Source organism: Lupinus angustifolius, chromosome LG06 (assembly GCF_001865875.1).
Source record: "Lupinus angustifolius cultivar Tanjil chromosome LG06, LupAngTanjil_v1.0, whole genome shotgun sequence".
Classification (NCBI taxonomy): domain Eukaryota; kingdom Viridiplantae; phylum Streptophyta; class Magnoliopsida; order Fabales; family Fabaceae; genus Lupinus; species Lupinus angustifolius.
The window spans coordinates 11,615,747-11,685,380 of NC_032014.1; the positions used below are offsets into that span (position 1 = coordinate 11,615,747).

The 69,634-nt window shown below is 31.5% G+C and overlaps 5 protein-coding genes across 10 annotated transcripts in view; 1 reads left to right on the forward strand and 4 right to left on the reverse strand.

Annotated features, from left to right (window-relative positions):
- The window catches only part of LOC109349842 (leucine-rich repeat extensin-like protein 4), a 1,862-nt gene extending 624 nt beyond the window's left edge, over positions 1–1,238 (reverse strand). The window contains exon 1 of the mRNA XM_019590856.1: positions 1–1,238. This exon is cut by the window's left edge and continues 624 nt beyond it. Coding sequence (XP_019446401.1) covers positions 1–1,065 — 1,065 coding nt within the window. The 5' untranslated portion in view covers positions 1,066–1,238.
- LOC109349843 (putative dual specificity protein phosphatase DSP8) lies at positions 16,341–18,715 on the forward strand. The gene is made up of 7 exons (XM_019590857.1): positions 16,341–16,471; positions 16,635–16,840; positions 17,039–17,161; positions 17,426–17,519; positions 17,636–17,718; positions 17,795–17,884; positions 18,186–18,715. Exons 2-7 carry the CDS (start codon positions 16,643–16,645, stop codon positions 18,441–18,443), a joined length of 846 nt encoding a protein of 281 aa, XP_019446402.1. The 5' UTR covers positions 16,341–16,471; positions 16,635–16,642; the 3' UTR covers positions 18,444–18,715.
- LOC109349846 (NAC domain-containing protein 73-like) lies at positions 23,738–30,889 on the reverse strand. 5 transcript variants are annotated; one of them, XM_019590866.1, is made up of 9 exons: positions 30,718–30,886; positions 29,754–29,857; positions 28,867–29,028; positions 28,385–28,562; positions 27,459–27,824; positions 27,220–27,425; positions 26,592–26,801; positions 25,189–25,275; positions 23,738–24,393 (listed from the first exon to the last, which is right to left on the reverse strand). In XM_019590866.1, exons 3-9 carry the CDS (start codon positions 28,990–28,992, stop codon positions 24,286–24,288), a joined length of 1,281 nt encoding a protein of 426 aa, XP_019446411.1. In that variant the 5' UTR covers positions 28,993–29,028; positions 29,754–29,857; positions 30,718–30,886; the 3' UTR covers positions 23,738–24,285. The 5 variants fall into 5 exon arrangements, with proteins under 5 accessions (XP_019446411.1, XP_019446410.1, XP_019446406.1 ...); XM_019590865.1 differs by having other exon boundaries at positions 23,738–24,381; positions 27,220–27,824; positions 30,718–30,889; XM_019590861.1 differs by having other exon boundaries at positions 27,220–27,824.
- LOC109349845 (mitochondrial-processing peptidase subunit alpha-like) lies at positions 33,027–39,595 on the reverse strand. Of its 2 annotated transcripts, none has more exons than XM_019590860.1 (13): positions 39,393–39,595; positions 39,035–39,283; positions 38,645–38,941; positions 36,995–37,162; positions 36,711–36,878; positions 36,522–36,602; positions 36,258–36,324; positions 36,063–36,115; positions 34,366–34,438; positions 34,193–34,263; positions 33,993–34,042; positions 33,423–33,535; positions 33,027–33,345 (listed from the first exon to the last, which is right to left on the reverse strand). In XM_019590860.1, exons 1-13 carry the CDS (start codon positions 39,426–39,428, stop codon positions 33,293–33,295), a joined length of 1,479 nt encoding a protein of 492 aa, XP_019446405.1. In that variant the 5' UTR covers positions 39,429–39,595; the 3' UTR covers positions 33,027–33,292. The 2 variants fall into 2 exon arrangements, with proteins under 2 accessions (XP_019446405.1, XP_019446404.1); XM_019590859.1 differs by having other exon boundaries at positions 36,063–36,160; positions 39,393–39,570.
- Positions 45,154–57,470, reverse strand: LOC109349844. Its single transcript, XM_019590858.1, has 22 exons — positions 56,350–57,470; positions 55,063–55,178; positions 54,696–54,904; positions 54,134–54,253; positions 53,769–53,897; positions 53,554–53,679; positions 52,393–52,445; positions 52,202–52,307; positions 51,992–52,109; positions 51,672–51,881; positions 51,229–51,559; positions 49,743–49,836; positions 48,863–48,971; positions 48,368–48,639; positions 48,138–48,265; positions 47,778–48,012; positions 47,227–47,415; positions 46,840–47,129; positions 46,582–46,762; positions 46,241–46,483; positions 45,770–45,855; positions 45,154–45,556 (listed from the first exon to the last, which is right to left on the reverse strand). Exons 1-22 carry the CDS (start codon positions 57,183–57,185, stop codon positions 45,409–45,411), a joined length of 4,329 nt encoding a protein of 1,442 aa, XP_019446403.1. The 5' UTR covers positions 57,186–57,470; the 3' UTR covers positions 45,154–45,408.

Consider the following 69,634-nt stretch of genomic DNA (forward strand, 5'->3'; position numbering starts at 1 on the left):
AAGCCGTGAACATTGTTGACTGAACCCAGAGAAGAAATTATAAGCAACAGTTAGATTCACTAGGCTTCTCAGAGAACATATAACATCAGATAACTCTCCAGAAAGCTTGTTATGTGCCAAGTTGAGAACCTCTATGTCTTGAAGGCAAGATATTGTGTCTGGCAAATGACCCATGAGTGAGTTGAAGCTGAGATCAAGAACTTGCATCTCTGTGAAGATTCCTAAGCCTTGAGGAATGCAACCAGTTATCTTGTTATTGAGGAAGAGAATCTCCCTAAGCTTAGAATTTGAACCAATGATGCCAAAGCTTATTGGCATGTTTCCACTTAACTTGTTGTTAGCTAAGTTTATTACTGAGGCTGGTGAGTTACCCAAACTCTGTGGGATTTCACCACCAAATTGATTGTTGTTGAGAAAAATTGCATCAAGATTGTTATTGAAGAGTTGTTCAGGAAGGGTTCCTGAGAAAGAGTTGAACCTAAGGTCCAAGTAAATGAGGTTTGGCATGTATAAAGTAACTGTTGGAAAAGGACCTGAAAGTTGGTTATTACTGAGGTCTAACTCTTCAAGAGAAACAAGGTCTTTGAATGTATCAGGAAGTGTACCAGTGAATCTATTACTGTTGAGATGCAGAAGATTCATGTCAGATAGTAAAGAAAGTTCTTTGACAATAGTTCCTTGGAGATTAGCATGGTTGAGATCTATTCCTGCAACAGTGCTACTAGTTGTTGCATCTTGAGGACTATTTGAACAAAATATTCCTTTATAAGAACACACATCAGGACCAACCCAAGTATCTAAAATCTTCAATGGGTCATCAGTGATTGCTGATTTCCATGCCTGAAGAGCTGTGTAAGAATTGTCATGTTTTGGCACTGAAGATGATCCTGAGGGGCCAGGACTGTTAGCACCATTGTCGCTGCCGCCACCGCCATTGCCAACACCAATACCTACACCTACACCAACACCTCCAGTGCCAATACTAACACCAATGGCAGCTTTTGCTGCAGTCAAATGATGGAAGAGAAGGAGGAGGAGAAAAGATAGAGAACAGGTCTTGTTCATTTTGAGGTGAAGATACTAGTATAGTGCTTATTTGGTGGTATGGTTGTAGCTTTGTAAGGTTGTCCAAATAAGGTTGTTATTATTGTAATGTTGAAGACAGAGAGATGTGAATTGGTGGGGTTAAGTAGTCTTCTATATGCCTTTGCTTTCACTACTCGTTTTCTTTCTGTGAAATTTTCTTATAAATAGACTTAAGTTAATATTCATACATACTTATAATATAAAATGTTTTTCCTTATAGATTAAAGTACAATAAATGGTGTCCCATACAATTCAGATTTTCTCCCGTGTTAGAGAGTATGGTATTAAATAGATATTCTAACATGTAGAAATTTTTTTAAGGTACAAGGCCTAGTACTTATAATTTCAGTACTTACAAATATATAATTTCCTTTATATTTTAGTAATAAAAAAAGTTTAATACTAGAGAGAGGATCTTAATTCATTGCTTGTGTTCCTAAGTCATTGTTCAACTGGAGCATCTGAAAGGTATTAGACTCTACTTAACTTCAGAAAGCAGACAAGAAGAGCAAAGAGCTAATTGATGTTACATTAAATAGGCACACGTTCAGTACTTATGTGCTAGAAATGTGACAAATATAGTACCCCAATAATCAACTTAATAGGTGGGTCAGCTAAATCATTTTGATTATTGATTAACCTGTTTCTTCACACATAATAGTTAATGATACTTGAAAGGGACGTGAAGGTTAGTGTGTGTGGATTGAAGCTACAGGGGCACATTACTCTTCTACTCTTAATTTATTTGGAGAACACAATTATTGTGTACCACCCTATAACTTCATTAAGAACATAGGAGATAGAGTAAATAACATTTTTTTCTACTTACTGGTGGTCCCTAAAAGATTGAGAAACTCATAATGGTTTCCAACATTTTTAAATGTGAGTCAAATTATTTTTAGGATTAAATATGTTGAAAAGACTAATTTGACATATATTTGAGATTTTTTTTTTATCATTTTAAGTTTTTCAATTTTGGAAAGATCAAACTGCTAAAATCGAAAAATATGAGAGAATGAAATTGATATTTAATCTATTTTTTATTATACTACTAGAATCTTTAGTATGGGTGGGAGAAGGAAATGAAAATAGGTCTCAACATTCTTCTAAGATTTTGAATTTGGACACTCAAACTTTATATTTCACAGCTTAAGCAATTGAATTGAAAAAGATTAAAAAAACAAATATTTTCATATATAGGATCCATGTATCTAGGAAGGTCTAAACACAAATAGTACAAATAGTTAGGTGTTGTTGCAGGGTTATTTGATGGAATTGAAGTTGTGATAAATGATATGGTTGGAAATTAATAGCTAATGGTTGTGAAAAGTTGTCACTTAATTTATTGCTTTTAACATGTCTTTAATGATGAAGTAGCACTCTAACAAAGAAACAAAAGCAGCCAGATTTATTAACATTTCAGAAGTGATGTAATCAAGATTCAAGAGCTTATGGAAAAGATGACTAAACTAATCCAATTAGTTTGACTAATATGTGTGCCTTAAACACCCTAAGGCACAAGGTACATAAATTAGTATCATATTTTGAGAAGGAAAGAGGTGGTGCTTAATTTATTAGTCACATTTCTCACTTTATATGGGGGAAAATGGGGAGGGTTAGTATTTGAATTTTAAACATTTTTGTCCTTCTTGAATGAAAAAGGAACTAGGAGAGTTTTATAGGTTTCATAATATATTCACATTTATTAACAATATGGTAGAGTAGTATAAGACAATACTAGATTCCATAAAAACCAAAATATTAAAGGTTCGATTCCTAAGAGTTACCTAACCCAGAAGTGATTAGTTTCTTGTGCCTTAGGGTGAAGGGAAATCATTAATAATACTAAAAAAAATAATATAGTTACATTTATTTACATGCATTACTCTATATTTCCAATTATTTACATGCATTACTCTTTTTCATGAAACCTAATAGGAAAAAAAAATAATCTTTACATGATATATGAAGTAAAGAGTGTGATACTCCATCTCTTAATTTTCTTTCTTTTTTTCTCAAATTGGTATGGGTTAATTGGTTCATATAATTTTGAGTTAATAATCCGATCCAAAGTGGAAGTATACTATATTAAAATAATTTTGTTGAATTCTATATTGAACTGCAATATCTAAAGTTCAGCAAAAGTTAGTGGATGCAGTATGCATGTTCAATTCCCTTACCTAAATGATGGCACAATTGTCCAGAAATCAATCATTAGACATAGTAGTGAGATTGGTGTGAAAACAATCATGTGGAAACAACGCACGCCATTTTGACTATTAATGGAAAGCAACTAATTTCCCAGTTTAATGGATGGTCATGAATTATTGTTCCTTTTATTTAACAAAGAAAAGAGGGAACATAAAACTAATGAAAGTGGTAGAAAAAGAGGAAGATTTCACTTCTAGATCTTCTTATGTACAAGTAGTTACAAATTTCAAAGCATATAGCCACCAAACCCATAGTCTGTTTTATTGATTTTTATAAGAATGATGCTACTCACCAACCCACCCCGCAAATACCGGCACAAGACAGATTGAACGAGTCTAATAATCAATGTACTAGCATTAATCCCCTTAAACCACTTAGATAAAACTAAAACTTATCTCGTTATAATGTCTCATTCTCTGTCCTAGACTAATAACATATTGTCACATAAATAAAACAAAAATTTTAAAAATAAAAAGTAACATTTTTATATTACTAATTAAAATCTGATTGATATGAAACAGGAAATGTAAATCCTTATAATCAAGTTATTGAAAAGGGGAAAACTTAGCTCGTTCAAAATTTAACTCAGAAACAAAATTAAACACATGGCATCTTGGCACAATTCTAAAGTCTTGTGATATCATGAGTCTAAGTCTAAGTATCCAGCAATTTCAGAGTCTTTTTTTGTTTCCTATAAGAAAATGGCACACACTGGGTAAGAGGTTAATTTTTTGGATAAGGTAAAGTGTCAATATGAGGACCCCTAATAATATTTTATATCTACATAATTCAAAGATTGAACTGAAGACCTCATATTTAAGTGATAAAAATCTTTTCCACTGTAGACAATAATTAAAAATACTAATTTGCAACCAAAAAATTAAAGCTTTGTCATAAATCCTCAGCATATATAGTTTATTGCTTCAAATAAAAGGAAATGTTTTTCATACCACCCACAAGGACATTTGAGAGGGAGATTTATTTTTATAATAATAAGTATTAATACTTTTTCTTATAAATCAAAAAGTTATCAAAAAAATTGACACATGGGTTATACAAAAAATAATATATTCTTTTACAAAATTAACATACAAATCTTCTTATACTTCACATAAAGGGATATGTATCATAAAGTGTATTTTAAATGACCTTTGTGACATGACACTTGTTATAGGATGTTGGGGAATTTATAGAATCATTTTATAAGAAAATATATCATTGCTCTAAATAAAATATATATTACTCTTATTTAGCAAATAAATTTCCATAAAATAATATTATTAGGCACCTAGCCCTCATGGACATATTGTTTTATTGTTTCTGCCATTATTTATGTGCTTTCACCATAAGGATTAGTAGTACCTGGTGTGGTCACCTTCTGTAGTTATTGTAAGATAAGCATTAATCCTTTTAAACCATCCCTAGATTTTTAGGGTACTGTTTATTGCTAAGGATTCATTGGGTTAGTTGCACTATAAATGTTGTCTTGGTTGGCCATTACGCCTCTTTATCTCATCCTTGGTGTCCTCTACCATATTTATTAAGGTGAATATTTGAAATGATAAAACTTAGGTACAATACCTTATATGCTAATGGTACTTGTAACCTATTATAATTTGATATGTGGAATTTATCCATCTCATTTTTAACACTGTATATTCTACTTCTATATTTTCCATCAATCTTCACATTACCTAATTTAAATTCTCTTCGCCATTTTAGTTCTAAACAAATGATTTGAACTTATCTCTCCACCAATCTACACAATACTCCAACTTTTATGAAACTCACTTAACACCGTTCTAATTATGCATTAGAACTTATCTTTTTTCACCATAAAGGTAGGAAGACATGCCATGAAAATAGAAAGTGTAAAAGAGTAACATGAAATTAATTAATCTAGGTTGTTTCACTAATTTAAATAAATACTTTAATGGATCAAAATAATTTATCAGGATTGCATTTGATTTTCCTCATAGAAGAACCTGTCATTGTTGATGTAGCTAGTACAACAAAAACTCAAATCCACCTGAGACAGGTTTGTGGGAGCGCACAAAAAAGAAAGAGGAAAAACTACTTATTGATGAGTTCATAGATAGTAGTTCTTTGAGGGTTATTAAAGTATTATAGAGAAGAAGTGCCCCAACTGTGCCAGTGGATGAGGGAGGTAATGATACTAAGTTATCATGATGCAATAATAAACACTTAACAGTGTCAAAATTTCAGCTCATGGTGAGATGGGAAAAAAGTCCACATGTCAACTTTATGATAGGCTATGGTACTACTAGCATACAAGGTATTGTAGAGTTAGCATCCTCTCCATTAATGGTAAAAAACAAAGGGAAATACAACTTCTAATAACATATTTATCATTTTGATTAGAATGAATTTACACTTTTATCACAAAAACAAGTGGAAAAATATGCATTTGTCTCTCCATTAATGGAGAGGATTAATTTTGTCCTATTTCAAATTGGACCACATCTAGTGTCCTACTGGGAATGTGAGATAAGTTATTTTTTTTTAAATATTTAATTTAGAAAAAAACAAAAATCTGGACCATTGAAACATTATTTTTGTATCTGTTATAATCTTATGTATGCACCGCCCTCTCAAGTAATGGAGAGGAGCCACACACACTTTTTTGTACCACTTCATGCATCATCACCTCTGGTTGGTTGAAAAAAATATTTAAGTTAAACTTTCAATTATTAAATATTTTTCTGGTCAATCATATCTTTTAACACATGAAGTGACACAAAGGAGTAAGACTAACATATTCATATCCATTTTAAATTGATACTACAAGTCACCATGTGGATGTAATATTGCAGCAACATTGGACCATAACGTAATTGCATTAGTCCATATCTAGGTTGCATCAAATGGTATCTAATTTAAAAAAAATAATTCCCAAAAAATTCACATCAAACGATAATAATCTACATTCCAAGAATCATAATAACCACAATTATAATTACATCTATACTGAAATTTAAAACATTAATCTATTCATACTGGGTCGTCCATTATTCAATTCTCTGCTACATTTCCTCTTGAGATTTCTATATAATGTGACGATTTGGATTGTGTGAAAACATGGATTTCCATACTTGAAAAGAAAGAACTCAAGATAGGAACAAGAAGAGCAAAGATTCAAGCTTCATAGAAAAATATATTACAAATGTGTAAGACTCACATTTTATAGTAAAATCACAAACAAAACTCAGCTTAATTAATTGAAGTAACTAACTACATAATCAGTTAACCATACTGTTAATCGATTATACAAAATAGAAAACACATCTATTTTAACAAGCCCCCGCAAGCTGAAATGTATCAAACATTCCAAGTTTGAAATGATTTTACTGAATCATGATGATTATACTCTAAAACATCCTCTTGCTGGTGAGCGAACCTTCGTCTCCCAGTCTTGAAATCTGAACGTGAAGCAATACTGACGCTTAACCACTATTTGGTAGAAGCAATTTCATCTGATGTTTAACCATCTTTTTGACATAAGCAAACCAATCATAACGGATGAAAGAGAGAAATGAGATGGACCTTAATCTTGATCCTTATATATTGCTTCAATGAGGGGGGAATTACATACTATAATGTTGTGTGTTTAATGAAAGAGAGGGGTAAAGAAACTAGAGTAATAAAGAAATGAGAAATAATTGGGGGTAATATATGAAAGAATAAGAAGAAAGGAAAATGTGAAGTGAACCAAGAATCTCAAGAACTTTCAAAGATCTCAAATTAGAGGGAATTGACGTGTGTAGTAATTCTGTTTTGAAGAGTTTGAGGTTTGGTATGAAATTTGACATGGAAATATGATGCCAAAATCTTAAGCAGCAATGTCTTATATGAAACAGCCATGCAAGAAAGAAAATGGAACTTGAATTGCAAATATGGAAGTCATTTGTTGAACTCTTGAAAAATGATCTTGAAGAAAGATACATGATGGGTAAAGAAAACATTCTCTGAACTTAGGATGAAGAACTTCCTCATGAGAATCAAAAACCAAAGCAATGAACATGAAGGTGTGAAATTTCCCTATCAATATAGCATTGAGCGTTTCTGAATTCCTCAACATGGCAAGAGATAGTGATGGCTCCTTTCTTATCAAACTCATATTATTCTTCAGTCACCTTCAAAAGCTTAATTGCCATACACCCTTTTGGAACCTACTTCTTCCCTTCATTGTGATGAAAAGAAGATGCCACGAGTTGAGAAGCAGGAGCAAATCTTTAGTATTGAAGATGTTGCAAAATGTTTCTTCATGACATAGAATCTTGAAATGCAATGCTTGAAGATGAGAATGATAATGATCATTCCTTGTTAAATCTTGGAATGATGGATAAACAACGGAAGTTAATAAAAGAATAATTATGCTCTGATACCATGTGAAAACATGGATTTTCATACTTGAAAAGAAAGAACTCAAGATAGGAACAAGAAGAGCAAAGATTCAAGCTTCATAGAAAAATAGAATTGACACTAGAGTATCGAAGATACCTCATAATATTTTCATTATTGAAATTATGATTACAAAGGTGTAAGACTCACATTTTATAGTAAAATCACAAACAAAACTCAGCTTAACTAACTGAAGTAACTAACTACATAATCGGTTAACCATATTGTTAATCGATTATACAAAACAGAAAACACATCTATTTTAACACAATTATTTCAAGTTTGGAATGCTTAATACATTCCAACTTGCGGGGAATGTTAAAATAGTTGAGCATTGGTTAGTTGGTTAATTAGTTTAGTTAGGATAATTAGTTTCTCTATCCTTTATATAAAGGATTCAATGTAATTTTGTTATCAATCTATTCAATATTCAATGAATAAAACTCTTTCCTTTCCTCTTTCTTGATTCGACATCTAAAAAAAATGTGAAAACATGGATTTCCATACTTAAAAAGAAAGAACTCAAGATAGGAACAAAAAGAGCAAAGATCCAAGCTTCATAGAAAAATAGAATTGGCACTAGAGTATCGAAGATACCTCATAATATTTTCATTATTGAAATTGTGATTACAAAGGTGTAAGACTCACATTTTATAGGAAAATCACAAACAAAACTCAGCTTAACTAACTGAAGTAACTAACTACATAATCGGTTAACCATATTATTAATCGATTATACAAAACAGAAAACACATCTATTTTAACAGATTGCATATGACTATTAAGTGTATTTTTTATATAGATTATATAATATTTCATTTTGGGTTTCTGTTTTTATATACATTAACCATGTTTATTCAGGTAACAATATTGATTTATGAAGAAAGCTAATACACCAAGAAAAATAAACAAAATTTTAATCTCTTGAAAGCATTGAGTTGATTTTTTTCCCACATTGTAATGTTGCAGATTATAATTAGAGATAAATATAAGTATAATCTATATAAATACAATTTATAGCAAAAAAATATTTTTGGAAACTGTCATATTATAGAGGAACATATACTCTAGGTTAAGATTTATTTACTGTTTATATTGTACACTAAGAATAAGAATCTGTTTAAGAGTTAATTTTTTAGAGAGAAGGAAAAGAAAGAAGAGACTTGAATGTCTTCCCCTTTTCTCTCTGACCTTCCAAAAACTAACTCACAAACAAATCATAAGTAGATATATTCCAAATGCAGGTAAGAGAAAAGAAAAGGTAAGAAATATGTATTTCTTTTTCAAAAGTGATGTTGTTGCCCACTAAATTTTCCAATTTAAGTACTAAAATAAGATTGTTTAAACTATGAATTGGATCAATAATGTTACTGTCACTATTGTCTCCAATGTATAATAGGTGTGGCCTTAAATCACAATAATCAATGTTGTTGAATCACAGCCATTGAATTATATTGGATCACATTATGTCATATTACCTTGTGTCAATTTAAAAATAATCATAAAAAACTCATATTACAAATGTTAAAAAACATACTATCATGGTCGTAATGTCGACAATCACAACCAAAATATAAAATTATTACTCATGATGAATTATGCCCCCTAAAAATTATTTTCTTATTATTTAAAAAGAAAGCAAAAAGTATACAATTTTGCTACTTTATTCATAAAAATAAAATGAAATTCACTTTTTTATTGACAAATTTTTTTTAACTAAAAATTAGTTTTTTAGCTTGTGAATTAGTTTTTTCCCTTGATACTTTGGACATCTAAAATGTGCTTTTTTATATTAGCATTAATTAGTTCTTAATTTTTAAAAATAAGAATTAGTAGTAGGTTTCTACACACACTTTCATTTTATCAAGATACAAAAACTAGTCTCTTTTCTTCCTTTTCTCACATTTTTATACACAAAAAAACACTCTCACCTTTAACATAAAAAATGGACCAGGCCCATAACTATCACTCTCCTTATCCAAAACTTACCCTCACGGCCCACAATATTCCAGGGCCTTAATATTTAATAACCTTATGCATCATCACTAAACTTTTGTAGTCTTATGGTAAAATTATCATAATTCTTTTACCAGAAAAATTATCATAATTCTTTTACCAGAAAAATTATCATTCCACGTTAATTGAGACAAATAAGGATGGCAAAAATAATTGCATATGGGTATCCGCTAAAATGCCCACAACGGGTATCCATAAAAATAGTTTATGGGTGGGAATGGATATCATGATACCCGCTACGCGGGTTCCTGCATATTTATAAATTTATTTTTTAATTAAATAATTTATATATATTACATTTTTATTATTATTTTATAATTATATATTATCTATTTTTGTATTATGTTATATTAAATTTTAGTGATTGAGATATCTGATAAATTTAACATGTGTATAAATTTTATTATTCTTGTAACCATTATTTTTTTATATGTATTAATTATTATAAAATATATATTGAAACTTTAAAACTCGTGGGGTACCCGTAAATACCCGCTACCCGTGAGAGTACCTATAAATAGTACAGGTATAGGTACGAAAAAGCATTATTTGTGTCTGTTCCGTCCCGTTGCCATCCCTATAGACAAACCCTTTTAGCTTCCTACACTATATGACCAGGTATATTTAATTAAGAAAATTAGCTGAAGTATATTGCAGAAAGACTTTATCTAATTTTTTCAGAAATTGTTTTATTATTTGAGCGTGCTTCTCATTATTTGAATGAGTAAATCCTGATTTTCCTAACTATTATTACTTGACTGCCGAAATTACTGAACAAAATTATGAAACCGCTCTAAGTATTGTATTCAACTTTTCATTAGTATTTTTTCTGATCACCAAAAAAGTACTTTTTTTTGTTACAATTATTTAAAGGCAATTAGCAACATACCTTTATACATTCTCTCCAAGCTGCTTTTTATTATTGGTTGAAGCAAGTGACCATGGCTGAGTTTCTCTGTGATAAATAGTGCTATACTTTTTCAATATTTTTTGTATTATTATAATTATATTTTATACAATAATTTTTATAGAAGATATAAACCCTAAGTTTTCTAAGATGTATTCCACTTCATAATTTTTTATTAACTTGCAAATGTCAGCTATCAGCGCAGTAAAAGCACACAAATTGTTGAATATTTAACATGCACACCGATTATTGACACTTTAACTAATAGCGTTTTTATTTTATGTAATAATAATTTATTACTTGCTTGAGCTTATGAAAAGGTTTCTCCATTTACCGGATTACCGATTCAACAATTTTATGATTATGCATATATTTGGTGAAATTCTCTTCTATTTGTGTAGATTACAAATTTATAATAAAGTAAAATCCAGGTGAGTGATGTGTTTGTGATTGATAATTTTAACATATTTAATAGATACATTTAATTATAAGATTTATTCTCCTCATCCTTCTTCATTATGCTACATTATAACTGAAAAGTTATGATTGTGGGAATTTCGATAATGATTTTTTTAAATCAAAGATGGCAAAATGAATAGGAGATAGAGAACATAATGATAAATAAATGTGCATAAAGGACAGATGGAGAGGAAAATTGATGGAGAAGATTTCAATTAAAATATCTTGTTTGGCTTAAAAATTTGGTCATGAGAGAAGGTAAAAAAATCATTTCATATCTATTTTTATTTGTCTTCTAAAAGTGAGGGTTTTAGAGGGGAGGAAAAATTGTTAAAGTATCTTATATTTTATCTTCCTACCCCTCCAATCTTGACCAAACAAGGGGAAGTAAAATCAAAGTTATTTTTCATTTTCTCCCCTCATATTCAAACAAACAAAAGAAAATTCATTTTATTTTCTCTTCATTAAAATCTTTTCATTTTCACCCTTTCTTCAAACCAATCACACCTTATGATTTGGTTGGTCTAACTCTAATATCCTATGTTGAAATGTTCACTTCCTGAATCAATCAACTAATCAACATTTTCTTAGATTATAAAACAAAAACAATATTTTCTTGAAGTGTTTTCTTTTTCTTCTTTTCCCCCTACAATCTACTATTTATGTCTCATGATGATGCAATGGCATACACTAAATTATGAGTCACTACGTAAAAATTGTAGTTCAACAACATGCATTTTAAATGTATAACAATATTTCATGCGCTTTCTATTTGACCGTAAGTAGTATATTATCATGATTAACATAGCTTCTACTACGTTGTTGTATTGAATATATACAACAATGCATCACACAAAAAGCGTTATCATATATTCATACATACAACAATACATCGTACACAAAACATTGTCATAGGTTTCATACATAAACAACAACAAATAATATAACAGACATTATATCAAACACATAACAAACATGCCCAATTCCAACATATTTATCAAGATTTGACAATATAAACATCATTCTAAAAACTCAATTTATAAACCATTGCATGAACTGATCTCCTTTAGTTCAAATTCATTAACCCATAAGATTATATGCAATAATGAAATAGACCAATGTGATGAAAATGTAAATAACTAATCTATGAATTTTTTTCCTCCCTTAACTAAAGAAATAAGAAGATAGAAAGACATAGTTTAGATTCAACATAATAAAAATCAAATTAAAATTTACATAGAAAATATAGATGAAAAAATAATAGTCAAATGCAAGAAATACATATAGAGATTGCAAGAAATATATACACGGATGTAAATGTAAGCAACAAAAGTGAATAAAAGAAAAATAAATAAGGTAAATAAGATAATAATTTACCTTGTACTAAAAAATAGAAACTAAAAGCTAATAACTTGAAGAGATAAACTAAGAGGAGAAAAAGAGTAATAGAAATAAAATACCAAATAATAAGTATAGTATTGTGTGTGAGGTTTTGTTTTCAAATCTGCAAAGATTCACGCTTACTAAAATAAACGTTTTTTGAATATATAATTTTTAACAACGCTTATTATAAAAAACGTTGTTGATATGTCACCTTCAACATCACATATTTCAACAGTGCTTGCTTAATTTTTTTTTGTTAAATGTCAAAATTCTTCAAAATTATTTAGTTGTCATATTATTGTTCTACCTTTGATAATGGAATGAAAAATAACATAATTTACTTACCAAATATGAGTTTTTGTTATGTCAAATCACATACCTTAATATTCTATTTTAATAATATTTGTTGGGGATTTAGTTTTTTTTTGAAGTAATAAACAATTGCATTTTTCGTGTATATATATATATGAAGTTGTGTTATATATAAAAATTAGCATATGAGTTTCTGTTAACAATTTGGATTATTTTCATGTAATATTTAATCGAGTTATATATTTTAAAATAAAATTAAATAATTTCATAATTATATATTAAGTAATAACTAAAACATACGTTTTTGAACATATGACTTTTAACGACACTTATTGTAAATATCACTATTGTTATGTCATATTTAACATCACTTATTTGAGTAAGACTCCTCTCCATTAATGGAGAGGCAAGTTATACTTTGTAGTGTATTTTTAAGGCTCACTTTATTTATGCAAACATTGTTAAATAGATTCTAATCAAACTTTTGCTTAAAAAAATGATGTTAAATATCAAAATTCTTTAAAATTATTTAGTTATCATATTATGTTCAACTTTTGATAATGAAATGACAAATAACATAATTTACTTACCAAATATAAGTTTTTGTTGTATCAAATCACATACCTTAATATTCTATTTTAATAATATTGGTGAGTGATTTAGAATATTTTTTTGAAGTAATAAACAATGATTTTTTTCTATATGATCAAGTTGTGTTATATATGAAAAACTAGCATAAGAGTTTCTATTAACAATTTGGATTATTTTCGTGTAATATTTAGTCGAGTTCTTTCAAAATAAAATAAAATAATTTAATAGATACATATTAAGTAATAACAAAAACAAGCATTTTTTGAACATATGACTTTTAACGGCGCTTATTATAAAAAGCACTATTGATATGTCACATTTAACAATACTTGTTTAAGTAAGCACTGTTAAATAGATTCAAATCAACAACGCTTGCTTAAGAACGTGTTGTTAAATATCTTAGGCAAACATACAACAATATTTCTTGAAGAAAACAATGTTAAAACTATATTCACCTACCAATTTAACAACATTTGCCTAAAAGAATGCGATTAATTATCTTTCTTATTGTATTTAATAGCGTCGTGTTAAAAACATTGTTAAAGGACAGTTGGCGTAGTGAGTGCTTGGTAGAGATGCCAAAATGGGTCGCCTAGCCCGTTTTGTTTATGCCTGCAAATGTCCGCAAAATCTAAAGTAGATGCGAGCATAACAACGCTGTCTTTATGAATAAAATTGCATACCCTGTCTGCTTTAAAATGAGCTAAACAGTATATTAGGGTTTGTAGCCATTGATTAACAATATAAAAAGAAATTAGATAAAGTAGTCAAAAAGTAATTATTTCAAAAAACTTTGGTATCTCATATGAAGTTGGACGGATCATATCACATCACAATTTTTTAAGATATTAAATCACATCATATTATAATTTATTTGATTTTTTTTCCTTACATCATACCCACGGGGCGCCCACATTGCTTAATAACAAAATGACAAATTTTGTATATTCTACCCATAAAAAATTGTAGGCTATAAAGACAGGTCCATAAGCTTTACCTATTCTGTGTCCTTATTGCTTGAAGATGTATTTTTAGATTACTTATTAAGAGGGTCTTCATCCCAACAACTATATTTGAACTCACAATCTTGTAGGATCTCTCTCAATTCATTCCTAACTCAATCAACCTTTTGGCTAGAATAATGTTTTTTTATATTAACTTTTGTATACATTTTTATTCATTATCTCATTTACATATAGTAGCGTTTTAATAAGAAAAAAATCTAATTTCTTACCAAATGAAGCAACATGTTGTATTTGTGTTGATATAAATTTTTTATTCATTATATGCTTTATGTAAACCAGAATTTACAATGTAACTAATAAGATGTAAGTGATGTGAGTTAGAAATATAAATTATTAGTATAGATATAATAAATAAATGATTTAATATGTATACATTTATAGTATAAATTATTTTACACTGTCATCAAATCATTATTATTCATTTATTAATCATTATTGACTCTTAAACAAAAGTAAATAAATTAATGGTGATGACCAACAGTGTAAAAAACTTAAACTCATAAATAAAATAATAAATGACCCTCATTAATTCCATTCTCATTTATTGATAAAAAATAAATGGTAAGTTTGAATAGATATTTAATGCACTCTTCAGTATTTATGTGAAATTTAATATATTCTATTTATATCCTAATAAAGGTGGAGATGTTGATGCAGTAAAAATATATAAAACTCATACACATTATATATATATTTTTTCTCTTTTTATGATAATAAAGATGGGGATCCTCTTACTTCATCAATATATTAAAAGAACATTATCCAAATCTTCTATATGTATACTACAAAAAAATTAAATAACATATTCATATTTTTTTTTAACTCAATCATGTAGTAGGTGATCTCCTCTCATATAGATTACACATGTATAACAGATTAGGGGTGTAAATATTTGGTTCGGTTCAGTTTTTGGTGCATTTTAGTGACCGAACCGATAAAAAACATATGGTTCGGTTCCGCTCAATTAACCGCAACTTTAACTATAAGAACCGAACCGAACCGAACCACTCTTGAATGGTTCGGTTCGGTTCGGTTCAATGGTTTTTACATTTACTTTTTATAAAAAAAATATTTCATCAATTGAAAATTCAAAATGTATTACAAGAGATATTGTTTATCATAAAAGGATAAACATTACTACTATTATTATAAAAAATTATGAATCATATATAACAATACATTTCATGATTAGTAACATATATATTAATTAGAAAAATATATAATAGTTACATTATAATCTTACATTTCATAATTAGTAACACATGTATAACAATATATGATATAAGTTGGTTTTAAACTCAATATCACAAAAGATGGAAAATATGTTCCAAATGATAAGACATTATGAAACAATTTAGTAACTAATAACATATATAATACTAACTTAATAACAATTTAGTAACATATGTAACACTACAATTCACACAAAAATTGATAATTTAAGCTAGAAAATTGGTTGAAGAATTTAAACAATAATAAAATATTATTTCTTAATCCCTAGTATATATTTCTTTAATACACGGTTCGGTTCGGTTCTAACGGTTCCTAAATTTCTAAAATCATAAACCGAACCGAACATAAACGGTTCCTTAAAAAAATAACCGAACCGAACTACGAAACCGAACCGAACCACATTTTGCAGTTTGGTTTGGTTCGGTTCCATCGATTTCGCGGTTTAAACAGGAACCGCTTACACCCTATAACAGATATAGTAAGATGCTTTTGATAGTGTCAATCCTCAACCTTTTTTCTTAACTTTTTCCTTATTATTACAACACTTTTATTTCATCAATTAATTATACAATAATTACAAAAAAAATGCTTTCCATCTATTGGTTCAATTAAAGCAATAGAAGGTATTTTTGGTAATAAAACCCAACCCCAAGGGCATTTTGATTTGCAACCTTCCACTCTTTACTTAAAATCATTTCAGCACGCTCTTCAACTCTCAGTATCGAAATTCCCCAAAATTTTCTCTTCTCTCTTCGATTTGATTTCTTCACAATTAGCTCTCAATTTTCCATTTTCCATATTCCTTGATTCCCAAGTTATCGATCTGGTAAGATTCTCTTCCTTTTTGCTCATATTTTTTCCTTTTAATTTTTAGGGTTTTAACTTATGTATGATAGTGATTACTATTTATGTGGTTTCTTAAATTGAAAAATTGTTTGAAGAATTTGATCTTTTCAATGATGTTAGTTTCTTTTTTTGGTTGAATTTAGTGCGTGCCATGAAGATCGAGGAATTGGATGGTACGGAGTGTAGTGGGGTTGAAGAAGAGAAGCACGAGAAACAAATCGGTAGGGTTGATGCAAAAAGAGCGTTAGTTGGAGCAGGTGCTCGGATCCTGTTTTACCCGACCCTTTTGTATAACGTGCTTCGTAACAAAATTGAAACTGAGTTCAGGTGGTGGGATCAAGTTGATGAGGTTTTTTTTCTCCTCTTAATTAATACTTGTGTTTTTGGTGTTGTGTTAAATTAGTATCATAATAACAATCTGTTAATTAAATTTGGGTTAGCGTGGTGTTGTTGAAATGAGATCATTGTTGGGTTGATAGTTCTGCTGAGTTTTGTCTGATAAGTGGTTTTGGTAATTTGTTAAAATTTTGTGTAATGTTCTTTTCAGTTTTTATTACTCGGCGCGGTCCCATTCCCTAAAGATGTTCCTCTGTTGAAGCAGCTTGGTGTGGGTGGTGTAATTACTCTAAATGAGCCTTATGAAACTTTGGTACCTTCATCCTTATATCATGTAAGTTTTATTGCATTGTCTTTTAAGACAATGTCATATTTGTGCTTATCCTTGTGTTTTGTATAGAAATTTGAAAGCCTACTTGCTGATATTAGGAAATTTACTGAATATCTAATCTTCAGTGAAGACTGAAGAGTATAGTTGTGTATCGACGCTGGAGAATGATTAAAAAAAAACACTTTAGTTTCACAATCTTTCAGTTATATAGTTTTTTTTATAAAAGCGTCACTGACATTCTTGGTTTAATTGCTTGTTTTGTTTCAGGCTCATGGGATTGATCATTTGGTCATTCCAACAAGGGATTATCTCTTTGCCCCCTCATTTGCGGATATCAGTCGGGCCGTGCAGTTCATTCACCGTGGGTGTTTTTCCTTTTTATAATTTCATATTCAAAGAGATGGGTGTTTTTTTCTCTGTCCCAACTCCTCCACCTTAAATTTAGTTTTATTGTTTTACTTTTTTATTTTGTTACAGAGAATGCATGTTGCGGTAAAACTACTTATGTCCACTGTAAAGCTGGGCGAGGGAGGAGCACGACAATTGTGCTTTGCTATCTGGTAACCTGTTGTTATGGTTGTAAGTTGTGGTATCTGCTGAAGCTTCAAGGTGCTAATCTCTACTTGTGTTTTCTAGGTTGAATACAAGCACATGACACCTGTGGCAGCCCTGGAATATGTGCGATCTCAAAGACCTAGAGTGCTACTAGCACCATCACAATGGAAGGTATAACTGAATTGAATTTAGCTATATCTATCATAAAGTCCTCCTAATAAGTATTAAAGAAAAATTAATGCATCCAATATCTTTGAAACATTCAATATTTTCTTTATATGGTACAAATAGGAGGATTGTTTGGAGAATTGGGTAGGAGGATTTAGACTTATTCAACTCAGTTTAGTAGGTGTATTTGTTGTCCTCCTACCCTCATGAAGCCTTCTAATACAGTGATTGTAGTTCTTGTGTTATTGTGTAATTTTATCTCTGTCATTCAGTTTTAGATGATATTAACATTTACTGTGAACAGGCTGTTCAAGGCTATCACAAAAGCAGACCTTGTTCTTTAACACGCTCTCCCTCTGGGGATGCGGTTCTTATAACCAAAGCTGATCTTGAAGGCTATCATAGCACATGTGATGCTGGTAAAGAGCTGGCCATTGTTCGCAAAGTTCCAAAGACTAAGCCCATGATAGCAAGGCTATCTTGCTTGTTTGCATCCTTAAAAGCATCGGGTAGTTTACCAATGACCAGGCGGATGCCAGTTTCTGAGTCGCGTGCTTGCTAAGCCAGCTTGACATGGACATGTCAAGCAGATTAGGTCAGTACAGAATGTGATCATGAGAATAAGGGAAGTTTGACAATTTCTCGCAAAGTCGGTACAATTGTGTTAAATGAAGATAGGATGCATAGAAAGATAGGAGGGAAGATTTCTCCAATGTTGTCTTACAGGTTAAGAGGAACATGTTGTAGTTCTCTTGTATATATTATATATATTTGCCTTTTGCATGTTTGTTAATCGTAGTGAAATTCTCTTGCAAGTTAAAAGCATTAGTGACATGGAACCAACAAAATTTATCAGGTTGCGACCAAATGGTTGCATTAACTAGTGCAAAAGAATATCTAATTTGTGTACAAAAAAGCTGAGCAGGTTTTTGTTTGCACTAGGAAGAAACGTTGGAAGGGTTTGTTTACGTAACGTGGAAAGAGTGATAAACATGCTCCTCACTGCCTTGAGTGCCGTCAATATGATTAAAGAAACACACTATTAAATCTTTTTGACTGGTTCGGTTAGAACTTAGACGTCTGATTTAAATAACAACACATAATTGGACAAGTCACCATTTAAAATGTACTAATAGGGTAACTTGTCAAACTGGATATCCTGGGAATCTGTCCATCGAATTACCAGTCCGAATGAAATATGATACTTGTTCTGCCAATATTATTTATATTTTATTACTTTTATTATTTATTTAATAATTATATATTTTTATATATTAATTATTACAAAATATAAATAATAATTAAATTTCAAAATCTGTTTGATACCCATCAATGAGTCGGACAATTTACTTTATAATTATTCACATTTTCAATAAATTATACAAATATCTATTCACTCTCCAATAGTATGCACACTATTATTTGTCTTCAAAATGAACATCACATTCTACCTCTCTATATATACATTATGCATGAATTTTACATACCGTTCCTTATCCTATTAGGATATATTTTAGATTGTTTAATATAACTTGTAGCCATGTTCCCAGTACTAGATTCACCAATGTATTCACGACAATTCGAAAGCTACCCACGAGGGTGCTCTTACCAAATTCTTCGGAACACGTTGTTAAGGCTCCCTCAGACGTAAGCGCTTTGCTGCATTTCCCTGTTTACATTGTGATGGGACGTAACATGCAAAAGTAGTGAGAAAACTCAGATACTATTTTTGCTCTAAACCTGACACGTAACATGCATAAGGGAGAGTTGTTATGGCGACATACATATGAAAATATGGAATGAATCAAATTCTCAGCATATCCCAATGTTTCAACACTGAATATTAAAATCTGAATGATCCCATATTCCATATTAGGATTGGGAGGGATATTCATGAAACAAAATAAATATAGTACTAGACAAAGATCTCACGAACAAGGAAAAGATAAGAAGGAATCATATTCTAGATTAATGGCATAGTGTCATAATCGCATTTGCTCCCAATGTGAGTCATGGATCAGCCGTTTCTAAACTCGGGTTTCGTTAGTAACGTTGTTTTTAGACCGTAGACACACAATACCTATTGAAAGATTACAACGTTTTTATCACATTCTCGATTAGTAGCATAGTGTCATAATCGCATGTCCCTAAGCTTGTTCTGAATCAATTAAAATGAAGCAAAAATAAAAAAAAGTTATTAATATTTAATTTTTTAACTGATATAATATATTTTGATTGGTTCGAAACAGACTTGGAGAGAACAGATCCTTATGATTAGTGAATTACCAATAATGTTGAATTCATGATTTTGGTATATAATGAAATAAATATAAAAAACATACCTGAATTCATATTCTAACATTAATATCATAATTTTCTGTCAATCATATTTATGGACATAACATTGATTTTTAAGTCTTTCTCAATCATTTCGCTTATGGTTTTTATTGGCTTCTCTCTTCCTCTAAGAATTGGGCTAGCACTCATTTGATCTACCCTCCTTAAAAGTTTTTATTTATCACATTGACACATGTTCAAACCATTTAAAATATAATTCTACTATCTTCTCTACAATAAAAATAGATCCACTCTAAGAAGATTACTCATGACCAAAAAATAATTAAAAATAAAAAGGTGAGCAATTACTCTTTGGATAGCACATCTGAACAATAAGGTAGAATTATAATGTTTTTGTTTGTACACTATATAATGTTAAAGTTTTGTGAATTCTTGTAATAGATGTGGGTGCAAAGCACACCAACTTTTATAGATAAGAGAAAATTTGTGTGCTTTTCAGACTCTTCTCTCTTGTTCACTTCACTATTTTTCTTATGGGTGGATAACTTCTGTAGAAGAAAAGAGAAATAATGTAGAAAACGAAGTGTGAAGGAATTCACCTCATTACTCTTGGTCATGAATTATGAGTTTATGACCTGTTTTCACTTATCAGTAGGCTTTGAACTTTGAAGTGATATGGGCTAAGTGGGTAGGTCAGGGGGTAGACTCATACTATGCCCATAAAAATTGATGTGATATGGGCTACACGGCCTATACCAAATATTAAATATAACTAGGTTTCAATCCACATTTCTTATGAAATATCTAGGTTTAGATCCACCTTCTTATAACAATTGGCTAGATATTAATATAATTTTTTGGTACTACTAAATATTTCTTCTCACATTTTTGAGTAAAAAATTAGTCCTTTTTGGGGTTCATGGTTACCCCCTCCTAATAAATGTCACTCATAGAATCAAACATTTGACTTTGAGGATCAGTAGGACGTTATATGATTAGAGCAACACATTGTTGGTAGATATTAGCATAACTGTTAAAATAGAAGCAATATACTTTTGACTAAATAATTTGTATCTAGATAACATTCTGGCCAATATATAACATTCATTCCGTGATGAAATTGTAAGTGCGCAAATTAAGCGAAGTCTAATTGATAATATTTATGTTGTAAACTTTGCATTTCACTCATTTTTATTTTCTATTAATGAAAAATGTTGCCTTTGCATACACTAGAGTAAATTCTCATTTTAGGCTAAACTAATATTGTCTGATGACCAAACACTGTTATTTACGATTAATTTGAGCGATTTCGGCCAACTATGATAAAACCATATCCAACTATTGATAATGTAATGATTTAATGTGTTAGAGTTTATTTAAAAGCAATGGTTTGAAATATGTAAACTTAGTGTATTAAAAACATGTAAACTTAACATTCCAAAATATACCTCCTCTCGGTGTACATTAAAACCAATGCATTTCAAAGTAAACTTATCAAAACACACTTAGATAATTTCAATATTTCCGAAAGACCGAATAAATCTTCCATACTATATTGAGTACATTTTTGATAGACACCAACAAATAGATTAACTATATAATATGTGATGAAGAATGTGGAGGTAAGGGAAGAAGTTGTAGGGTCTGTAAAATGGAAGCAGACCCGAAATTGGGCAACTAATTGGTAAAGAATAAAAAAATAAAGTGCATAAGAGGCATGTTCTTATATTCGTCCTTGCACTACCACCATTCCTTCTGCAACTTCTTTATGGGACAAAATCTCTGCCATACCAACAAACCATAACACTGTACAAGTACACTAATTAATATTCTTTCTCTCTATATGTTCCGTTGAAAAGCATCCAAATCTTCCATACAGTGAAAGAACTCAATATCACCTTTTAAGGCCTCCTTTAAATTTCATTCACTTGAGAAGGGTTAGTTGTTCTCAAAATTTCTCTATATCTATCTTTTAATAAAATAAAACAGTATTTTTAAAAAGAGGTACCTACTCTTCCTAATTTCATCATCATCACCATCTCTTTCTATTGTTTATTTAATTAGAAGAATAATTTTAAAATTCTCCAAACATTTTATTATAAGAGATCCAAAGCTAGCTATACCTATAAGTATCATTTGTCATTTCACAGGATCATGTATAATATGTGTAAATAAAATAAGATATAGTATAATTATAGGAGTGGATTTTCTTCTTTTCTTTCATACACTCACGAAGGTACGTAGTCATTGATTTAAAAAGAGCATAGAAACAAAAGAAACTAAAAAGTTTATTCTTGTCTTCAAATTCCCTGTTAAATCCCATTCTCATCTTTATTCCCTTCAGAAACTACAATGAAGTTACCTCTTCATCTTGATTTAGCTTTATTGCATGCATGTCCCATGAAAGATTAAAAACATTATCCTAATAATGTAACTTGTGAAAAGCTCGAATCTAACTTAGAATAAAGCAATATAAATGTGTCTGTCTCCTAGTATCATTCTATTAAAATCTATTGAAAAACAAAAAAATAAAGAAAATCATCTCTAGAATATAACTTATGAAGTTGTGATGTTATTCAAAATGATAGACCCAAATATTCAATAAGAAAATTGAATTTTACTTCCCTCCTTCCTATGTATAAAACAAATTGATTTAGTCCGTACAATACTGGAATGTGAGAAAAATTAGTATTTTATAATTTCTTAAATTATTTAATTTAAAATTAAATTAAAACTTAGACTCTTAAAATTTTGGTTTTGAGACTTGTAATCATCTCTACCTAGATTCTCTATGAACCCATATAACTCATAAATTCAAATGGAGATCAAGTATCCACTTTCTATATGTTCTATAGTGTCTTTATCCAATTGAAAGTTGCTATATATTTAAAAAATCATAAAATTAAAAAATAAATTTTCCTGATTCTATAAATTGGCCTAAAGATGTAAACTTTAGCTTCATAAAAATATTAATTAACCAGAATTTAATAATTTTCATGAGCAGTGCTAGTAATATGTACGTGCGCTTCTATAACGTTGCACTTCGATTCGAACACATAGAGTACTCTTTCATCAGTTAGGGACCCATAAAAAACTTCAAGATATTCTTTGAAACTCGTATCCTAAAGTAGTTTTTCTTTTTTCAGCATCGATAAATGCTCCAAGGGATAGGGAGCTATGATATTTGCTGCATATTACTGTGCGTGGCCTTAGCATAAAGTAAACATAGTAGATAGTATAGTAGTAACTAGTGAATGCATGAGATCAACTAACTGGCCGTATCATAACTGATTAACTGCTTAAAATAATGAGTGAGAGATTAGATAGAATTATGAAATGAAAATAGACATGATTATTATTATTATGGAACCTGTATTACAAATTATAATATTGAATGCAATAGCTTATTTATACATGAATGGTACGTTAATGTGTTTAGGTTTTCAGCAGCCATTGAGAAAAGGAAAGAAAAGGTGGAAGGGGATAAGTTATAAAATTGTTAATATCCATTAATAAATAACCGTATGTTTACCAAGTTTTAGTAACAAAAAAATTTGAAAAAATAAAATGTGTCCTTTAACATATTAAGAGAATCCTCGAGTAAAATACTCAGCACAGACAACAATTGTTTGCACTCTTTGCACAAACTCATGGTATATTTCTCTGCGTATAAAAAACAGGAAAAATTCAAACATCTTATGATCCTTTTTATAAGGGGAAGTTAACAATGTGAATAAGAGGAAATTTAACAATAATAGTGATGATATTTTAATCATAATAATAGTGATGATTCTCATGCAGCATGATGCGTTAAGCTTTGGGTATTTAATCGTTCTCCCTCTAGAGAGAAGACCAACTTTTCTTCACCTTCTTTTTTATCCCTTTGAATTTCTTTTATCCTTTGTTCTTTCTCCTTTTCTTTCCAACTTGCACACAGTTAGTTAGTTCCGTTGAGAACCTTCAAATCTTATAAAGATGCTCCCATTGGAAAAGAAAGAAAAAGAACAAACCATGGATATGATTACTTTGGCCTTTTTGGTGAAAGAAACTTGAGGGAGGCTTCAAGCATTAATGATGATGACAATGATGTTGTCTTGTCTTTCCTACTACCCATGATGATTTGGGTTGTCAGGGTCGACATGCCAGTAAGATGAGTACTTTAACCATTCAGCTTCTATTTGTGGGTTTGTGATGGATGACTCCTGCAAAGGGAACTGTAGGAATTGTAAATATAGGGTTAGGTTTGTGGAATCAAATATCTTCATATGATTATATGTACTCTCAAATAGATTTCTTTCATTCTGTATCATTACATACCCTTTACTTATTCAAGTTGACAAAGATATTTGTTTAGGGGAAAAAGACAAAAAATTTGAACTAATCATCCTTTGTTTTTAGAGTTTAAAATATATACATAAACAAAAATTCTTACACTATTATTCTATACAATTTAATATATGTGATAGGATGATTTAATAATTTTGTACTTTAACTATCATTTTTAATGCTATAACCAATTTGCTATGCAATTAATGGTTCAAAATAAGAATTTTTCTTTGTTCCAAGAGTATGTGGAGTTTCTCATAGGGTTAAATCATGACCCCGTTTTTCAATATTATTTAGTTGTTGTTTGAAAATTAAAATAAACTAGAAAAAACACTAAAATTTAACAGGTTTTCATGGAGGAATAATGTTTGGAGAGAAGTTCGATCTTCGCTTCAAATTAAACAAAAATAATATATTTTTTATTTAAACTATATATGGTCCGATTTTGTACTTTATGTAAAGTGTGATAGAACCTATTTTCTTCAATTTCATAAGTCTTCATTATATGCGAACATTAAGATAAAAGCTAAAAGAGATAAAAGATGAAGAAGGATTCCAGTCTTTAATTCAAATAAAACAAATATATATTTTATCTCTCTTTTAATTATACCCTTTTTTCTCTTTCTCTAGTCGGCAAAGTTCTTTATAAAACTCATTATTTCTGAATAAAAAAACTTACTTACCTCTCTAGTATCAGTTGAAGTGCACCCCATAATTAGTTCCTCCAATCCGGACATAGACCTTCCTCCTAGCTTATGTTGTTGCTGATGCTGTGCCAAGTTGTTAGATATTATATGCATTTAAAGGGACAACAATCAAATACAAAGTCTACATCATAATCATCATCATGTGTGAACAACAATTCAAAATTAGGAGACAAGACAGTTTCATGCATGTTATTTAGCAAGAACTTCTAAAAGCTTTATCGTCTCGTGCAAAATACCATGCAGAATCAGTCCATTTTTGGACTTTACACATTGAATGGCTTATTGATTGCACTATGAGCCCTACCATTTTTTTTCTCTGAAGCTTTTTAGGACAAATAATTAGTAATATTGTTGAAACGTTATTAATGCTGTAGTTAATTATCATAACTATATTAATAATTTATTGACAAAATAAATTGGGAGTAACTTTCCACTCTCTGAGGTCAGAGCAATGTGCCCACAATGAGGTGCTTCTGGTTCTTCAAATTTTAAGAAATTTGCCACCCTCGGTTCATGATTGGAGAAATGGCATGTAAGGTTCTTAAATAAGAACAGTAGCTTATACAAACTACGTCTCTTATGGGAGAAGAGTGTGTTCATAAAGGGCGAGTGGTTTAAAATATAGAAGTTTGAAAATAAATCATTGAGATCAATTTAAGAATATTTTAGAGTTACAAAGATGGAAGTATGAAAAATTATATAAAAAACTGTGTGTGATCCTATTAAGAATTTCATAAATCCTGATTGATTAATTTCGTATCTACCAAGCAACTAAATATATTAATTAATTAGAGGAATATTTTTGGAGTGAGGATATTAGCGCTCTAATATGCCAATATACATTTTTCATGAATTAATCACATTTAAAAAAAAAAATCATAGTAAGTTAAAAAAGAACATGAATAGTAAGTTAAAAAAGAACACGAATATTAAGTTAAAAGGAAGTAAAGGCTGAGTGTGTATGAGAAAGCAAGTGATCAAGTTCTTTCTTGAATTTTTAACCAATGACATGACACATATAATTTCACAATAAGAAGTAAGCTTCTTTCTGAAATCCTTTCTTCTTTGCCATATGTCAACTAATTGATACACTTTTCTTAATTCTACATCTCAATTATTTAGGTATCTTTGCATAAATAGTGCATATATAACTAACTACTTGTAAGTTCCTATTAGATCATTGGAAAGACTAAAATATGAAAGATTTGACTTCTAGGAATAACACTTATTAGGAGAGACAATCACATACTCCAAAATGGATTAATTCCTTATCCAAAAGTTAAGGATACCTTGATGGTACCCAAAAAAATTCATATATGAAAATTAAAGGAGAAAAACTACAATCATCTTTAAGAAATGAGGTTAAATAGATTAATTACCTGGAAATTTGCATTTTGTAGCATTATTGTAGAGACATGGTAAGAGTTGTCCTGAAGGGTGATGGATGTTTGGTGAAGGGGAGTTGGAGAGATTAATGTGGAAATGGGATGTGAAGGCATGTTCATGTGGAAAGCTGCTTGTTGATGTTGTTGTAGCTGATGATCATGTAATTCATTGCATTCTCTTGTGGAAGATTCTCCTATTCCAACCTGCAATGGCCATTTTTATTTCAAACTGTGAATGTTAATAAATTGAGCTGGACATGAAATCAAAAGAAGTTAGATTAGAGGATTTTATATATAATTATAAATTATGCAAATAATATTAGAATAATGAACCTAACATTAAATTAATTTCTGTGATTTTTTTGTTGTTGTAAGTGAATCATCCATTATATCAACTACGAAATTATGGGACCCTCTTTCTTTTTTGCAAGTAAAGGAAAGGAGATTTAAAATTTTTAAAGGATTATTTTGTTCTTTGATAATCATTTATATAATGAGAATCCTTTGGATTACCAACTTGAAGTCCAAATTATCATTCTTTTTGGTTTATGCATAAAAGTTGTTTGATAATTGAAGTAATATTTGTCTTTGTTGGGAACAGTCTTATGTATATTATATGTACCTCTTGGAAGCCTTTTCTGAAGGGGATGAAGCTGAAATGGTCAGATTTTAGGTGTTGAATGTCCATAACATCATTGAAGCTTGAATTTGGAGGGACACAAACAACATCAGACATTTCATCTCTAAAAGTAACTATTTCCTTAGAAGAACAACTCCCACTTCCACTGTCTCTTCTTCCATTGTTATAACTAGGTTGTTCTCCACTTCCAAATTCACCAACTGTTGTTATTGTTGTTGCACCAATTCTATCATGAGACCAATTGCACTGCCTAGGCTGTGTCTGATAGAATATTTTTGACACAACAAGCTCTCCTTCTTTCTCTTCTTCATGCATTCCCAAATGGTATTGGTGCATAACCCAATTTGTTTTCTCAGGTTTTCTGTTCTTCCCAAAATTTGTATAGAGGACTAGAATTTTCTTGCACCCTTTTTGTTTTCCATTAACCATTACTGGTCTTGTTTTACCTGTTTTGTGCCACCTTGTTTCTCCTCCTCCATGCAAGTTTTCACATTCGTTTTGAATCTTTCTTCTCTTTCTTGTTCCTGTTGTATAAGCCTTTGAGGGTCTATGGAAAAAGTGTCTGCTCAACCCATCTTTTGTTATTCCTATAAGAAATCACACAAAGCCAAAATCAAATAAAGTTAGGTCGATTTAGGTGAACTACAACACACAAGACAAAGCTAATTTGATTATGTTGAAGTGTGTAACTATAAGTTTCTTCCCAGTTCTAACTATCAAGGGAGATTTTAAGTTGTATACTATTTATGTTTAGTAAAACCTAACTGCAAATTGAATAATGATATCAATTATATAATATTGGAGCACACATTTAATACTTTTTAATTCATATATTTTTAGAAAATAGTCAAAATACATAAACATCCAACAACCCAATAGTGGTTGATGGCAACAAAAGTAGACGACATCTTATATGAACTTTGGGGACAAGTAATTCAAAATTCAATATCGGATATGAGAAATTGTTGTATTGTATGAGATTACTCATTTCAATTATATTTAAATTGTAGATAAGAAAAATAAATTTATTTAGTTTAAAATTAAGATTGGAATGTGGTTAACATGATGCATTAATTTTGAAAAAAAAATACAAACATGAAGTGGGAATTAGAGGGTATTTCAATTTGACTATGTTAGTTTCTCATACCTGGAAGTTTCTCAGGATGGGTGTAACAAATGCCATCATCTCCTTCAATAGTAGGAATGAAAACATCTATCAAGGGATGTGACTTCATGTTTTTTGCCACAACTTTAGCTTCAAGATGTTCTATGAGTTCTTGGTCTGTTGGATCAAACTTTACTCCTGCAGGTAGACCTAGCCAGTCCTGCAAAGGCTCCAATAAATTCAAATTGGAAAAAAAGAAGCAAAAGGGTGAGAAAAAAGAGATAAAATAATATAAGGAAAAAATATAAACAAAGAAACAAGATAGTTTTTTTTAAAAACACTAACACTTTAGTAATAGCTTGGGTTGAAAAAGGAAACATCATCAAATTAATTAGCTAGTCCAATAATAAAAAGCCATAAGCATATGAAATGAATATGGTAAACTTTTTGTTTTGCATGATTCTTCATATTCTCAGAGGCTTTTCTTTGAAGGAAAGCATATTACTTAGATTTTTTTACCGTACCGGTTTTCCTTGAAACTTGTGTCCACAACCTGGGCACTGTTTGGATCCACACAATTGATGCTCTTCAAGCTTGGTATCTATGAGATTGGAACTGCTAACACAGCTCAAGTTGCTGATCATATTCATGGTCTTCTTTATGCTATCTCTCTTGAATCGTACTTCCTTTTTTGTGAAATATAGAATCAAGTGAACAAATCTGAGTTTGTTCTCTTAATCAAATTCAAGAGCATGATTAGATAGAATAAAAAAATTCTGAAAAGATCAATAGAAGAAATTGGTTGGCATGAGACAAATTTACAATCATTTTCATTGATGACTTGAAAGAAAAAAATAAGTGGATTTTAGCTTTCACTAGTTTATGAACTATCAAGAAACATGTATAGATGCTTTGATTAGATGAAGATTCGATATTCAGAAACTAGCTAGACACCAACATAAAGGATATGCATAGCTCAAAATAAAAATAAAAACAATGACAAAAAACCAAAAAAAAAGTATAGAAAATATTCAGAGAATAAATCAAGTCCAAAACAAACAATAAATTTTGCAGAATAATGATGAGAATATGCAGGAAACCAAAGGATAAGAAGAGAAGAGAGTAGAAAAATAAGAAGGAGGAGGAGGAGGAAAAAGAAGATAATGGAACAATAAGATTGAACTATAAACCTACTTTAACCATCGAAAACAGTAGAATTCCCTTACTTTAACTGAAGGAAGTGAGAAAAATAATAAAGGAAAAGTTGGATGCTTCAAACATATATACTCACATAGGTACTTTAATAAGCCTTTGGTAAATTATGAATCGCATGTATGCAGGTGATTTATGTGAGAAAAAGGAAAGAAAGAGAGAAAGATAAACAAGGAAATAGGATAAGAGAGAAATAAACCTGGTTGGTTTTTCTAACTAATGCTCAAAGCCCATGATGTCTTCTGTCTTCTATGTTACATCCTAATTGCAATTCAGCCAGCTTCAACTTTTCTTTGAGTTTGACTCCAAAAGCAAAAGCACAAAACGGCAACAAACAGCACTTAGTGTTAATAGCAAAATTGTATACATTTTGTATTTGTTTAACTTTCATGTATAAAGTTTTTACACCATCAATTAATCATATATATATATATATATATATATATATATATATATAACTTGTGGAATACAGGTATGCGAGTATAATATTTTCAATAATGTGGACCACAATACATAATTAGATATAGTGTAAAAATAGAATGAATTTAACATATAGAGAAAAAATAATTTGAGGAGGATTACACCAAACCAAACACACACAAAAACTAAACGAAAATTGAAAATATTAGAAAGTTGATGGAAGACTTATATGATTTTTCATATCCTCCTTGGTCTCTTTTTTTTAAGCTTGTGGGAGAAAGGATCACACACTCATACCCCCTAAATTTATAGTGATTATCAATTATAGAGGTTATTGGGACTTTTGAAAATATCCTATGAAAAACATATATAAACTTATGAAAATAGTCTTTAATTTGAACTTGGTATGACCTCTATAATTTTAATTTATTTCAATATAGTAAGTTCTTTTTAGTTTATTTAATAACTCTAATCATTTAATTAATCCGTTTGTCCAAATGCTTCCTAAATATATTACAAATAACCCATATTTAAAATGGAATGTTTGTTATTACAGTTTAACTTTCTCAGAACATGAATGAAAGCCCAATATTATAGAACACATAATATTTACATATGATAAGTGACTCCTTAAAATGTGTAACTATCACAAAGCAAGTCTTTTTTTCTTGCAGAGAAAGTGATAGACTGAGACACCCAGATAAAAATACAGGGAAAAAGTATATAATAGATTTGAAACTCACATGGGTTTTTAGCTGGAGTGTTGATCATGATGCTTTGCCATGAATGTTTTGCACACACAGGGAGAGGGAGAGAGAGAGAGAGAGAGAGAGAGAAGAGAGAAATGAGTGGGGAGTATTAGGAGGTTACTTGAAAATCAAGGAAAATGAGCATTGTCCTTGATGGATCACCCACTCCTCTTCTAATTATCAAATAGTGATGGACAGTTTTAATTATTTTTTATAGTAAAATTACTGTGTTATTTCTATTCTTCGGTTGTCTGAAGTATTGGTCAGTCGCACACATTATAAAAAGTGAAATATATATTATATATTTGTATATTATCATAAGTATTACTTATCATTACCTCTTAAAAAAAATTAAATAAACAGTTAATTATAATAATAATTGCTTTTAAATATTTATATTGACAATGCATTAATATTACATTGTTATATATTCATAAAATATAATATTAGACCTAAAGGTAAACCTACAAGGAAAATTATTATCTGATATTTCGATAATATTTATAAGAGAAAAAATATATGTATAATTCTTATTGTATTGTATATTATTCATGTTTGAGTATTATTAATTGTCTTGAATACAAATAAATGCGTAGATGATATAACCGTTTATAAATTTTCACACTGACAATATATAGATATTTCATTTTATTTATAATCACATCTTAATAATTAATTTGTAGTAAATTCATTAATTTTAAATCATTAATATCTATACTACTTATAAAAGGAAAACCCAAAATAACCACTCATCATAGTGTAATTTGTGGTTCTCCCTATTTTGCCCTCACTATTTTCTAATTTTTACAAAAAAAGAATTATATATAACCTAATGTTCATCTCCACCTAATATATGCTCATATTATTTGATTAATTATTTTATTCTTACATTATGACAATCAGTCTTTAACGTAGAACATTACACCAATCAAATAAATTTAACTGTAAATTATAAATATTTAACACAAAATATTATGTTTGACATTTATGACATACAAACTATACATTATAAATGATAGGAAAGCGGGTTGACAGAGTGTCTGTCAACACACTAGTGTTATTAAAAGCAATAAAAATGTGGTTAGAAAAATTAATCCTACACCATGTAAGAAATTTTCAGTCTTAATTTGATGAGTGTTATGCTTCACGTTTATAATTACATTCGTTGGAGCAGTCAAGAGAAAAATGATGGAAGGCCTTGATGATGTTCGCAGTGGAGATATATGGCTATGATTGCTCCTTCTTTTCTGAATTACAAACTTATATTTGATGAAAATTTACTTTAGTCAATGTTTGAATCGTATTATTATTGGGACAATATTTGATGTCTTCTTATTTTCAAGGTATTTTGAAATACAAGAAGAAAAGAGGTTGAGATAAAATGTATATGGAGTCAATACGACTTTAAAAAATTGTTCAATAAATAACGAAATTGGAGTTGCAAATAATAATAAATTGAATATTTGTTTAAAATATGGGAGGCATGAGAAATACGTTCTATATTAAGTAGAGAAAGTAATGGTTTGGACTTTGGAGGACAAATAAGCATCTTAATCGAACAAAGACGTTCAATTTGATTTGGTTCGGACTTTATGACTTTTGAGAATATAGATCAAACAGTATCAAACAAATGATATAGGTTGAATCAGTTAGAGTCATTAAGTTGCAAAAAACATGGAAAATTCACACAAAAATTGTCAAATTTTAAAATCAAATCAGTTTTATAATTGTTTGTTTGCACACTTACAATACTTATGTAATCACTGAGTTTAAATTCATATTCTTATGCTTTATGTCACAAGCTCTACCAACTGGATTTCATAATTTCAAAGTGATTTACAAAGCTACCCAGAGTACCCACATGAATTTGGAATTGGCAATCAACACATTGAATTGTTTAATTGTGAATAATTAAATATCAAATATGGATGGATGCTTTTCTTTCTCTGTTTTTTTTTTGCTAACTGTAATAGTCCATTTGTAATATTTTACACTATCTTTATAGAGAAGAAAATATATACACTGACAGTGTAAGAATTTTATACATTATCAGTCAATCATCTATAACTCATTTTCAATCACCATTAACTCTTTACAAAAAAATAATAATAATACAAATGAATGGTAGATAATATATGGAGTATGTATAAATCATTTTTATACTGACGATACAAGAATATTGGATTCATCTTTAAAACAACACTAGACATACAAAAGATGTATTCTTTTAATTAACAGAACTTTAATAATTATATGAAGTTGCATGCAAAATAAACTAAATCTCTAGTGACACTTAAAATTCAAATGAGTTACTGATCAATCGATTATGGTGGTTTCATGAATGGGATACAACCCAATATTAATCCAGGAGTTTGGAGCTTAGAGCTTAGCCCAACATCAATACATACGTACATGTGAAAACTCACTCAATTGAACGATTTTGTAGCCAAAAATAATGGGCTATGAATATGCTGTTTGCGCATAATCACCAATTTATTGACTACAACATGGGCATTTGTGATTTTAACTTAATTTTACACCTTTCACATCCACACATGTAAAAACAACCTCATTTTGAACTGAACTTCCTGCTCACTGAGTCATAGCTTGGGACATATATGACTGCGGAAAATCGATGGAAAAAATTAATATCAAAGAAGATATAAAAGCTTTTAAGGAGAATTCTTTGGAAAAAGTACCATCTCCATATGATGCCATTGTGAGAGGGGAGGAAATGAGCTTTTGAGAAAGTGAAGTGATATCCTTCAAAGTTACTCCGTCGACCGCCTTTAAGAAATCTTCCGAAGGTTTCCTGCGAGTAAAGGGAGGATATCTTTGAGCAAGAGACACTATACTCTCAAACATACAATAAAAACATATGTGAGCAACAATCATGAAATTTATGCACCAACAGCTTCTTATTCCCATTCGTGTCGCTTAACTGCCGTCAAAGATGGGATCTCCAATGCAATGGCCAAGGCTAATGACAATTAACATGTTTGATGCAAATTTTTAATTTTCTAAAACCTACTTCATCATCATATCTACAACCTTAAAATCAAATTTCAGAACTCAATTTTTGCCTGCTAAGACACGAAACCTAAGAAAATGAAATGCTAAAGCAAATAAATTAATAGAGATGTTCAGTAAACAAGCAAAAAAAGACATACATCCAAGGCAGAAACAGAATAGAAATCCTTGAATAATTAAAATTATTTGCTAAGCCCACGTGAACAATGAAGTTAGAATGTAAACCCCCTAAGCCTTACCTCTCACCATATGTCAATACTTGTCTGCCTATATCTTCTGAAACAACCATCTGAAAACACAATAAGTTCAATAGTGAGTGGAGATAGAAAAAAAGAACAACACAAAATCAAAAGCATGAACGAGACAGAATATAAACGAAAAGGAAAACTTTAGATTATAATTCCCAGGTGAAATATTCATTGGAGATGGGTTTGCATACTCTTGATTCCAAGTTCATCAAAATTGCAGATTTTGTAGCATGTTTGGCACGATCCAGCTGTACCTGGTCAACTGTGACATAAACCAACAAATAAGTGGAAGGAAACCACTCTAAAGGTGCTAATCGTCAAGGAAAATAGTCAAAATTCTAGTTGAGTGAGGAGCAGAATATACCTTTTCCAGAAGTAGCAACTGCAAGAAGTTCATTAGCTGCTATATCAATGGCTTCTGATACAAAATCTGAACCCTAATAGACAAACATGAATGTGATCACATGATAAACATTAAGCGGTGCTCTGATAAAATAAATAAACATTAAGGGGTGCTAATGTAGATTGTGCAGATGGTCAAGGTAAAGAAAAAAGGAATATATCGGCTGGATCACATCCATTATGTGTATGCATAACCTCAATGAAACTAAGCATTTTAGCAAGGACATAAACAAGTACAGGTTTGCTTAGTTGAGTAGGTGAAGAGCAGGAAGATAGAAATTTTGGATGAAAATCACTTTCCAGTTTCTTAGCATTGCCCATATTGTGGCCAGGATAGGATAAAGAGCAGAATAAAAGCAGGATAGGATATGAGAAGGATAAGCTCTTATCCTATCTAGTGTTTGGTCCGCACTACATAATGACTGCATTGATGTGGTGGTGGCATTGGTGGCGTTGCTGACTTGCTGGTGGTGATGTTCAAGTGTGAGGGTATAAAGGGAAAACCTGCATTATCCATCCTACTCATTTCGAACCCAAATCCATTCACGGGATAGAAAAAACACTAAGGCTTTGTTTGGGAGTTAGGAGGGAAAGGAGAGGGATCAAAGGGTTAGGAAGGAGGAGGAAGGGAAGGGAAAATGAAGGAAATCCTCTCCCTTGTTTGGGAGTATGAAATTTATATGAAGGGAGAATAAACTAATGATAATGTAAGAATAATTTTTTATTTTTCCTTAAAAATGTAATTAACAATGAGAAATGATCAATAATATATAATTATATATTATTACTAAACATATTTAGCTATTTTGATACTTTATCTCCAAAAACCTCAAATTGGAGGAACTTTAAAAATAGACACACGGAGGGTTTTGAAGGGTTTGAGAAACCCTCCAAAACCTTCCCTTTTCCTTGATCCAACTCCCAAACAAGGGGAAGGCTTTCCAAAGCCATCCCTTTCCTTTCCTTCCCCTCCAAAACCTCACTCCCAAACAAGGCCTAATTGAACAGGATAGATAAGCTAATATGATAGCCCTTAGATGATTTTCTTTTATTACTATCAAGGATATCCCCTCACCCTTTTTGAGTAAGGAACTAATCCCTTTCGAGGTGTGTGGCTGCCTCTCCCAACAAGTATCTCTCTTAGGAATCAAATTCTTGACCTTTTGGTCATCTTGGGATCTAACGGGGCCTTACACCACTAGACCAACACTTTGTTGATAGCCTTAGATGATTTGCCCATGAATCCTAGCATATCAAAGGTTTAACCTGAACAACTTGGGTCTAGCTCTAAAAGCATAAATTTATATACAAAGGATGTACACATTTAAATTGGTAGTCCCATTCTCTGTGTGCCTTAACATCAAAGTGCACTTCAATCACGCATAATATTGTTCAGCCTCAACACATAACAAGCTGTGTAGCCTACACCGTACAACACAAATCTGCTCAAGTTATAGCAAACCTACCAAACAAGGCCTAACCAAGCTACCTATCTCATAATTATATACCAATTTACCAAGTTCTTGTTCATCATTGGTATTGGTGACTTAAGCAGACAAGTTATTACGTTGTTATACAAAATATACAAAATATTGACTGAACAATATCAATATACCAGGAAGCATGATTTCATGATTGAAAAGATTCAAAGGGGCTTACTGTTGAGACTTGGATACCAAAAATGCCAGTGTTATTGTAAATATTGTTGAATGCTGAAATCGAATGAACTGATGGATAATTATTGAGGACATTTAGATCTGCACATGATCAAAGAAAGAATGTTAAATGTAACAAGAATTACAAAAGTATACGGAAGATTGGGGAGGAGAGGGGGAATGCTTTGAGAAAACTTACATAGCCGTGAATACATTCCTTTACCAGGTCCACCAGCTGAAAATGATCCACCACCTCCCAATAGCATCTATAGTAAAGAAAGAAAATACAGTTATTTCCAGAAACCTATATGCTGACTTTAATAATAGAAAGTGAGTAGAACTGTAAAATTATTATAAGGAGCCAAATAAACAATGCATTCTTAAGCATATTTTTAGCCACCTTAAAAGAAGGAAAATAGAATTGGAGTACAAAAAGTAAATAAAATAAAAACTTTATCAAGACCTGAAGAACAGTCGAAACCATAGCATCCTTCAAGTTATGCCAGCCACCAGGAAGTTCAAATGCAAGAGCAAAATGGGTCGTCTGGCCAGCCAAAGAGTGTTAGACTTGACGGATATCTCATCCCAAAAACTAAAAAAAAATAGTGATGTGAACGGAAGCATAAAACTTAGTTCTTTCTTTAGTGCATACTCCTGATTCAGTTTGACATCGATAATCACCACCAGTATATACTGATTTTGGCTCTTCTGGATATGGGCCACTGGGTAGATCAGACAAAAGAGGTTCTGCAATAGATAACAACTCGTCATGCTCAACACCAGAAGCTGCAAGTACTATCCGAGGTGCAGTATAGTTTTCCTGATGATTCATACAAAAAATTGCCTCGTAAGAAACGTACAGAGCAACTAAAACGAACCTCTGAAGTTTTTTAGATACATAATATATTTCATTGAAAATAAAATTAGGAGACTTACAGCAACAAATTCTTCCAGAATTGTACCATTTAGTCCATTTATTGCTGATTCTGAAGCTAACAACGGGTTTGCCAAGGCACCAGAGAAACCAGCAGAATGAATTGCCTCTAAAAGCAAGTCTTGAGGGTTTTTGGAAGCTTCACCAATGTCAGCCTTCACTTTCAGAAGCTATATAATTGCAACATTAGTTATAGCATAAATTTCAAAAAAGCCATAATGTAAGCACTAAACAGGTATAGAGAAGTCACTGAATTCTTTTATAGAAATACAGTCACTTTTAATCTAATAACTGTTACACGATTACAATAACCAGGCAAACAACAATCTAGGAATAGTCACTCTGGTTTTACGAGTACAACAATACTCTAGTTTTATGACTATATCCGAGGACAGACATCAAGATACCAACTCATGAGTCATGATTGTGTTCATCTTTTATTCCAAACACTTAGTAAGTTATTTATATTTCACAAATCTGTCATTATAAATAGATACATCTAAGCTAGAGTTGTCAGGCACATTTGAGGTGCCAGTTTAGAAGTAGAACTAGCCAGGTGCAGTGGTCCAATGAGGCAAGCCAAAAAAAAGCTGCCTTAGGCACGATACACTAATGGTGCCAGCATTTAGTTTTTTCAAGATCAATAAATTATCCCCATACAAACAACAAACCAGCCATTGGTTTATGCCAATTAAAGGGTAATTTGAGACAAGAAAACACTTTCGATGCAAACAAACAGGTAAATACACACAAACACAAAGAACCTGTGATTTAGTTCAAGAGTAGACTGAAAAAAAGTAGCAAGACGACCATCAAAACAAAGAAATAGACAAGCAAATGCAAGAAGAGATAAGGCAAGTGGGTGGGACAAAAATGGCTGACAGAGTCTTTCTCATCTGAGCAGAAGCAAACTGCTGCATTTCATTTTTCAGTTCGACACAGCAAAGCAGCATGCTTGTTCTGTTAACAGCTACTTATTACCATAATATAACTTCCAAGTCCCCTAGAGTCTAACTAATGGATGGTTGGTTCAAGTGGTACATGTTTGTTTCCTCTTAAGCAAGACCTGGGTCTGGGCCTTGTGTAATGTCAATATTCCTGGCTCAAACAGGATTGTCTTCTGTGAAAGGCTGGAGCTTACTTGTGGCTAGACCAAAGAAATTCCCTCAGGATTTGTATGCGAGTAAAATATGGAGGAGAGGGCAGGGAAAGGATTGAGATAGACATTCCCCTCATCCTCCTTCCTTTCAAAAAACTCAATTTGGGGGAACTTCTGACAGGGTTTTAGAGGGTTAGCGAAAAACCGTCTATCTAAAGTATATAATTTCTCTCCCACACGCACACATTCAGTTTCTTTCAAGACCACTATTAGCTTGTTACACACTGATAATCTAGTAATGCCTCTCATTTACATTCATGTTTGCTTAAACTAAAGACCATGTTATTTTTCTAACATATCTCTAGGCTGATTTCTGGATACTCTCTCGTGACTTATATTGGGTTCAAAACTTATCTTCCAATGAATATTAGTTACACTTCTTCTCTCAAAGAAATGGATATGCCTAGTCATCACTAACAACAGAAATGCTTCAAGCCATCTAAAATATAAGCATTGCCATTCTATCAGTCTTTACATGAATATGGCAAAGTACCTGCTCATTGACCTCCCAATCAAGAAACGCGGGATTCCTAACAGAATCAACTAGCAGCTCAACCATTTCAGGAACATAGGTCTTCAAAGCATCAAATGTATAACCCATCTGCTCCCTAGAAGCAGAGGCCTGCACATTGCCACCAATAGCCTCTACCTCACGAACAACACGAAAGTGACTCCGGTTTCTTGTGCTCTTAAATGCCATTCTTTCCAGCAAATGTGTAGCCCCAAATGTTAACGGAGTCTCATAGATTGAACCACAGTTAACATATAAACCAATAGAGGCACCCGGAGCCTATAAAACCAGCAGAAACCTGTCAATACATTTATATTACAAACCTTATTACATTAGATAACAACACAAAATAACATAACAAACTAATCGTACCGGCGAAGCTTGAGAGGCCAGTTTGACTCCATTTGGGAGTGTAGTAATAATAGTTTTAGCAGGCTCAACATAATCAGGCAATGTAGGAGGAAGGTTAACACTAGATAATGGAAAATCGAGAGGCGGCACTGAACTGGATCGGTCTCCGGTGAGCCAGCCAAGTAAACCATCCAAACCAGGAGAGGATTGTTTTGTGGCAATAGAACTTGAACTTGCGAATCTAGAAGGTACCCTATTGCATGAACGGGACTAAAAACATAATAATAAGGATAAAAAAAATCAGATATTGAAGTTAAGTTAAAACTTAGGAAATAGTGAGATTGGAAATTTGAATTAGAGTGGTGCATGTGAGATTTACCCTAAGGGCCCTGAGCCGAATGAAATTTCTGTACATTGCAAACTGAGAGGTAGAGGTGAAAAGTGGAAACTTGATTCTGTTAGGCTTAGGCCTTTGGAGGTTGAAAAGGACACAGGTTCTCGACCAAGACGACAACAACAACAACAACCTGAGTTTTGTACTGCTTTCTCTCCAATCCTTGCTTTTCGACTTTATCACTGGGACTCAACCCGCTCCAATGTATAACCCACTTTGGGACAATATGTTTTATTTAGTTTTAAAAATAATTCATCATGGTGTATATTATAATTTTATTAACTATGAGAAATAACTTATGTTATAATAAAGTATTTTCTCATAAAGATTACTCATCACTTTCAGCTAGTAAATATAAGACACATGTTATGATTTTATGATTTTAGTAACGAAAGAAAATAACTTATATTTTTATATTATGAAATATTTTATTTTTTTATTAAGGTTAAAATGTTAAATTGCATTCACCATCCTCAATTTTAATATAATTACTATAATATTCTTCATTTTTTTATACTTAGGCATACCTTCTTTAAATTAAATTAAATTTTTATATGATGATTTCAAGTTTTTCAAGAATTCAGAATCCGATTAATTTGGTGTAAATTAATTAACTTTGACCTTGTGAGACATGGTTGATTCTTTTTTCTACAATAGATTCTGATTTTACTAATACTTTCAAGAGTCAACCATCAATCCACTATAATTTTTCCATATGGTGATTTTTGTTCATTATTTCAAGTTGAAGGATTTTGTGGTCCAAAGAATAGGTAGTTGTGGAGATAAAAAAATCCTAACACACTAGTTAATTAAAATACACATCTGTCGTTCAACCAACCACAGACTGATGGTACATGCAGTGGCACAATTTTTCCATATTAATTTTTGAAGTTAAATACATTTTTTTAACCAACTACAGACTGATAATATATGCAGTGACACAATTTGTGGGATAGCAGATGTGCTCCCGTATTATAAGAATCGAATATTCCTAGAAACAATATTAATCTCATGTGCGTTTAAGTACTAGTAAGAGGGACTAATAACAAAATATGTCTTATTTATAAGGATGAAAACCCTATTTTAGCCTAATTTCATTGTTTTTTTTAAATAACGTTATGCTTATATATGGACACATCCTTATTACCAATGTGTTAGTCTAATGGTACAGAGATTCTCAGGATAACCAAAATGTCTAAGATTTAATTTTGAGAGGGACAACCACGTATCCTAAAAAAGATTACTTCTTTACCCAAAAAAATGAGAGGATTCATTTAGTAATACCAAAAAAATATTAACACATCCTTAATATATAATCATGTTATATACATTTATTTTCATTATCTAAGGATCATCTCATTTCATAGACCAATCTAAAATGCATATTATTGCTAAAATTAATAATAATAATAATAATAATAATAATAATAATAATAATATTGTTAGGAGAAATAATTATATACCCAAAAGATAATAGTTCTTTTATCCATAAAGTAAATATAGCATCGAAAAAATTGATAAAACTAATAATAAAACTGCAGCCATGTTTTCCATCTCCATATCTTCATGTACGAAGGAAGATCATACAACTTGCATATGATAATCCAATACGCTTTTAAAACTGTTACAAAAATTGAAATGATAGGTGAACTTATCACAGCAGCAATAAATTGAAGGCATGAAAATGAATTTACATACACAGTATGTTGTATGTATAAAGTTATTATTTAACTTACCAGGTTATATGCACCAACATACAAAATTGACGCATTTCATCACAATAGTAAGCCCTCTGGTTAGGCACGGACGAAAACATTCGATATCACTTTCACACGGAACATTAATGCTAGTATCTTCTGTGATATAACCAAAAAAGAAAGAATTTTATTAAAATGGAATATGAGCATATATGAAAGTTAATGAAATAAAAAATAAGGGGAAAGTGCCTTTCATAATGACAATTGGAAGAAAAAAGAGGAGAAAGAGTGACAAAACATAAACGAACTTAAGGCTTTTCACCATAGTTTTCATGTCAATTTGTAAATAACTAGAGATGGTGTGATCGCTTTATAATAAGAGATTTTCATAAGAAATTATCATTATTGTATCAACTAATTAAATAGTTTTACACTATTTCTAAAACAGTAACCTACCCTTTCTCTAATATTAAAACCAGTATTACATGGCTCATTAATACATTAGTGGGATATGTTCATCATTTTAACTTGCTCAAATTATAAATTTGGTATCAATAAGGATTTGATAAGGAGTGTTATAAAACTCGACTCGGATCGACCGGTTTAACCATGAACTGGGTATCTGACCGGTCCGAGTCTCTTATCTAACCGATTTTGCATAAAAATAAATTGATTTCATTCGACTCGATCAATTTAAGCATAAAATCTGTGACTCGGATGGTCAAACCGGATGGACCGAGTTAAACAAAAAATATTTTTTTTAAAAACAATCAAAGCAATGTCATTTTTAGATTAAAAAATCTGATGTTTTAACTTTTCTGTAATTATGTTTATCATTTGTTAACTTATATAGGAAAAGTTTTGTTGTTTAATTAAATTTTAAACTCATTGTTCATTTTTTGCAATTAAAGTATGATACATATGTTGTTTGATAATATTTTCAACTTATTTATCACATTTCATAATAGTGAAATCTTCTTTATCAGTTATTTAATTATGTATGATAATATTTTTAGAGTTTAAAATCTGTGCACTGACAGTGTAAAGTTTTTTACACTGTCAGCACATCATTCACCATCGATTTATATTACTTTTATTTGAGAGTCAATGGTAGTTAATAAATCAATGGTGGATGATTGACTGACAGTGTAAAAAACATTTACACTATCAGTGTATACATATTAAATCCATATTTTTAAAGTTGGAGTATAAAATTATTAGATAATGCTAGCTAATATTATGAATCTTTTAGAATTTTTATTGCAAACTGAGTCAATCGGTTCAACCATTAACCCACTAATCCAACCAACGACTCATTGACGCAATGCCCTCACCGAGTCATTGACCGGTCTTAGTTTAATATATGGACAAAAGAATATTGTAATTAAAAGCCGTCTTGCTTTTAGAGTTTAATTTATTTTATCTTGTTTTGATACATTTATTTTATTTTATCTGAGGCAGATATTGGTGAAACCCAAGAAGAGGATTATTAGTATTGCCAAGTTGATAGTGAAAATGTTTATAATAATGTTGCACGAATAAAATTGCAATAATATTATATTAATAAATAACCTAAGATTGGAGTTAGTTCAGAAAAAAATGTTGGATTTGCATGATCATAAAAAACTAACTTTACGTATCGTGTCATTAGCATTGTTCAAATGAAAAGCATTGAATGTTACAAGAAATGATCATAACAACTAATTCCACCTTGTCTCTATAATATAAAAATGTATTATAGTGATATCAAGTAAATAGTCTTGTATCATTTTTTAATTGCAAATTACTATTTCTCTAATATTAAAACCATTATTATCTGGCTCCTTAACATATTAGTGAGACATATTTCATATTTGACTAGCTATTTAACCCGACTCGAATATTAAAACCATTACTAGCATTTTTTAAATTTAAATATAACATCTTTTTTAGTTCAAAATAATTTTGGAAAAGTGCATTCTAACATATTATTTGGGTTATAATAAATGTATCTCTTAACCACACCTTGAACCGAACCGTTCCAATTTGCAGATAGAAGATCCTATGAAATTAGCTTAGCTTTGAGAAAAATTAATAATATTTCCACTCTTGCTTATAAAAACTAATTACTTGATATAGTAGTGTAGTCCTAACAGTAAACATTATCTAATTTCATTTGGTTACTTTGGGAAAGTTTTTTCCCGAATTTGGGTAGTAGAAGAGGGATGGAGATTTGCTGTTCCCAACCATATCCTCAATTACGTTCATATTGACCAATCACAATGAAACAAAATTGATAAAGTTATGAATATTTAATTTTTTAACTGACGTGGCATAATAGGATTGATCTGGACAGAGTTTGGAACAACATATCCTTATCGTAAATCAGTGAATTGCCAGTCATTGCAAAGGGGCTAAATTCCCTAAATTTCACACCTCAAAAACACCAGTTATAGTAACTGTTCCTCAAACATAAATAAGAGTAAATATTGATGTCTATCATGTTCTTTCAATTTAACTATTTGATCTCTAATAATTTTAAATTAACATTTTTAGTCTCCAATATTTTCAATGTCCAACTATGTTAGTTCATTCATCATTATCCGTCAGTTAATGTTAAAGCATACGCGTATCCTAAATGGTGACATAAAAGGATGTCGTTTAAGTTATCTTCTTTTAGGTTATACTGCAAAGGAAAAACAATCTCTTTTTCATCTATATGTTGTTAGAATAATCAATTTTATGTGGTTGCTTATATTATGATTACCAAGACAATTTTATTTTGATACTTAAATGCATATTATAAACAATTTCTCTATTTTGCCAGTTTTAATTGGAAATAATAGATGGTATATATATATATATATATATATATATAAAAGCATAATGAAGATCCTAATATTCTCATATCCTTAAGTATATAACCATTTAATTTAAATTTATTTTCATTTTTAAACCATCATCTCATTTCATTGATGAATCTAAAATGCATATTCTTTCCCCCCATTTTTATCAACCATTATTGAGCTAAATGTAGAAACGAAGTAAGTGATCACTTTAGAATTATTATTACATAATAATAACCCCTTTATAAAATGATACAACTAATAATAAAACTGCAGCCATGTTTTCCATCTCCATATCTTCATATATGAACGAAGATCATGTAACTTGCATATGATAGTCCAATACTCTTTTAAAACTGTTACACAAATTGAAATGATAGATGAACTTACAAACACATGAAAATGTTACAAACTCAAAGTATATATAAAGTTATTATTCAACTTACCAAGTTATTTGCACCAACATTCAAAATTGATGCATTTCATCACATTACTAAACCCTCTAGTTTGGCACGGATGAAAACATTCAATTTCCGTTACACATAGAACATCTATGTTAATAGGTTCTGTGATATAACAAAAAAAGAAAGAATGTTATTAAAATAGAATATGAGCATATATGAAAGTTAATGAAATAAAAATGAGAGAAGTGCCTTTACTAATGATAACTGAAAGAAAAAAGAATAGAAAGAATGACAAAACATAAAGGAACTTGAGACTTTTAACCATAGTTTTCATGTCTACTTGTAAATAAGTTGATATGGTTTGATAGCTTTATAATAAGAATTTGTCATGGTTGTATCAACTAAATAGTTTTATACTATTTCTAAAACAGCAACCTGCCCTTTCTCTAATATTAAAACCAGTGTTATATGGCTCATTAATACATTAGTGGGATATATTCATCATTTTAATAACATTTCCACTCTTATAAAAATTTGATTTGAAAAGTATATTGTAATCCAACCAACTAGCCATTGCAAAAGTAAATATTATTTAATGATAAAAAATATATAGAAATTTTTATACTATCACTATTCATTTTTAATAATCGTTGACTTAAATAAAAGCAATACAAATGAATAATAAATAATGCACTAACTATACATAAATCTTCACACTTTGCATAGATATTACTCTCATATTTAATTTCATTTGGTTCCTTCGGAGAAGATTTTTTCCCCAATTTGGGTAGTGTTTAAGTTACATAAGAACTGCCAATCATTGCAAAAGGGCCAAATTCCCTAAAATTCACACCTAAAAAAATACAACTAATAGTAAAGGTTCCTCAAATAGAAATTAAATTATATAATGAGTGCACTTCACACAAAACAAACTCATTTGTGGAACCTTCCCTAACATAATACAATATACACAAACCCACTCAATGTGTGGCTGCTCCCAACCAATTAGGCTTTAAACTATAATTAACAAATATACAAAAGGGTAAGAAAAGTGCTTCTAGAAAAGTTAAAATGTTCATGAACTCCAGAAGATGTTAGAGTCACTGCTATACAATGAGGGATCTTGTATTTCCTGGTTAGCCACATGACAATCAACAAGACGGGCTTGAATAATTTTGCACAGGGCCAGACCACAAGGAAGCATCCACCATTCACTTTCATCCCTGCATTTCACCCGGCAGCATCGCACGAAGTTGCCGATGAGTGAGTTAAAATCCATGGATCGAATCAATTTTCATTATAACAACAACAACCAAGTCTTTATCACACTAGGTCAGGTCGACTATATGGATCGAACGATGTCATAATATTCTATCATAAATCAATTTTCATTATCTACTACAATCATGCTATTGTAAATGGTAAGAGTTACTTACATGCTAAAATTCCAGGATTGAAAGCTCGAAACCTTGTTATTCGAATACACTATATAATGAATAAATCCACAAAAGAAGGCAACTACCTGTTTCAAGAGATACATTTTACAGTGAGTGTTAAAATAAATATGTTGAGCTTATTTGATGCACACATATATATGACCAAAACAATGTACTAAATATTAGAAATATACATATCAAGTACATAATTGAGGGAAAAGTCTTTTCAAAAGTGAGCATTTCTAGATTGAAGAAATATTGGTGCATCCACCTTTAGCATATTTAGCAGGTGAGATTATGATGCACATTATCAAAATAAGCGTAGATACATTCTGACTTTCTTACTTCAGAGATATAAAGTACATCACTTTAGAGGAACCTTACTGGTCATTCAATGAAGGTCACACTTGTAGCTATTGATCGACTTTAAGAAGTAATTAAAACAAGCAGTACAGCGTTAGAACAACTTACAACATTGACTAAGGACGTAAGATTCCACAAAGCATACAACCGAGCGAGCCCAGCTGATTTCCTGGGTCCTTGGCTAAACAAAGCACTGATTCCAGATGGAAATGGAAATAGTACACCAAGTGGAAGAACAAATAAAACTAAGAAGAAGCACACCAACGATAGCGAGTACATCTGAAGTAAAGTAAGCAATACTAATATAAAATCTCCAAGAAGTAGTATAGAGATAACCAGACCAACTATGTCCTGCAATTATACGAAAGATGAAGAGAGTCAAACAAGCAACGAGAATAAGCAGATTTTCTAAGATATAGTAAAAATGACAAAGGGAGATATTTTAATACCTGATGGCCAACAGGTTTTGTATTATAAATAATAAAAGCAAAGGGAAAATATATGGTTTTCTTCTCTTTAAGTGTTCTTAGACTCTTTGCATGCAATATCCCACCAGACATCCTTCTAGGCATCAATAGGTGTTCATTGCCAGTCATGTGATGACTTCGATTTCTGCAACTTCTAAGAAAACTGCATATAACAAAGAATGGGGAGTTAGTCTTACATTTGTAAATCTATAACAAAAGAAGATAATAAATTAGCATTACAATGGCTGCTTTTCAGTTATTCTTGAATCATCATAGCCTTCTGCTGATGGTGATGAGCTTTCACTCCCAGTAGCATGTACAACAAGCCCAAATTGACAATATCCAGAAGCTGTGGGCTGGAACCAGCCAAGATCGACACGAACACCATATGTAGCCAATGCAGTGTTTGCATATACATCAAGCCAGTTGATAACAGGGCCGAAAGTTATTTTCAGATGTCCTCGGCGAACTAAACGTAGTTGAGCATTAAGACCTGCCACTAATCGATACCATATCGTTGGTGGAACGGCCTAGAGAGCAGGAAAAAGTATTATAATCAACCAGCAAAGTAAACAACCAGGAGTATTTGTCAACAACTCACAAAAGCTCGATTCAAATTGAGCAAACCTGACTCATTATGCTAGTAAGAATATTATCATTAGAAATAGAAAAGGGAGTCATGTAACTTCCATCTCCGCCAAAAATTATAGACATGGGAAATCTTTGATGAAGAGGAGGAGCCAGATCCGGTCTTTTTTCATCCCCACCAAGAAAGAAATCCAGATATGCCAGCATCAGATCAGATGATGCAGCTACCTGTAACATGATAGATTGAGTAACTACTAACTACGCTAGTGAATACTGAATACCAGAATAACACTGAATGATTCTAACAAATGATAATCCCTATGTTTGGCAACACTAAAGAATAGAGCCAAAAAAACACAAAAGAAACATAAGTTCACATGTGAAAACAAATCAACCAAAAAAAAGGTCAATTGAAGAAATCAGGCTAGAGAGATACCAAGAAAGCCATGTTCTGTTCACGGCTGATATTTAAATTATACAAGTATGTTATAAAATAAATTCACTCAAGGCAGTAATTGTAAGGCACAATTTTAGTAAAAGCCAAAATCCAAATTGGGGAAAGGGAACAAATTCATAAAGCAAATATGAACCTTAAGGCCTTCATAAAGTGCTCGTGAACGGCAAGAACGCAAGCAAGCATGGTCATACTCTGATCGAACAAATTCCCGAAGTTGCTGTAGTTTCTTTCTCCGACACCTTTGTAGCCATGACCATGCAAGGGGATATGCAATGATGCAAACGATACTGTATATAGACCCTTCCCACCAGTGATAAGTAGCTAAACTATTAATCTCATCCACAAATCTATTGAAGGCATCTTCATATCTGAGATGTGAGCAATATAGATATTAATTCCTAACATGAACTAAAAGCATCTTGCACAAACAATGTGCATAAATATTGCTTACACTAAATGATAGTCACTATATTTTATAGAAAGAAGGGCATACACAATATCTTTTACTTGCTCTGGAGGACAATGAGATAGATGCCAAGGTTCACTAAAAGTATTTGGGCCTTGGAAATGCAACCTGTGAACATGACTTTGAGATTCCTCACTTCTATTTGTTTCAATAATCTGAAAGGTCACAGGAATACAATGTTAAAATGGAAGTGTTGAAGAAAGTTCGGAAGGTGGTTAATATTCATGAGATTCACAAGGAAGAAGTCAGTTATGGACCTCATTCAGTGATTCAAGAAAAGGGAAAGAGTTGCTTAATCGATTGTCATTTCGAGCAGGCACAAGGGCTGGTAATTCATCCCCAGCAACATATTTCATTCGTGCAACACTGAGAACTAGAGCGAGCAAGATAAGGAGACCCAAGAGAATAACTCCAAAGAGCCATGGCCCACCAAAAGTGTATACTAACTCTTCAAATGTCGTGTAACAGTTTGGCATGTGATATCTATCAGATACGCACTTGTATGGACAAGGAGTCTCTGCCACACCGCCTTTTTCAAAAAAATGGAAATCTAATCAATTGAAGATTAGGCAAGAAATAAATTTTATCGTACTAAAATAAGAGTAACCCTGCAATGACCAAAGGCAAAATAATATGATGAGACCATACTGTTCAGTAAACCTTTTAAGTAAAACATGCTGCATGCACAAAAATAACAGACTATACTCTTCCTTTTAGGTGTAATGAAAGAAAATTTAACTATTAAAAAATACCTCGAACAGAAATATATATGCCACGACGTGGAAGCTCATGGGATGGACAATCATGACAAAGAGCTCTATCAGACCCACTGATATTTTTATAAGTACCAACAGGGCATTCCTGCAATACACAATTAAAATGGAACAAACTAAGTCAAAGCAAGTGAGGAATTGATCTTTAAGCAATTATTTTGGTAAAAAAATAAAAAAAATTAACAAACTTCTCCTTTTTTAAATAACTTTCAAAAAGATCTTGGTTTAGATTTTTATTATTTTTTGGTTGGACATGAATAGAGAAGGTGAATGATATAGTTCATCTTCTTGTTTTGGAATAGTTTTGCAAGGAGATAGTGCTTACATTGTAAAATGATGTCACTTAGTATTTTCTTTTAAGTTCATTATCAAAGAAAAAATGTAAAGTACCAACGATACGTTGGTCTAGTGCTGTAACGCCTCACTGGATCCTCAAGTATCGCAATAGATAAAAAGTCAAAAGTTCGATTCCTATGAGTGACACTTGTTGGGATGGACGATCACGACCTCGAAAAAGATTAGTTCCTTATGCATAAGTTGAGGGGATCCGCTTGGTTATACCAAATATTTTTAGAGAAAATGTAAAGTATATCTAGTAGTTTTGAGAAGATGAATATATAAATTATGATTTTCAATTTAGATCTATTGTCATGTTATATTTAATTCCATTTGACTAGATCATATATATATATATATATAGTAAATATGAAATTATGTCTTGTACTTCTCTCTTATAATTCTAACATTGTCCGTGTTAGAGTGTTTGTGTATACCTCTTCAAAGATCCTGCCACCTACTTTTTCTAAATTATATTCCAACTACACAAGTAATAACTGAAAATTTTGGAGGATAATTCTACCTCACAAAAGATACCATAAAGCCCTCTGGGACAAGCCTTTCCACTGATAGATCCATTTTTCCCCGAAAGACCTTGACCTCCACCAGATCCTCCTCTGAAATCAGAAATTTAAACTCAATCAGAACGATATTGGTAGATGAAAGTTTATGGATACGTGCCCGTATACACACATCAACACATCTTCATGTAACTAAATGTGACCCATAAGCAAAAGGCAGAGAGTTCAAATTTCCTAAAGAGAACTACAGGAGCCAAAATTGAAAAAATAATGACAATCAAGCCTTAATCCCACTAGGTGGGGTCAGCTACTGGATCGAACGGCGTCATAATATTCTATCAAATATTATGTCATTGACAAATCATTGAATTCTAAATCTTTTATAATTGTTTTGTCTATGGTTTTTCTTGACCCCCTCTGCCTCTAGAAATTGGACTAACCTTCATTTGATATACTCTCCTTAGTGGGGCTTCTAATGATATCCTCTACACATACCCAAACCACCTAAGGCACGATTCTATCAACTTTGCTACAATAGGAGTTATCCCAACTTTCTCCCTAGTATATTCATTCCTAATCTTCATTGTCTATTGTGTCCACTCTTCCAACACAACATTGTCATCTCTACTATATTAAGTTTATTCTCTTGTTGACATTTTACTATCCAATATTCAGTATCATATAACATTGTAGGTTTTATAGTTGTATGGTAAAATTTCCTCTTAAGCTTGGAGTGACATATTTCTATCACATGATATGCACTCTTCCATAACTTCATAGTATGGTTCATGAGCTTAATTCCTTTATAATTTGCACAATTTTATATATGTCCTTATTCTTATAAATAGAGATTAAAGTGTTTCTACTCCACTTGTCTGACATCTTTTTAGACTTCATAATTTTTTAAACAACTTCGTGAACCAACTAATACTCTATTCTTCAAAATTGAAAGAATAAAATAAATAAAACCCTTTCAATTTGTGCTAGTAGGTCCAAACTTAACTTCAATAAAGGTCAAATTAAGTTGTTACACAAACAGTAGGCTAGTTGCAAACCCTGATGAAAAAGGAGAGCAAATGAATCAAGTACTCTATGTTATCTCCCGGCTTCTCATACTTTGTCACAGATTCAAGTATCCATCAATTAATCATAAAACCTCAATTACTTGATTGAGTTGATTCATACATACTTATCTAGAGACCTGTTGGCTTTATCAAAGAAGCCATAATCATGTCTCATACCTAGCCATAAAAAAGGTGGAACAGTGCACAAAGCTCCCACTTAGTGTGATCTGGGGAGGGTAGATATATGTAGCCATACCCCGCAAGTGGAGAGACTAGTTTCAGGATTTGAACCTGTGACCTCATGTTCATTCCATGAGAATCAAAAAATTAAGAAACTGGGACAACCAAACAATTCTCTAGACACAGCATAAAACAAGCAGGGTAGATTATAACAAGTATCATTTGATATATACAAAATACAAACCCGGTAATAATGTTTCCTTCGACACTTGCTAAAGGGATATATTCATCTCCAGCTAGAATATCAGACCAATGAAAGTGAATCCTTCCACCGCCACCACCGCCACCACCACTAGGACTACCTTTTCCACCAGCAGTTGAGATTATAGAAGAGTCACCAAGTGCCAATGTCTGAACAAACAAAAGAACAGTTCCACCAGAGCCACCACCTGGACCAATGTTAGAGGTAGTCCCACCATCCTGCCCTCTTGATCCTTCTCCAAAGCTTTCACCATCAGCTCTAAGTGAACCACTCAGAGTCAAAGTCGACAATGAGTGCTCCAATGAACCCATCACTGTAAAAGTCAATATAATAATTATAGAAAACCACCTTTTTCACCTAATAATGTTATAGCTAACAGATTATTCTGCTAGTCTGCTACAGCTAAATTTTAATTCAGATCTTACCAATAATGCCACCACCAGCGGTTGCACTAGCTAAGCTATTATTTCCACTGCCACTACCAAGTTCACAAGGCAAATCAACATCCCCATATGTGGAACCACCCTCAATGAAATTTCCGTTATAATATCCATCACCACCATATCCTCCATGCCCACCTCCACCACCAATACCATTTTCAATATATCTTCCTCTACCCAACCCACCAGTACATCCTGCATATGGTCCAAATAAAAATTTAAGAGCATCATTAGAGCATTGAAATCAAGCAACTGATATATGATATTCTGCGAGGAGGGTTAGTATTTAGAAGTGATGACAGTACCTAGCCCAGATACACTGACTACTCCAGAATATTGGACATCTACATTTCTAACCCAGTGAAAGTGCACAACAGAGCCAGTTATGGTGCCTTCAACAAAAACATCTTCAACCCGACATATCTGTAGAAGCAACCCATGACAATTATTATCCTTCATGCAAAGATTATCTGACAAATACAATGATTCAGGTATCAAATGGGCCTATGGGGAACCTGAAGAGTGAAAGGCAATGAAGAATTCACGTTACAATCTTCAGGTGGATGAAGCAATTCTATAGGGCAATTTCCAACTTCACAGTAGAGTTGTGGTGTACTACCACTTTCCAAAAGAAAAAGGAAAAGATATTAAACAGAATAAACTTTTGCATGCTAAAGCTTTCTTATTATGAGTTGCATAAACTTACTTATCATCACCAGTAGCCACTAAAGGACCTCTTAGAACGGATCCAGGCCCAAGCTTTACATTTCAAACATGACAGTTATTGAATTAGTACAGGAATAATAATACAGTTAGACAGATTAAAGGTCAATAAATCAATTTGAAGAGTTTCAAAATCTCCAGTCACATAAATATACAGGGAACAAGAACACAAAATGAGTTATCAATGTCAATCCTTGCAAGTAAGCATGCCTGCATATAATTGTCACAGTCTAGATATTTATCAAACTCAAACTTCGTTGCTTTAACATAGTAAATGCTTGATTAAAAAGCTCACCGGCTTCTTTCTGTAGCTTAAAACCATTAACACTCAACATAAGATAGCATACAAAAAAAATCTACAGAAAGTCTTGATTCAATTAACACGAGCCATCTGAACTTTCTTATTGCACAGAAAGCTTCAAAAAGAATGTTAACTAAATTCTAACACACGAATCTTAGTTTATCCTAAACCTACACAACACTAAATCAACTTCTATGCCACATTTTGAAGAACCCAAATAGCCCCAGTATGGTCTTTATCATCCAGCCATCCATTTAATACAAAATATCCACCCTTAAAAACTTGTTTCTGAGTTTGCTAGAGAGAAATCCTCTCGGCCACATGGATTTATAGCTTAAAACATACAATGTCACTCAAACTACAATTTCTAACTAATAACTCTTGTTTTCTAATCTAACAGAAAACTACCAGATAATATGATTATGACAAACTAAAACAATAAATATCAACATAAATCTTCAAACAGTCGAAATTTTAAACCCTTTCTTGATTCTTCAGCCGCCAACCTAAATTCATAATACAAATTTTGGATACTAAATATCATGCTTAAACCTTTAGCCTCCAAATTTGAAAATCATTTTAATTTTATTAAATCCTAACCCTAAAAAATATCAATTCTTCAGCTGCCAACCTACATTCATAATATCCCATATCACTTAAAATTAGAACTTCTAGTATCACATAAGCTTTCCTACAAGAACTTCCATCGAACTGAATCACATGACTGCCCCGTAATACATAACAAGTGTGCATAAATATTGAGATAGAGAAAGGTGGTTGCTCTTTCATACATAGCCATTCAGATAGTTCTAAAGAAAGTAAAGCATAAGAACTTCAACTTACATTGATACTGTAAAATAGTGACAAAATTAAATGTTGCGCTTCAATCACATTTCCAGGTCCAGACAAGTTCAAAAAGCCTTGTCCGTGAACTCCCAAATTTGCATTAGAATGAATAATAGATGAATCCTGATAACCGACACATGCGCAAGTGTGTCATACAAAGTAATACAAATTAAGGCTCTGCTCTAAATAAGAAGAATGCAAAGGATAACAACCTTGAGAACTACTAAGTTGCTAGTTTCAAGTACAGATGTTGCAACAAGTGAATCACCATTACCATCTATAAGCATCTTGGAATTCAACATTAGGTGAATCTTGACAGACATTCGAAGAGCCCCATATATCTAATTCAAAAAACAAAAAAGGGGGAAATTAAAAGAAAAACATTATTAATCTTTTATAAGAACCACCCCAATAAATATAAAAAAGGGGAAAGAAAAAAATAACAAGCTTAATATTGACAGTTCATGGTTTACACCCAGCGTGTCAAACAAGGATGCAAAACATGAAAGCAACAAAATCCTAGTGAAAAAGTACTATTCTGTGAACATATAAAAAGAAACCTCCTAGTTCTACTTGCCTTGATGACAGAATCACTCATTAGAAGCTCTTCTGCCATTAACTCAAACTCTGATGAACCATAATGAGCAAGCCCAAAGCTTAAACCAGCACCAAAAGTCAAACGAAGTACTCCACCAACCTGTAAGTTAATGAAAATACTAATTATTCCAGGCTATCCTTCAAATCTTGACTGTGATGATAAAAAATATGACAGCAAAAACCACAATATATAGTTCTCGTCCAAACAGTAACTAACTAATTATATAAATTTAGCCTTGCCTATTGTCTACAATTCTGTGGTAATTATATTAAGTACATTTCCACAACACAAAAGTTATAATAGCAACTGGCCAATAAAAAGGGTGATAGTTAGCCCTCTAAATCAAGCAACTTAAACATCATTTGAAGTTCCAGTAGTAACTAAGTATGTGGCCATCTTCTTCTTCTGAATGCTTATAAAGAGTATTTTTTGGTCCTTCTATTGCTCTTCTCACTTTTCTCTTCTATTCAAAATTTTCTTCTTTCTTTTCCCCAATAATCAATACATTATTTCATTTCAATAGGCACAGTATTTCAATCACCTGAACACGACTCCAGTATAAAGGAAACAGTGCCTTGGCCTGATTCTGGATATAAACATTTGTCCAAAGAAGCGCCTTAGGAAAGTCTAACAGAAGTGTATCAGTTAGCGTAGACAAGTTATGATTGCAAATAGTAAGACTCCGTGGAACAGCATCATAATATGTCCCAGCAGCACCAGCATTGCCAGAACATCCAAGACTCACTCCTCCTGCAATCAACCGATCAAGATTATGTAACATGTAATCGTTTTTATCCACATAAATAATTTGTCACCTATTAGAAGAAAAATCTTCACTAAAATTAAAAAGAAAGTGAGACAGAAGTTAAGAAGACTGCTTATTTGAAACAATAATCACTGTATCACACCATGAATGAAGAATTTAGTAGTGTCATGTTTGCTGAAGACGTTGATTGAAACTCTTCCACCTCCACCGCCAGCAAACCCACCACCTCCAGTAGCACTGATTGTGCCAGATCCAGTCCTGCACTTTGCAGAGGATGTAATTAGTCCCTGTTGAAAATATGTGCCTGAATAAATATGCTGCAGATCAAAAAATAATAATTGACTTAGTCTTTCGGGGGTTGTTGATTCTGGTTTATCTTTTAAATTTAAAATATTGTTGATGCTCTTTTTTAAGATTAAGATTAGGATGTTGTTAGCTATGTCTAAGATTAAGGAAAGCATCTGATATTGTTGTAAGACTCTAGCTCTATTTCAAGAGCTATTCAATAAATGTGATCTACAATTCTTTGAATAACAAAATTTATGCTTCCTTTCTTTTTAATCCTCTGCTCCAAAAACCAACAGTCCCAAACTATTTTATTAGGCCAAGCAATCTACAATTACACAGACAAATAGAGAATAGTTGAAGCTCATGAAAGGGGAGTGTTGTTTGCTTAAAATTTGCATATCGGAGACTACTTGGTTTCATGCAATTACTCTACAAACGTCCATTTAACATTGCGCAATCCATAACACAAATGTGAAACAGAAAGTTGTAAATTTTTGCATATATACTCAACTACAACTACCATGATGGCTGAAATCAAATATAGCCAGAGTACCTTTACACAAGTAATCCAGAAAAGTCCGAAAAATTTCACCATCAAAATCAAGAAAAACCACCGATTTTACTTAAATGCATGTTAGCAAAAGCAAGTAAACAGCTAGAACAGCATACTGTGATCGGCCATTCGGCATATTGGTGATCCGCTGATCACCTAAGGCAAAATACATACTTGCTAACAATAATAAGGCCATGCTTTGGTAAACAAATTAATTAAGTGCTACGGGCTTTTGAAATAAGCTAAAGAAAACCTATTTTCACAAGTTCTCTGATAAACTTATTGAAATAAGCTAAAAAGAATTAGTAAGGTTATAAACTAGAATCTAGATATTGCATGGTTTTAAATTGTGGTTTGAAAAGACAATTGCAGACACAATATTATGGTTTTTGGAGTCTCTGCAACATCAATTGTGGCCATATCAAAAGTTTTTTCCCCACATTGAATGTAGGATAACCATAACCGTAATTTCAAACTATGATCTATTGTTCTCCCTAAGCTCTTCCAAACACCCTTAAACCCAAATAGGATGAAAATAATTTTAACAAATGCAGTAATGAAATTTAAAAGAAGACAATGAAACATTACATTCTATGAGCTTTAACAAAAATGCTACCACCAGAACCTCCACCACCCTTGATCCCACCATCACCTCCATTTGCCAAAAGATCTCCGGAAACCTCTATAGAATCAATTATTTGAAACCAAATTCTACCACCACCTTCCCCGCCATATCTCTCATCTTTACTAGTTGTCCCACCCTTACTCCCATAACTCCAAGGCTTTGCCAATGATGACCAAGAATAAGCATCCCCGCCCCAAACATCATCTGGCAACTTCGTATTATCCGAAACACAGCTGGCACCTCTCCCACCGTGCCCTCCTCCGGCACCCTGCGTCCCGGACGGTGTGCCACTGGTCTGAGCCGGTGGCTCACCTGCTAAACCGGTCACATTCACCACCGACCCTTCGATCAAGCTCGCATTTTGAGCCACCACAGAAAAAGTGGCAGCAATTATCACTGCACCACTTTGCAAAGTGAATTCCCCACTCACGTTAATCAAAATCACGCAACCCAAAAAGGGGCAAGTTAAATTCACACCAGGAAGTATATGCAAGCTTCCATTTCCTTCTATATATACATTTTTATCAAAAACCAAACTTGAATTTAAATCACACATGGTAGCTAGAGAACCAGTTCCGTTTAAACCCTCCTCGCACGAGAGGGACGGAGGGTGCGGCAGCGGCGGCGGTGGTGGCGGCGATGGAGGCGTGTAATCGTTGTAGAACGTGTCAACATCAGAATCTAAAATCGAAAATTCGTGTTCAGTAGCAAAAGCAAAAAAAGTAAAAGCAAAACTGAGGTATAGTGTGAAAAGGGTTGTTGTGATGTATGAATAGGGTTTGTGAAGAGTGTGAGCCATTAAAAAAGAGCGAAACACTTCACAGAAAGGTGTAATTGTAGGGTTTTTGGTTTTGGGGGAAAAATCGATTTTTTAGATTTGGGTTGTGTGAAATAGCGTAATGGGTAGGTGGAGGAAGAAGGGTTTGGTGAATTGGAATATGAGGAATAAGAAAACTTAGTGGAGAAGAAGAAAATGGTAAGAAGAGGAAAAAGAGTATAATAAGAATAAAGAAATGTTAAGTAAGGAAGTTAAGTGCACAAAAGAAAGAGAACAGTGACTGTCAGATAAAACAGAAGCGGAAGGGGTGACCCTTACTAAACAGGGGTAAGAACTAAAAAGGGAGAATATTTGATCAAATTTTAATTATTAAATATTTTTTTGGTTTAATCATCTAAAATTTATATATTATTAACGGGAAGATTTGGTTTGTAATAATTTATAGTAATATTATTAAGGGTGAAGATTTGGTTTGTAAATAATTTCTTGAGATCATGGTTTCATGTCACGTGTGCTTTTCATTCCTTTGGTGGTTGTTGTTCTTTTTAGTTTTGTTCTCACTTGATTCTCTTTTTTGCTTGTTTATTACGCCATTGGTTGCTCTCAAATACATTTTTTGGTTTCCTCTACAATATCATCATCATGTTACTATAGCACAATTAATTTTTTTAGGATAGTAAAGTGTGCTATTTCTAAATATAAACTATTTGGATCATCCAAAACTTTCTAAATATAAATTATTTGGGCCCATCTTTTTTTATTTTGGACCCAAAAAAATTAAAATTGCCAAAAATATCATTTACTAGTCTTTCATCTTTCTGTTTCTACTCTTCAACATCCCAAATCTTATATCTAAGCTTTCCTAACCTCCAACTCTCAAATCATATAGCCTATAATCACATATTTTTCAACTAATTCATTATTCTCACTCATTTTCTTGATCAAATAACGGATCTGTAATCTTAAACCTTAGCACCATTTCAATCTCCATTACTCAAACCTTTTCATTTTTGTTATTGGAATTAGTTTTCCTCAATTACTTTTTTTCAGGCTAACCATGTGAAAAATCACTTCACAGCAATTATTTGAAAGTATAAATATAAAAAAAGAATCATTTCCAACAGATAGTTGTCAAAACAAAATTATACATTTCCAAAAACATGTACTATAATGTATAACTTTTTGGGAAATGTACAATTTTTAAAAAAATAATTAACATTTCCAAAATGTAATACAAGAGTATATAATAGATAGGCATGTTAAAATGAGTTGGTCTATCATGGTACCTTATTAGGTATAATATATTATATATGAGCTTTTTAGCTCAGACTAGTCTAACTATTATAAAATTGATCTCGAACCAGACATACATGGTTGTGTTCGATATGCTCATTTTTATTCTATTTTTTTCATTTTGGAACATTTGGCTTAGTAATAAACATTCATTACATAAGTAGAAAGTATGTTGACATTTTTGGGGCATAAAAAGTATCTCATAGTTAGACTCAACATAACAAATGATACGAACCTCCTTGAAGGGGGTTGTGTTTGTTTATTGATCGTTCTTGATTGAAGGTCTATTTGTATTTGTAAATCGTTGATGATTGAAATTTGTATGAACTTGATAAGATGATGAGTGTATTTTGTCTTGAGATGGAATGTGTATGAATGAGTTGTGTTTGAGTAAATGAATTTGTATTTTGATTAGGATAAGAGAAGATGGTAAAGATTGAAAAGATAAAGGCGCCGCAAACACAAGTGTTTGATAAACTAAGGTTGTACGCCACAAGCAAGGATGCTTGATGAGAACTAAGGTAAGGCCCCACACCAATAGTGATAAGCCTATGAACACCTTGATAAGTTCTAAGTTAAGAGCAAGGCTAAACTAAAAAGGAATTAATCCAAAAAAATTTGAAGTGTCTTATTCAAATGTGTAAAGTGGCTACGTATAGTGATGAATTCCGCCAAGCTTTGATCCCATGTGAAAAATTGAGTAAAATACATTGATTGACATTCAAAGACTTTCATAAGAATTCAAATCCTAATAAAAAATGTGTTGAACACTTTAATGAGGAATAATGCTCATGAGTTCTTGCCACATTGAGTTTGTCTTGTATGGAAACTTTCCCTTTGTCCTTCCACACATTGAAGTTGTGTACCAAGTCTCTTTGGTGGGTAGATTCGGTTCTCTTGGCACGAATAAAGAAATATTTATTTGTCTTAATGTATTTCCATGCATGTTGCTTCCATTTAGGCAAGTTTTGAAGTGGAAAATATCTTCATTTTTTGAATTACATGTCCCAAATCAGATTTGAATGATGGATGATTTGGAACAAGTATGGAAAGAAATAAATCAGTAAACCTTGTGATTCACGCCCCTCCTTGTTTAGGAAACAATCTTCATTGTTTAATGAGCCATTGAATGTTGCCATATAGGGAACCATGCGTGTTCTCCCAAATAGGAAGGTTTTTGAAAGTACATGCCCCTCTCCAAATAAGGAATGAATCAATTGACATTCATTCTCTTAAAGTCTTTTGATTTCCTAAATAAGGAATGAATCAATCCGCTTTCTCATTAAGGTAAGTATTCACACGCCTCAATCATCTTTGATTTTTTACGTCTTACTCAAATAAAAGACGAATCAATGGGCATTCATCTTTTAAAGTCTTTTGCTCCTAAGAAGGTAAGGTCTTGAATTTGTTCTTCATTTGAGATCACACATTCAAGCTGAATAAGGTAGGCATTCATATGCTTTTACACGCCCCTTCTCAAGAAGGAAGTTGTACATGATTACATGAATAATAAAGTCCAAAATAAAGTAAAGTGTTGGCCACATTAAGTCAAATTACACCCAATATGAAAGTTTTAAATTGTTTTTAAAAACAAGGAAAGAAAATAACTTCTATTCTACATGTGGGACAAAAGACCCACACTTTATTAAATGCAATTTAAAAATCTTATGTCTTCCTAAGAAAAATGTGGCCTTCATCATGTGGTTTTTCAAGTTGGATGATGCACTTGATAACCTTGTGCTCTTCAGCAATATTAGACCTTTTCTGAGTCACATCAACAAATATGTTGAAAAAGAGTAATTCAATAATATCCAATGATCTATTTTTTAAAAGATTAAAAACAATTGAAATTCTAAATAATTTTTTTAATGCTATTTAAGTCGGGTCACCACAATCTTTAAAACAGATTTGAGCTACAATTTGACACACATAAATATAGTCAGTTTTTTAGCAAACCTTATCTACCCTTAGCCTAAACTTGTTTGGATAACTAATTTTAATAGGTTAAGGAATATAATGGACCACCTTTCCTTATAAGATTGAGAGGTGTTAAAAGACAATGATTAACGGAGGTATAGAAAAACAAGGTGAAATGGATCACCTTTCCTTGTAAGATTGAGAGTTTTAAAAGACAATGATTAAGGGGTGTATAAAAAAACAAGGTGGTGTATTATGTCCTTTTGCATGAGTCATGAAAAAACTCGTGACTGCTCTAAATTTCATTGCTTTGTGGCATAGTTTGATAAGTCCAGTTCATGTTGAAGCCTATTCACTTATATGTCAAGGTCAAATTTCATTATCTAATAGCTTAGCCGCGAGCTTAGGTCTGTTGAATTAATATTACACCCTATCATCATATTGATGTGGCTTTGGATTAAGGTGTTAGATTTTTAAAAACTCATTCTTTTTTGTGATTATGAACTTAGTTTTCTTCCCTCTTTATATAGGATCACACTTTCTTTATTCAGTCACTAATGTTTTCATAATTTTTTGTATTTCTATTCATGATATAGTAAATTATAACATGCATTTTTCAATGCATATGTGTCTCTATTTATATAAGGGTTTAGGAGGAATTATTGGAGAAAGTAACTTTTTCATTTTCATGGAAACTGCCCATGAAATGAGAGGAGATAGAGTTAACAACACCCCACTAGTTTGACCATCAATTACCAATCATCATCACATTTATTGGAGAACAAAGGTACCATGGAAACAAAACAATAATAATAACAGTTAATCAATTAATATAATAGTTAATCGATTAATTGGTTAGAAAATCAAGTGAAACATTGGTTGAATAATTATTGTAATTGACATATTTTACATGTTTTTGTTACCTATTCATGTACTATAAATAAGATTTTTTATGTCTTGATCAATAATGAGAAATCATCATAATATTCATTTTACGCTTTTGTAATATTTTTGTAATATGTTATCAGAGCCTTCAATTCTAAAGACTTTGGTGACAGATGCACATTCTCTACATTAATTATTATCTTTCGCTTCCAAGATTCAATAAAAGAATCATCATCAACAATTCCACATGAAGCGCAAAAGTTTATAAAGGAGAAGATCGAAGGAAGACATTGCTTAAGAATCATGTGTTCTTCACCAAACACCATCCACCCATAAAGTAGAAACTTCAAAGTTTTGTGGTATCCATTTTATTCGGTTGCCGCCATCAAATCAATAATTTGATAAACATAATAAAATTGAGTTTGGCCAAATTGTTGCACAACAAGCCATTCTTGATGAAGAATATTGGACAACGGCATGGATAAGGGTAGAAAGAAGGTCTAGAAATGGAGAAGTTGATGGTGAACACATTGAAGTTTAACAATATTGTGTCATGCAAGATTGTGATTATGCTTTGAAGATTGTTAGAACCTGTTTTCAAGACATTATTTACAAAGGGAAGATTAAAATGCTGTCAAGAAAATGTATGAAATTTACACCAAGAAAGTAAATACCATAATCAGGAGCAACCAAGAAAGCTTCAACGATGTAAAACCATGGAAATATGTCAAGATTTCTGACAGGGAAAATAATCAAGTCAAGAGAAAATTCAATCACATCATGATCGAGATTCTGATCTATCACATTGTTATCAAATCAAATTACCAAGCTGGAGTCATTAGCATTTACTCTCTGGCTTGAGGGGGCTATTGGAAAACAAAGTTATCATGGAAACAAAACAACAGCAATGACAGTTAATCGATTAATTGTATAGTTAATCAATTAACTGGGTAAGTGTTAATCGATTAACACAATGGTTAAACGATTAACTGGTTAGAAAATCAAGTGAAGCATTGGTTGAACAATTATTATAATTGACACATTTTATACATTTAACACATGTTAAATAGTTTTACAACATGTGTTTATCAGTTTGTTAGTTAGCTAGTTAGGTAAGTTTGTTACCTATTTATGAACTATAAACAAGGCTTTTTATGTCTTGATCAATAATGAGAAATCATAATAATATTCATTTTACGCTTTTGCAATAACATTAGGCATTTTCATTCAAACTAATAACTTTCAAAAACATGAACGACTAATTAGAATTAATCTAACATAAGAGAAATGTAGATGGATTAATGAAAGCTAATGGCGGGTTGTGGAAGTGTGTTTAGACTTTAGAGAAATAAGTGTAAGAAGAAACCTAACAATAGTGAATTTTGCAATCCAAGTCATTCCCATATTTTATTATCAGAATATATGTTAATACTTATAAAAAAAATACATTCTCGCACTGGTTTGTCCAAGTGTAAAATTTTGTTCCAAAAGTTATTTATCATAAGTGATTTTTTTTTTGAAAATTTTCATTTTCGACTAACTAGAGTTGGAAGCATTTTTCACTTTCAACTAACCGATGTCAGAAGCGTTTTTCAATTGGGACATTAGTTAGTCATAAGTAAAACATATAACTAACAAAAACTAACTTTAATAACGAAAATGAAAAGGTTTGGGATTATGAAACTTAGATAGTGGTGGGGTTGAGATTATGAGGTTTGTGATCTGATGACAAAGAAGAGTATCAGTAAGATATGAGGTTGAGAAAGTATAAAATTATTGGGTTTTTATAATTTTTTGGGGTCGAAAATGAAAAGAATGGAGCCAAAAAATGTATCTCCTCTTTCTTTAGGGCTTTTCTAATACGAATCATGTTTTTATGTAGGATCATGACGTACATCTATCAATATGCAAGTGTATATACTGATGTGGATGAATGATTTTATGCAAAAACATCAATAATAGATTTGGATTTGGGCCAATATGAATGAGTTGGAGTACATGATGCAATGCCATTTTCTACAGTTGGAAAGTACTTCCCTGTGCTTGCTGAACTAAAATCACCAAGCCCAAAAAATGATACATATATAGGATTTATAAAAGGAACATAATATAATGCTCTAGCAGTTCTGAAAGATACACACGGTTATCCTCCAAAATATATTTTTCATCCAATTTCATCACAATTGGATGCTCTACCAAAATGGTATGCTTTACTCATATTCAATTGCCTTCTAAGTATGACATCTCACAAACCAAAGAATAATTTTTATGTGGTCCAACTTCCAAGCATATCAGATTCGAAATAAAATATAAGTTATTATACAATGCACTTCACTGTAGTAAATATAAAATTATCTTAGTTCAGGGTGAAGTAGTTAAAATAAGTTACTAATCAAATAAATTTTAAATGCAAATTTATTCTTGCCATTGTTGTTCTACAAGGAAATTTAGTATTTTTTTTCTAGCCATTTATTTGTGGATATTAAATCATAAATAAAATTATAATAACTAATGATAATAGAGAAAACAATATATACATTGATAGGGTAAAAAAAATTCATACTATCAATATATCATATATCATTCATTTTAAATTATTATTGGTTTTTAAATAAAAGTGATACAAATGAATAATAAATAATATATTAACTGTATATAAATCTCTACACTATAAGTGCATAGACATTACTTTCATCATACTATAGAAAAAATAGAAGCTATTACCAAATCACATTAAATATGAAAGATAAATAGACAAATAATAAGGTCAATTATTGGGCCGCTCTGTTTTGAATCCATTAGGATTTTGGTCAGTGTTTTGCTTTTTTAAATATATGAATCTTAATATTGTAATCAACTAACTTGTAATAGAAAATTGAAGAACGGTAGGAATGCACATCTGCTGTCCTATAATGAGTGTTATTTCATGTGTCATGATTTTGTGATTTGTCAGAAAATATGTTGTAGTTAGTCAGAAAATATGTTGGCCTATAATGTGACACCCACTACGAGACAACAAATTTGTTGAGATGTTGTCTTTTTAATAGGACACCTTACTCATCAATCCTTTGTGGGCCTTTCTCATTGTTTGCCTTATCCATTCTTTTTCCTCATTTTATTTATTTGGTGAGTTTATTTTTAGAGAGGAATGAAGGAAAATTTAAGGTTTGAAAGTTACTTTACAGATGTATTTCATGACTCTTAATCATTCTTCAAAGATTAACTTGCAAACAAACTCTTAATTGTTGCAATGCTAATACCCACTCTGTCAGGATTGGTATTTAACAACACACATTTAACCGCGCTTATATGTTGAACGCTGTTAAATATAAGGGGAAAAGAATTAATAGCGCTCATTGAATAAAGTACCGTTAAATGTGTTATATTTAATATCGCTTATTGAAGAAAACGTTGTTAAATGTCATACTTCATATATTTAAGAGCACTTCTTCAATAAACGTTGTTAAATATGTTATCTTTAACGGCGCTTGTTTAAGTAAGCGTTGTTAAATGTGTGTTATGCTTAAACAAGCACTGTTAAATATAACACTTTTAAATCGCTTATTAAAGAAAGCGCTGTTAAAGATAACACCTTTAGTGAGCGAGAATTTTTTCAAATTCAAAAACAAAACCTCACATACAATAATACATATATCGATCAGTTTATTATTTCTCTTACTTTTCTTATTCTCCATGACATTTTTTTCTCTTTTGTTTTTAGTTTCTCTCTTCAAACAAGTTATCGGTTTTTGGTTTTTCTCTTCAGTATAAGGTAAATCGTTATCTTATTTTAGCTCATTTATTTCTTTTTTATTCAGTCTTGATGTTTGCATTTACACAATAAAACAAGTCTTTATTTGTTGTGAAATTATGCAGCTACGATGTTCTAGGGTTTTGACTATGGTTCACTGGTTTAGAACACAAGGTTTGAGTGTAATGGTAAATATTTTTTATCAATTGCTGCTAATTTTGTATTTTTTGCATAACTTTTGCAATTTGTTTAGATATGACATTTTTTATTTGTATTTGTAGCTTGCATTAATCATTGAGGAACACATGAACACTATGTAAGAACTTGCACATTGAAGGAGAAAGAATGAACAATTTGCGTAAGATCTCATTAAAAATATGTTATTTTATAGTATTGGAATATGTTAAGGTTGAATGTAGCTGGAGTCGTTGGTGATTTAACAAATCTATTGTAAATATGGTGGAGTTGGACATGTTTGTCATGTGTTTGATAGAATGTCTGAGAGAAATATTTTCTTATTTAGAAAGTAGACATTTAACTATGTTTGCTTTAGTGAGCGCTGTTAAATGCATACTTTCTACAATGCTTAAAAAAACGCTGTTGAATATAACCTCATGTACTACTGCACTCACATAGAAAGCCCCTCAAAAGCACTATTAAATGACAATTTTAAGCGCTGTTGTTTTGCTATTCTGGCGTAGTGACCCCAACTCCCTAGTTTTCTTTGGTTAGTAGTATGGGTGAGCATGAGTCGGATTGAGACAGATTAAGGTTTGTCCTTACCTAACCCTAAATGTTGGTCGGATCATTTTTTGAACCTAGACTTGGCCATAGACACAAAGCTAACCCAACCCTAAATATGGATTTAGTCAACCTTTAAATCCGATCGTAAACTCGATTAAATATAATGTACACTCATTTTAGATAAAATGTTATTAATATTATTTATTATTATGAATATATAATTTGACATATAAAATAGTATATGTGTATATATTATTAGTCAGATATATATGACGAAAAAATTAGAGAATCAATGATATTTTCAACAAAAAATGTGACATTACTCTATAGATATTTGAATAGATACACATACAAACATGATGAAAGAGTGACTATGAGACATGTCGAAATAGGTCGAGACAGATCATGCTTTAATTCTTACTTAACCCTAAATATTGATCGGGTATAATCTTTGAACCTGACCTAACCATGGACCTAACTCTATTCGGGTCTGATCATAATCAGGCTGTATCAAGTAAACATGTATGGTCAAGTCCTATTCACCATAGTTAATCTCTTTGTGAGCTAATGCATAAAATAAATTTGGGTTTAGCAATGTTAAAGGAAGAAAACCATATGGATTAGGTCATTAGGAGTAGTGAGCTGTGATATTGTGTACATACAATATTTCTAACAGATTTTTTAAAACCTGTTTTAAAGTTAAATAAAATAATTAATGTTATCTAAGACAGTCTATCACAAACTACTGTCCGCCCAGATATATTCGAACAACCCTATAACATAAATAAATTATAATAAGGTTTTCTAGTCTATTCCAATTTAGTCAAAACTCGACGCGGACCTGTGCAAAGTAGTTGATTTTGACAAATCAGTACATAGGTCGATCTTCGTTTCATTTAGGATGTTTATATTCTGTTTGATTTTTCTTCTTGAAATTTAGTTCCACTACAAAAAATGCACGGGTGAAAGTTGATAATAAGAGTGAATCAACAAACCAGAAATGACCGTAAGTATACAATACCAGAGATAGTATTAATAATGCAGTTCCCAGTCTCATCGGTCATCATGATAGTATGCGTTACTTTCCAAGTCTTGTGCTCATGAAAAGAAATTCAGCTATTTGGATTCCCCCAATTATTTTGTTTCTGACTATAATATTTATGTAAATATTTATATAATAAGTAATTTATTATTTTTTAAAAGATAATAACAATTGAAAGTTAATAATGAATAATAAACTAACAATATATAAATATTTTACACTATTATTACATATTTTTTTTTCTCTTCCGTTTGTTTTATGAATGGTAATAAATAACATGCCAATAGACATTAAACTCGTACGACTTCAAGAGGAAATAAATAAAACAACACCTTTGACCTTTCCTTTTGCCCATCCCTTAATTTTTTAGCTGACTTTTTTTAGTACTAACAATTATATTTCTTTATTTTTATGTGTAAGAAATTAATCTCTTATATAATACATGACTATTATTCTCAGTAAATATCATTCACATAAATTGATCTCTTGATATTTTAATTATTTTAAGAATCAATCGTGTTCTTAAATCACTAAATAGACTTCATCACACCCGTTTCTGCCACAAAATCAGCATCTTATTATATCAATAAAAATTATTACAAAAATATAATAAGAAAATATAAATGATAATTTACAAGAAAAATATAAATTATGAATAAACTTAGATAAAAAATATTTAACTAAATCTTAAATTAACTTTTAATTATAATTTTCATTATTCAAAATATTGTAACTTTTACTTTTTTGAGAAAATAATTTATGAAATAATACCTATATTATTTATCATTTATGTATTAAATATTATTGAATCTTAAATAAAATAGTATACATAAATTATTATTATATATTATCATGATGTAAAAAACTTTAACCTTCCATAAATGTTAACCTCTGATTTTGTATACTTTTATATCCACTAAAATACAGTCTCGGTCCATCAACTCTCATAATTGTGTGATCTTAGTCATCCTACTTTCTTATATGCTATTTTTAACCTCCAATCTACATAAATATGTTAAAATAGTTATTTCCTTCACATTATATATGGTAGATTTGTCAAGTTTACATTAAATATGTTATTCTTATGTGACATGGAAAATTATAAAGCGTGATTTTGGTCTCTCATTATTTTAATTTCTCTAAATTTCACCTTTTAATTTTATGTGCATTTTTCATCTTTTAACTTACATTATTGTGTTAAACTTAATTCACTCTCATGAATTCATTTCCTGCAGAATGGTAGATAGCAACTCAATTGTTGCAGATTCCAAGTCAAGCCATCAAGACCAACTATGGAAGGGTGAAGTTGCAGCATTGGATACAAGCTTGGTCACCTCAACCAACTCAGTAAATCATGGCACTAATCTTCCCATCAAGACCAGATACTTGATGATCCAACATGAATTCCATCCCCTCCCTATGACTCAATACATTAACATATCATTGGAACATCATGGAAGACCAAATTTTGATCATGAATTCAAGGACATGGACAAATGCTATTTCCTTTCTCATTGGACCGAATGTGATCAACAATCAGGAATCCAAGGAGTGAAGAAAGTTGCTGAGCAATTGTATCTTAATTGTCAAGCAAATTGTGTTTATTCAATAGGGATGTTGTTACTTTGTATTTTAAGTATAATCTTTGTTGTAATTCTGTTTTTAGTTTGTTAGGAAGGTTGTTGAGATTCAACCTATATATGTTAGTTAATTTCATTCTCATTGTATCACTTTCAATTGCAATCTAATAAAGGTTTAAGCTTCAAGCTTTTCTCTCCATTTTCTTCTTCTTCTCGTTTCTTGGCATACAAGTTAGATGGGGCTTTGTTTTCTAAGATGGTATCAGAGCATCAATTGATGCTCTGTTGCGCATTCCCCTACTCTGATATTCTGTCATCCTTTCTCTATCTCTCTTGATTTCTTGTTCCTTTCTGATTCATCATGGCAAACTCTATTGCTTTAGTCAATCCCCTCAATGATCCCTTGAGTCCCTATTATATGAGTCCAAATGAAAATCCTGGAATAGGATTGGTATCCCCTCCATTAACAGGAACCAACTACCATTCATGGTCAAAAGCCATGATGATGGCTCTAAAGACCAAGAACAAGTTACAATTCATTGATGGATCTCTTCCAAAACCAAGCACGGCAGACCCTGCATTTGCAGCATGGGACATATGCAATACCCTTGTGCTTTCATGGATCAATCATTCGATAGACAAGACAATCTTGCAAAGTATTCTTTGGTTAGACACCTCTCTAGAAGTCTGGGAGGATCTAAAGGAGAGATACTACCAGGGTGATGAATTTAGAATATGTGATTTGTAAGAACGAATTTATAGTGCAAGACAGGGAAATTTATCCATAGATGCCTATTACACCCACCTGAAAGGTTTATGGCAATAACTACATAATTTCAGACCTTTACCTTCATGTCCAGTGCAGTGTGATTCTAATCTTGCTGTTCTTGTTAGATCCTACAGAGAAAACGACTATGTCATCAGATTCTTGAGAGGTCTAAATGAAAATTACTCTGCTGTTAGATCTCAAATCATGCTTATGGACCCTTTTACCATCCATAAACAAAACATTCTCTCTTCTTATCCAGCAAGAAAGACAATTCCTAGATGCAAATGATCAATTCAATGATACAAGGATTCTTGCCAACACTTCTAGTGAGAACACTGGTGGACCAAAATCCAAAGGAAGAGGTTTTGGAACCTTCAACAATGACAACATAGGAAAAGGTTCCATGAGCAATGGAGGAAGGGGAAGAGGTAGGCATGACAGAAAAATTTGCTCTTATTGTAACAGGGTTGGTCACATTGTTGATACCTG

Coding starts and splice junctions, on each gene's coding strand:
- LOC109349843 (XM_019590857.1), top strand. CDS start 16,643: ATGAAGATCGAGGAATTGGATGGTACGGAGTGTAGTGGGGTTGAAGAA. Junction 17,162..17,425: donor TACCTTCATCCTTATATCAT/GTAAGTTTTATT, acceptor GTTTTGTTTCAG/GCTCATGGGATTGATCATTT. Junction 17,719..17,794: donor CAATTGTGCTTTGCTATCTG/GTAACCTGTTGT, acceptor TGTGTTTTCTAG/GTTGAATACAAGCACATGAC.
- LOC109349846 (XM_019590863.1), bottom strand. CDS start 28,992: ATGAATATGATCAGCAACTTGAGCTGTGTTAGCAGTTCCAATCTCATA. Junction 28,563..28,866: donor ACAAGTTTCAAGGAAAACCG/GTACGGTAAAAA, acceptor GAGCCTTTGCAG/GACTGGCTAGGTCTACCTGC. Junction 24,394..25,188: donor CTTCAACTGATACTAGAGAG/GTAAGTAAGTTT, acceptor CAATTCCTACAG/TTCCCTTTGCAGGAGTCATC.
- LOC109349845 (XM_019590859.1), bottom strand. CDS start 39,428: ATGTACAGAAATTTCATTCGGCTCAGGGCCCTTAGG. Junction 37,163..38,644: donor ATTGGGAGGTCAATGAGCAG/GTACTTTGCCAT, acceptor GCAATTATATAG/CTTCTGAAAGTGAAGGCTGA. Junction 36,325..36,521: donor TGGTTTCGACTGTTCTTCAG/GTCTTGATAAAG, acceptor TCTTTACTATAG/ATGCTATTGGGAGGTGGTGG.
- LOC109349844 (XM_019590858.1), bottom strand. CDS start 57,185: ATGGCTCACACTCTTCACAAACCCTATTCATACATCACAACAACCCTT. Junction 52,308..52,392: donor GTGGCTACTGGTGATGATAA/GTAAGTTTATGC, acceptor TCTTTTGGAAAG/TGGTAGTACACCACAACTCT. Junction 48,266..48,367: donor TTCTTGAATCACTGAATGAG/GTCCATAACTGA, acceptor GTGACCTTTCAG/ATTATTGAAACAAATAGAAG.